General features: G+C 34.6%; 4 protein-coding genes across 5 annotated transcripts; 2 read left to right on the top strand and 2 right to left on the bottom strand.

Annotated features, from left to right (window-relative positions):
* Positions 1 to 2,781: 2,781 nt before the first annotated feature.
* On the top strand, positions 2,782 to 9,437 carry LOC135834806 (uncharacterized). Its single transcript, XM_065348775.1, has 2 exons — positions 2,782 to 3,050; positions 7,552 to 9,437. The coding sequence occupies exons 1-2, from the start codon at positions 3,033 to 3,035 to the stop codon at positions 8,575 to 8,577; spliced, it is 1,044 nt and encodes a 347-aa protein (XP_065204847.1). The 5' UTR covers positions 2,782 to 3,032; the 3' UTR covers positions 8,578 to 9,437.
* Positions 9,438 to 29,344: 19,907 nt separating this feature from the next.
* LOC135834808 (uncharacterized) lies at positions 29,345 to 35,533 on the top strand. The gene is made up of 5 exons (XM_065348777.1): positions 29,345 to 29,646; positions 31,807 to 32,044; positions 32,160 to 32,293; positions 34,910 to 35,056; positions 35,267 to 35,533. Exons 1-5 carry the CDS (start codon positions 29,553 to 29,555, stop codon positions 35,413 to 35,415), a joined length of 762 nt encoding a protein of 253 aa, XP_065204849.1. The 5' UTR covers positions 29,345 to 29,552; the 3' UTR covers positions 35,416 to 35,533.
* Positions 35,534 to 43,730: 8,197 nt separating this feature from the next.
* Positions 43,731 to 51,239, bottom strand: LOC135834805 (venom serine carboxypeptidase-like). Its single transcript, XM_065348774.1, has 6 exons — positions 50,745 to 51,239; positions 47,398 to 47,596; positions 46,477 to 46,623; positions 46,262 to 46,339; positions 46,016 to 46,182; positions 43,731 to 44,396 (listed from the first exon to the last, which is right to left on the bottom strand). The coding sequence occupies exons 1-6, from the start codon at positions 51,081 to 51,083 to the stop codon at positions 43,872 to 43,874; spliced, it is 1,455 nt and encodes a 484-aa protein (XP_065204846.1). The 5' UTR covers positions 51,084 to 51,239; the 3' UTR covers positions 43,731 to 43,871.
* A 7,506-nt stretch (positions 51,240 to 58,745) lies between these two features.
* LOC135834807 (pancreatic triacylglycerol lipase-like) lies at positions 58,746 to 64,876 on the bottom strand. Of its 2 annotated transcripts, XR_010556767.1 has the most exons (8): positions 64,671 to 64,876; positions 64,471 to 64,570; positions 64,250 to 64,398; positions 62,975 to 63,223; positions 62,114 to 62,332; positions 60,572 to 60,752; positions 60,206 to 60,429; positions 58,746 to 59,178 (listed from the first exon to the last, which is right to left on the bottom strand). XR_010556767.1 is itself a non-coding variant. In XM_065348776.1 (7 exons), exons 1-7 carry the CDS (start codon positions 64,717 to 64,719, stop codon positions 60,360 to 60,362), a joined length of 1,017 nt encoding a protein of 338 aa, XP_065204848.1. In that variant the 5' UTR covers positions 64,720 to 64,876; the 3' UTR covers positions 60,073 to 60,359. The 2 variants fall into 2 exon arrangements, 1 of the variants encoding a protein (XP_065204848.1); XM_065348776.1 differs by lacking the exon at positions 58,746 to 59,178 and having other exon boundaries at positions 60,073 to 60,429.
* Positions 64,877 to 72,089: the final 7,213 nt, after the last annotated feature.

Consider the following 72,089-nt stretch of genomic DNA (forward strand, 5'->3'; position numbering starts at 1 on the left):
AAAGGGAAGAACATTTGTCAAGCCATATCTATTCTAAAAATAGTGTGTCTCACACAGCCATACATTATATCATTTTTTTTTCTTCATTTCAATATTAATTAACTTTTCATTGCGTTTAGTTATGTCAAAATAATAATTATTCCATTCTAAATGATAATTTGAACATTATGGTGAAATATATGTAGATAATAAACTTTAGAAGTTTGAAATTGAAAACAATACAAATCTTAATAAGTACTTACTTAATTGAATAATAAATAGTGAAACTTGAAACTTCTATTTTAAAATCATGATCCAAGAAGACTGGGAACAAATTTTATTTGTCCAAATATTGTAGATTTTAACTCTCACAAACTTTTCACACGAAGTTTTTGTTCTGCTTCAAAAACATGATTCACGGATACATTATAATGACTTCCTGATAGTTGCCTATGTAGGCCGAATCGCTCCTCTAAATCATCAGTTTGAATCTTACCAGTTAAGTCACACATACGGAACTTTCAACTCATCAATAGAATACTTCTGATAAACTCGATCATACTTTTTGTTGAAGTATAATAGCATTTGAAGGTATCTGTTGTAAATCCTACTCAATTTTTCATACTTTGCCATTTCTGAAACCAAAGTAAAAAATTATTCGTGCTCAAATGTGCAAACAAAAAAATTTTATCATGATGAATTACCTATCTATCTAAGAAGTCATTGCTTTCATCGCGTCGATTTCGTAGCAATTGGTAAAGCATAGCGTTAGGTGAATGTAGTTGACGCGATCTATTTATCTGTATATGTATAAAGTCTTACATTGTATGGATCTTTATGTAATCTAAGACAGTGTAGTATGTAAGTAGGTATTCGCCATATGTGGCTACCAGTCTAGTGTAACTTGAGTCTGCTGTCTAGGCAGTCATCAACGCGAAAGAAACGTAGTATTTCAACAGTAATAATTACGAGTTTGTAGGTACTTGATGCTCGTAGAGTGTCGATTCATCATGAGTACTTACCTAATCATATATTACTCCAAGTTCTATGCTTACTTATAACTTTGACAAAATTTATCACATAAAACACAGGCACTATTCCAAATGAATTCGATTTATCTAGTGATCACTCTGAACATTTGCTCGCATAGGTGGATGATCTTTTTTGGAGTTATCATTTCCGACTTTTTTTTATCCAGAATGTTGATCAAGCGTCTCAACAGATCATATCCCATTGCCATGGCGGTAAGGAGTATGACTGTTTTCGTTGGCAACTTTGCCTTTATCGTTGATGGATTTTTCTTTGTTGAGGGATGTCGAAGGAAAAATTCCCACCACTCTGAATTCTTCTTCTGGTCTCCATTTGACATCTATTTGATTGAAAAACAAAAGAAAGTTGGGGTAACAGAGGGAATTAGAATATGTGATCATTTTCGTACGACGTTTTCTAAATTAACTGGTTTTATGGTCCCAATAAAACCTCTTTTGGTCAAAAATTAGTTCGGATTTGGGAGCGAGATTTCCCTAATTTCCGGCGATTTTCTAGATCGAAGATTCTATATCAATTAGGTACCTACACGCAAGATAAGGGGAGTGGCCGGAGGGGAGGTGGCATTTTTAAAATGAAAAATGGAAATGGGAGAGGAGGGGAGTGTGATCCTCCGGTTTTGTAGTGAAAATTGCGAAATTCCTTTCTCCTGCAGTTTTCCAGAGACTGGACATCCTGCATTCAATTTTATACGTACCCACTAACACAATTTTTTAGAAACGTACGTATCATTTTCAAGATTAAACTTTTTTTTAGAACTTCCTTAAATTTTTTTCATTAGGTTGGCTGAACTTTTTTTTGTGAGCTGTTGTACAGTCTATCAAGTCCCAACACACATATGCGAGAGTCTACCAAGTAAGGTTGGTCAGTTCGATGGACAGTTTTTAATTACACGATTGAAGATTTAAAAATAGGTATATCGTCAATGATTTCCCTAAGCAATGTCATCTCTCACGCCAAAAGTACATACGCAGCACTTTTTTTCAATTTTTTTTTCATCATTTCTCGTTCTTCTGGGTAACCTGGCCACAGGTGGAGCAGGTAATGAATCGAGATTGTATGATCTAATTATAGAGGCGTTTCAAAGTCGTAATTTTCGTTTAAGGTCATTATACCTTGATTCATCTAGACAGAATGATGCGAATCATTTTTCGACGCTGAGTGAGAAAGGTCTACTTGGAAAAATTCTAAACTCAGTTCGATTATTCCAATGATGAAGAAATATTTTTTTAAAAAGATGAGTAGGTAAGTAGCTGAATATTTCTGAAAAATTTTAAACAAAATTGAACCCTCCAGTTCGATCTGGCATTTCTGCAGACCATAAATGGTATTTACGAGTACATACGTAAAAAGTTTCCTCCTTATTATGTCATTATGTCCACACGCCAATGCGTACGTAAAATGAAATGAAATGAAAATCCGACGAACTCTCGGACAATACACACGTACGATTAATGTGTGTGAATACGAGCAAGGTCAACGAGCCGCGAGATCTACCAAAGCTGCCAAGCTACCGTCGTGGTAAGGTGCCGAGATACTCGTATCGAGCTGTCCGGGCTGTTTGTTATAATTGACTGGAAATACAACGACGAATCGAATGTTGGAGTAGCGGTATTTTGCAATATCCAACACGTATAGTAGCCTACAATACGAGTACTCGTAGTAGCTCCATATTATTTACTCGGATAATTGGTAGATTTATTGGAAGATAAGGTCAGCTAATGTGGATCAAGTGCCTCCACATATGGCCGTACCTTACATATTACAAATAAATGGCCATTGCTGTTACCGCACCGCATCGGTAACCAGTACAATTTTTTTCAAATCGAAAGTGAAAAGGAAGGAGATACCACCATTGACTACCCTGAGTCCAGTTTCAATAATTCTTTGTAATTCGTTTTTTTTTAATTACTTCTTCGCGTAAACTTATCAGTTTATATTTCGGCCGATACCAGACTCGAGTGATTCTATCTTTTTTTTTCTCATGAATTAATTTTCCATCCGCAATGATCGTTCGATTTGTGGTAAGTACATATGATACGTACTCGTATGTGGGTCATTTTTTGTTTTTTTGTTGGTTTTTCCATCGCATCGGTCATTTCTTTTTTGTTTTAATCGGTTAAAATGATCTTCGTAATACCAGGAAGATTTAGGTAGAAGTTTTCAATGAAATGAAACCTGATAATTTTTGATTATTTCAGACATTTACTAAGCTTATGAGTTTTTTGGTTGACATTTTTTTTTTTTCAAATTTTGAATTTTCACTCGGTTTTAAAATGTTTTCAACGTGCTTGACCAAAATTTTGCATGCGAAAGCGCATTTTTTTTTTGTTATGTAGATCACTACTAATTAGCAGTTGACCGAATTCAATCATTTCCGGCTCACGATACTTCAAAATTTGAGAAAAACAGAATAGGTATTGAAAGCAGGAAATCAATAACCATCCCTGCATCCAGTATTGATTTGTCGAACTTGATTATGAACAAGATTCAATTTTTTCCCCACATTTTTCGAATGGTCCTTCTGAATGAAGCAATTGAAAATTTGATTAGCTTTTTATATTTTTTTTCCTGCAAAAGACCCAATCTGAAAATTAATTTTTTCATTGATTCGCAACTTGAAAGGTGTATTTTTTTGCAATTGAAAAGCGCAAATCAAAAAAAATACAAAATCGACAACTTTTGAAACAAATTACTCGAAACTTTGTCCGCCCCGTAAAGTCGAAACCCCCGCCCGGATCTATTTCCACCATTGTTGGGCCCTGCACTTATTTAACAGGTTGTGAAAGTAGTGAAAAAGTAGTGTTTTTGAAAAATAAGTAGTGAAAGTAGAGAAAAAGTTGTGGATTTAGTCAAAAAGGTAGTGAATAAATGAAAAAATGCATCGATGTGTTCATTTGTATTATTTTTCCCTTATAATTTTGATTGAAAATGAAAAATACGTTGTATACAATTTTTCCAGTATTTTTGAAAATTTTCTTCAGAAAGATTTGACTTTATTAATTAGGGTGTCCAATTTTCCGGAAAGCTTGGAAAAGTCAGGGAATTTGGGTGTCTACAGGGTGTCTAACAGGTACTGCAGGTACTGTAAAAGTACTGCATTGAAATCCTAAGTACTGCAAAGTACTGCATTTTGCCTGAAAAGTACTGTATTTTTTGTCAGAATCATTGATTTAAGATTTTTTAAAAACCTCAAAATGAATTAATTGGTGAGAATTAAAAAAAAAAATGTTCATTTTGTACCTCAAAAGATGGCAACACTTGTTAAATTAATACCTGTAAAAATTTTCCAGCCGGTTCAAAAATATCTGTGATGAAAGAAAAACATCATTTTCTACTTCTCAATTCACAAATTTTCAAAGCCTTTTGTCCGAGCTTGTTTTCTTTTCTTTTTCAACATCAAAATGAAAATTTCTTGTAAAAAATTAAGTAAGTTTTAATGCCAAAAATAATTTTTTCACAAAAAAAAATCGTTTTTATGCCTCTTGAAATACTAATTTTCAAGTGCTTTCGCCCCTCGCTATGTTCTCAAAATCAACTTCCTTCAAAGAAACATTGTAATTCTGAAGTTTTGAAAACCAAAAAATGAACTCGTCTTTAGGCATCTTGAAATGAACATTTTCAAAAGCTCACGATTCAGTCAGTTTGAAAAAAAAAAAAAAAATGTATGAAAAAAAATTATCCCATTTTCCCTTCCTCCTCCCCACCCCACTTCTTTACATTGAAGTATGGGGTAATTATGTGAAGAAAATTGAAAAAAATGATCTGGGAAACCTAGAAAAGTCAGGAAAAATGACTTGCCAAAAATGATGGGACATTTTGTTAATTTTTAATTTTTTGTGTATGTGGTGAAAGGGGAGGGGGTCGCGTGGAAAGTTTTCTGAAATTTCAAAAAGTAGCGATTTTTTCGAAAATAATTCCGTTGATACCATGCTCTAGCAAAAGCTGAATTTTCTCAGCGTAATTTCAAATCACTCCAAAAGGTATTTTAATCAACTTTGATAGCTGAAAATTTTATACATGTCATAAGTTCGGATTTATGACGTTATTAGAGCAGGTGAATCGCAAATCTGAAGCGACGAATGGAATGGTGTATTTTTTTGCAAGTTGGAAAATCTCAAATCAGAAAAAAAAACAAAATCGTCAATTTTTGCAAAAAAAGGAATCCGAACTTGTACTTCATGAAGTCGACCCCTCGAATTGATTGCAATCGTTTTCGGGTCGATCTGAAACCTCTAGAAAAAGTTGGTATTTTTCCGGCAGCAATTTCAAATCGCTTGATTGCTCATAATGTTTACCTACTGTCCTAAAAATAACCGGACAATTTTATCCATTTGACATCTGAATTTTTTTTGTTCCTGTTGAAATGTGTTGGGGGGGGGGGGAGTACTTGTACCTCCCTGAGGTCTTACACTGGCCTTTACTTCATATGGGGGAACCACTAGAATTGGGGACCTAACAGACTATGCCTTAGCTTCGTCTTATGTACCACACCCAACAAGTGAAACAACGTCAATACCTCGAAGAACAGACGAGTCTGATGCTTGTGGTATCTTGACAGTTGTGCACACGTCTGACATCTGTCAGTCATACGGATATCCGTGTTCAATCAATATGATTATTCTGCTGAGCACGTCTATGCTATGAGCTGGTAATACTGAGGCAGATATCTGCCGCTCCGGCTATAGCTTTCAGTGGCACTAAACCACCAGACAGCGCTGATACCTATAAATCGGTGTAGCCTCCGACTGGGCATAAAGTTCCCAACTAGGTGGGTAATTTGGAGTCCCTAGTCCTCATTACAAATGTATTCTTGAGCTGCGATGTGATTGGGGGTTAGAGGTTAATTTTGGAGAACAGAAGAAGTTTTGAGAAATTTTTTGCAAAAATTGACGATTGTAAAATTTTTAAAAATTCAAGATTTTCAAAAAAAAAAAAAAAAAAAAAAAAAACAGAAAAGAAATGGATTTGCGATTTGCTTGCCCTGATTGATTCATGAAGTCAGACTTCCGACAGAATTGAATTTTTAGTGCCTATAGCCAAAGCTGATTACAATACTTTCTGGAGCGATTTGTGAAATTGCTGGAGAAAAATCAACTTGGGCAACTGAAAGTGGTTCTGTGAGGTCTAGATGCCATATTCAGGGTGTCCACAAGCCTGGAAAAGTCGGGGAATTTTGTGAAAGGCTCTTTCAAAACTTGAAAAAAAAAATGCAATAATTTAACCGAAATAACAAAAATAATACTCAAACCAGAAAAATGCGAATTACTGTTGATACGACTTATGTTTTTTTGAAACAGAATCATCCCTTTTTCTAAAATTTTGATACCATCGAATTCGTTTGAGCTCAGCACGTTGAAATCTTGATTTTCCCATTTAAAACCAAAAAAAAATTTTCCACAAAGTTCAAATAAGGGTCTCCCTATTGAGCACTCAGTCATGCTTGGAAAACAAAGACGCAACAGGTAGTTCGATTGACGATTTTATCATTTGGCACTCATGATGTTCCAGGGTTTCTAACGGTCCTTCCGGTCCTTCTAGGTCAGTAAAAGTTTATCTTTTTGCCTATGGGTCCTTCTTTTCGAAAAAGTCAGTAAAAAGTCCTTAACTTTTTCACCCTTGCATCACTCGATCAAATTTGAATTCTACTACATCAATTTTCAAACATTTCCTAGAATGGAAAAATCAACTCGAGAAATTCCAAAAACATAATCCAATCAATGAAAAAATTCAAAAAAATGTTATTCGAAATTTTTGTTTCCAACTTCCCTTTTTAAGCAATGGTTCGAACCACATCTGGCCAATTAGTTGAAAAAAACTTGGTGTGAAGGGGGAGTTACACTAAAAAAATTTGTTAATCACTTTTTTGATTACTTTTTGGTTACTAAAGTTACTTTTTTCAGAAAAATTTGAGTTCATTAAAATAGTTTCCCAATAATTATTCAATTTCTATGTCCGAAAAGAACTTGAAAATATGGCCTGCGAAAAAAATATGAAAAAAATACGAAAAGGGTACGAAATTTTGTTTTTTGGATTTGGTAGACACCAGAGTTTTTTTTTGGAAATTTTGCAAAAATAAATTGGGGAGGGGGTCCTTCCAAAAGGTCCTTTCAAGGTCCTGCTAAAGTCCTTCTTTTTAGTTTTCAGATTTTGTTAGACACCCTGTGTTCGAGAAAATTTGACATCCCTCCCTCCCATTTTTCAATATGTAGTATAGAAAATTGAAGTAATTGGTCTGGAAAACCTGGAAAAGTCAGGGAAAATAATTTCCAGAAATGAATAGACACGCTGCATATTCTACAAGTGAGCCAAATTTAAGCTCAATCGCACCACGTACCTATTCTTATTCAAACAGTTGAAATTTTGTTGGCAAAAATTTTAAGCATCATAGGTAATAAATATATTTTTCAACTTTCTACAAATAAGATTTTTTACTGTAGGTGGCCTATCGATGGGGGAAACTTTTAAAAAATCTTAATCCAAAAAATACACAAACTAATGAGACAAAATTGTCACAAATCGCAGGTATGGTTCTTACTGGTAGGCAGTTCGCTGGCAGCGAACTCTGAGAAGACCTCCTCATCACTCGATGGTTCGACGAAAAAAACACAACATAAGCAAACAGCTCAAAAACGCAGCGACGACGGCAGTCAAACCGTTCCGCAGAAACGTGGCCTTTATGGTTTAGAAGCTGTGGAAATAGCGCACGCTCCACCTCTACCCTCCTTCGCGACGTATTCGTCGACTCCGGTACCTCTGGAGTACTCTTCTGTGGGACCATACGTGAAGTCGACTTCCGCATACCCCGAAGTGTTCATAAAACCGTCTTCGGCACATTTGCATCCTCATCCTCATCCCTATCCGGTGCCAAGTCCGGCACCCTACGAAGACGCTCACGTAATATCATCGACTCCGGGCACTCTGGTGCCACCACCACCTCCTCCACACGGTATCCAGCTCAATCCGCACGTCAAAGAAATCACAGTCACCAAAGAGGTGCCGGTACCATACTACGTGCACGTCGAGAAAAAAGTCCCTTATCCGGTCTACATCCAGGTTCCACATCCGTATCCGGTGACCGTAGAAAAACACGTACCTTACGAAGTACGAGTCCCAGTCGATCGTCCGGTTCCGTACGCCGTACCTAAACCGTATCCGGTTCACGTACCCGTTGAGAAACCAGTCCCAGTACCGGTTGAAAAACACATCCCTTATCCGGTCAAAGTACCGGTCGATCGACCTTATCCGGTTCACGTACCTGTTGAAAAACCAGTCCCGTATCCGGTCCAAGTACTAGTCGATAGACCCGTCCATGTACCTAAACCGTATCCAGTTCACGTACCCGTCGAGAAACACGTACCGTATCCGGTCAAAGTGCCCGTACCAGTAGCTGTGGTTCCCAGTTACGAGAAAAATTACCATTATCACGATGAACCGAGCTACGTGAAAGCTTCCCCTTCGCCTTCCCCCTACCCATATCATTATCCTGCTCACCCCAACAGATACTCGTCGCCTTATTGGTCACCTCTGTTTAAACGTAATGCTCATTGAATTCCGCTAGTTCCTCATTAAATAATTGCCAAGTATGGAATTTTTTTTGTTATATCGTTTGTTTTTACCCATCATGCACATTTCCTTCGATCATGTAATTTATTGTATTCCTTCATTTTCAATTTGATTTAATTTATTTTTTTTTTAAAGTCAAACTTAGTACTAGACAAAACGAACCTTCGCTTGAGTAGATTGCAATTAGTCATTTTCAATTCCTGTTCGTATGTATGTGAACTGTGAAGATAGCTGACGAGGTTATCTGACGAACAAAAGCAATTCTTGGTACTTTTGATGGAAGATAGAAATTAACAAAAAATAATTGTCACTTTAGTAACTTATGGTTTCAATTTTTTTTTCTCAATCGATAAGTACAGAATGTAATGACAAAGTGGAATTAATTTTACATATTTTGAGAAAATTTCCACGAATTTTTCACGCATCAAAAATACTTGTATCATGAAAAGAAATTACTTTTTCACTCTAGTACATGCTCTATAGTTACCATGTTGATTACCTATATCCAAAGTGGCTGTAATTCGACCTAATTTTATTTATTTTATTTATTCGATTGCCCTAGGCAACTTTTTTTTTTGTGGTGTTTGGGTCGAAAATGGGCTTAATCGATAGTTTGGACCCTAAAACAAAAATCAGCCTCAAAACCAACTCAAATTGGAAACCCCCACTCTGGTTTTTGTTTTAGGGTCTCAAGTATCGATTAAGCTCATTTTCAACCCGAACACAAATATGCAGTTGCCTGGTGTTATTTATTTTTGTTCGCAATTCAGTTACCTTGGATTTATTTAATTAAATTATCAACTTTTGTACAAAAAACGTAATAAATAAATAATTTATACGTCGTGTTTCGTGTACCTATAGCTACTGCCATCAAACCAACAGGCTGTAGAAAAAAGAAGTGACAATGTAACCTTCCATTATCATTTAGGTGGGTAGTTTTCGCACCTCGTCGAGAGTTTTCCTTTTTCGATCGGCGTTTATGTTCGAGAACGATGCGATTTATACGAATTAATTAGGTTGAGGTTAATTAGGGAACGAGGCAGGTCGAAGAGAAGATACCAGATTTGATACTTCTCGTTTAAATTGACCGGTGTGGCGTTTGCTGCACTGCATATCACGACACGTGAACCGCCAACCGTCGTCGAACCCGGTTCGTCAAGTTGAAACGTGTGCCTGGTGCCAGTGCCCAGTGCCAGTGGCAGGTAGTTTGAGGCGAGATTTTGATTTTCGCGACCTTGGAAAGAACGAAATTGTACACGCAGCTTATACGTACATTATATTTTGCGTGTCAGCGTGTAGTCGTAGCCTATACGAGTCCATTTAATTTACTGAAATCAGTTGTAATAAGTATTGTAGCGTGCCAATTGGAATCGTTGTCCCTCTAAATACGAGTATGTTTATCCGACTTGATGGCTAATGTATGAGAGTGTAGCAGGTATAACTTGCGGCGATCATAAGTATCCGAAGCGTTTAATAAATGAAGTAATTAACACGAAATGCTCTGCGCAGGGATTGTACTCGGTTACTTGACAAGTTACTAATAGAATAGTAACTTTTGGTTACTTTTTAAAAATGTTGGTCACTATAAGTTATGTTTACCGAGTTTTTTCACAAATTTCTTTTTTTTTTCAAAATTTTATCCAAAATTCTACGAAAAAAAACAATGCTTTTATTTAATGCTTTTCAGCGTTACGAATTTCATTTTTTCAGTTTTGATGATTTTTCTTTTGAAATGTACTTATAGGTTTTCTAATTTCGACAAATATTATTATTTTTGAATTTCTGGATGGTTTTTAGTTGATTTTCTCATGTTTTGATTGATTGTTAGACATCTTGAATTTTGGTGGTGATTTTTTTTTCAAAATAATTTTTCCATGATTTTGCTCTGAATTTTGATGATGTTTTTCGCTTGAATTTTTGCCCAATTTTATCACCTTGAATTCTCGTGATTTTTTCATAAAAATTTTCCCTCGAGCTTGTGTGATTTTATTGCTCAAATAGTCTGGTTTTCTCCTTATTTTAATTCGATGGCTTTTTTTGAATTTTGTGAATTTTTTTTCTCTTCATATTTTGGCTAAGTTTCTTCAGTTTTGATAGACCTTTTTAACTTTGAATTTTCACGATTCTATAGTTTTTTTTTGAATTGTGGTTATTTTTTTGCTTAAATTTTGACTGCATTTTTTTCATTTCAACAGTTTTTTTTTTGTTACGTTCTTTTAAAAACGAGTTGATTTTTTTGCTCGCATTTTTGTGGAATTAGGTATGATTTTTCTTTTCCCAAAAATCATGATTTCCTTTAAATTTTGATATTTGTTTTCGAGAAGGGAGGGAAGCTTCTTCAGGATTTGATGACTTAGTTTTTTTTTTTTTTACATAATTATTATTATTTTCACCTTTTGTGGTGGATTTTTCTGTGTCTTGATATATTTTATTCGTTGATCCCTCTCTCTCTTTTCCTCTTCCTTTCCAGTTATGAAGGGAATGTCCTCCGGATTTCCTCTCTTTGAACAATTTTTTTTCTCAAGTTCGAATTATTTTTCTCTGTTGAATCCTCTTCAGTTTTGCTAGAAATTTTTCGATGATTTTTCTCAAAAATTTATCGATTCATTTCCGAATTTATTCCTAATTTTAATTCTCACGAGTTCTCTGTTCTGAATTCTTAATGAATTTTGCTAAACTGAATTTTCGAGAGTTTTAGCTATTTTCATAATTTCCATAATTTTTGTTCTGAATTTTATTGATTCGTTTTTCTGCCTAATTTTTGTTCTTGATTTCGGCGAAACATTTTTTCTTGAATTTTCGAGATTTTTAATTTAGCCCCAAATTTTGAGAATTTTTTCTGCTTAAATTTTTGCGAAATTCCTCCGTTTACAGATTTTTTCGAGTTTTCGAGTTTTTTTTTTGGACTTTGAGACTTGATGGTTTTATTTTTCAAGTTTTATTCTTTACAATTCTCTCATAGATTTAATTTACCAACTTTTTGACGATTTTTCCCAAATTTTCGTGTTTTTTTTGTGTCAAAATTTTTGTGAAGTTTTCACAATTTTATCGTTAAATTTCGTGGGTGTTTTTTTTTCAATTCTTGCGGTGTTTTTTTCTTGAATTTCAATGATTTTTGCCTTAATTTTTTTGGTGGAATTTTTCTACTTTTAATCAAATTTTTATTCTGGAATCCTCGGTGTTTTTTTTTCAACTTTTTAAATTTTGACAAAACTGTGTTTTTTGGTTCATTTTGAATTTCGCTCTCGAGTTTCATTCTTAGGGACATACGATTTTGATTAATTAAAAGATCACGATGAGGTTTTTCAACATTTTTTTTTTGATAATTTTTTTTCCTCTTCAGATCTTGATCTTTGCTCTGCTTCTTGTTTTGGTCATTTTCTCTCAGTTTCAATAATTTTGTCACTGTCACCTTTTTTCCATTTTTTTTTTAATCGTGTCAATTTTTGACAGTTTCGATGGAGGATTTTTTTTTCTTTTTGAAGCAAAGTACGTTTTTTGTATTCGAATTTTTAAAAGGATTTTCACAAATCACTCCCCCTTTCCTGTTAATTTTAATAAGTTTACAGTTTAAAAAATAATCTTTCTTATGTACTTCTTTCAATTTTGTAATTTTTTCAGTTGTTAAACACATTTTTCGATTATGTTTCCGGAATCCAATATTTTTTTCATGCTTTCTTTTTGAGTTTTGAGCTGTTGTTGCTAGGTTTTTTTTCAAAAATGGTTTTTATTCGAATTTTGATGTTTTTCTTATGTGTTTTTTGTAAAATGTTTTGTATGCATTGAAGTTTTTTGGTTGCCATTTTTTTTGTTACTTTTTTCGAGAAAAATTTGAGTACAATCTCTGTCTACGCGCTGCTCATATTTATAGCTGATAGACGAGTCGAATTAATTAAGTATAGTGGAATTGGTTTTTTGGAAAAATAATGGAATCCCTATCAAAATCATGTCGTGTTCAAGTGAGAGGTGAGGGAGATGATGGAGTCGAGTATCAGCCTATTTAATAGGTTGGGGTATAGAATGTTAGATGGTTTTCTCTCCACTTTTATAGCCCAAACGAATTTTACATAATCAACATTGAAGTTTGAAGATTCCTGACGATGACCAAGAAGAGTGTGTGTTTGAAATGATAGAATTCGTAAGAATTACGTACCTAGACCTACATAAGTCGACAATTCGACATTAAGTACATGTATTTCTATGAAATGCAATGGCAAAATTTTACAAGTCTTTTTCTGAACGCTTTCAATTCTGCGAAATAAGGTGGTTGGAGAGAGGTGAGGTACGTAAAATGCGTAGAATATTATCGAATAATGCAGCTAGATCGAACAGGATCGTCGCCAAACTGACGACGAGTTGTTATCTTATCTCTAGTTATTCTTGGAACTATCCTTTTAACTTGCACGTTCGATAGCAACCAAGCCATCTTTTTTCGTAGCAAATGATCATTCGTCGCATTTTGCTATTGCTTTGCATTCTCATTCTGTCTGTCTCTAGCTTGCCATGCTGTGACTCGAGCGTCTCGTGCTAAAATTCAACGGTTGATTACAGTTTCGTTTTTTCGGTTGTTTTTTTTTCGAAGTGCGCTTAATTATCGAAAGTTCGATTACAACTCGAATGTTGAACTTTATTCTTTGTTTTTCGCGATTGATGTGCGATTTTTCGTGGAGCTTTTCAGTCTGCCTTCAGCGAGATGCTGTCACCTGGGAAGTTGTGCAGAAGCGAAGATTTTTTTCAAAGGTAGGATTTAATTAATCTAGTCTGAAATTTCATTTTCGTGTTTTTGTGTGATTTATTTTCAAGTATGCTGAAATTTGTCATTGTGAGTGAGAGAGAGAGAGAGAGAGAGGTCAGAGGTATATTTCCTTTTTCGTTTACATACAAATACTAAAATATCCACACACCAATGCGTCTAACAATAAGACGCGAACGGCGGGGGTCTCTCTATTTCGATAGGTATACCTACTTGTTTTCAAATTGCCTATTTTTTGTGAAAAAATGTAGTAGGAACTCGTAACTTTTGATTTTTTAAGATAATTTACATTTTGATTTTTGTGAATGGAACTACGTATGAGTATTTTTCGAGAAGAATAAATAAAAATTTGTTTTTTAGAGATAATTTTCATTTTTTGATTATTTTTCATTTTTTTTGCCAAATTAAAAAAAAATAAGGAGCTGTCTGAATCTTATTTGCGGTTTTTCATTGTTTAATCATTTAAAAGGTGACATTAAGGGTTTTTACTTTTTTGAAAAATGAGTTTTCGATTAGGTAGGTATTTACCTATTTACTTTCTATTTGGTATTTGGAGGATTTACCCTGAATAAAGTCAAATGGTCCGAGTTGTATTATATTAGTTAGGTAAAAAACCAAGAGTTTATGATAGAATGTGGAAAGTTTTTGTTTGGTGGGTACCTATCTACTCAAATGATCGTCCTATTTCATTCGAGTTTGAACAGTGATTTATCACGAATCCAGAGAAATATATTTTTATCCTATTTTATGAAAATTTAATTTTTCACAGTGTATCTGGGCCAAAGTTGTGACATGTATTTTCTTCGTAAAATTGTCACATTTTGGTTAGGTAGGTACTACCTTGACTCCGAAACTCGTAAATTTTACCTAATTGGCATTTTCACTTTTTCAAGTGTTACTTTTCGTTTTCGTAAAAAAAATTACCAAATTAAAATTATCCATTTTGTTCCAAATTTCAATTTTTCATCATTGAGGCCAAAATAGGTGGAGTATTGGGACCATATCAGCTAATTACATTAAAAGGATTTTGAGTTTTTGAAATTTTTAATTTTGAAACAAGACTCTTTTTTCAATTTTGAATATTTTTGTCATTTTTCCGAAATTTCAATCATTGATTGACGTTTGGGAATTGTTTCGTGACTGTTAGATAACGTAAATACTATCTAATGGTTCCCTTTTTGAGTTCCAGAAATTCCAAAATACGTAAATGATACCTGGTTTTGGTAATTATTTTCTACCAATGTAAGCATTGGGTAGAATAACTACCATAGCCTAGAATATGGTTTTGAAAATGTGATCTCGAATGCCATTGATAGGACATTACCCGTGGAAGTTCACTATTGACAGAAAATGGTTATTATTAAGAATGAAAATGAAATTATTATTAATAATTTGAACTCCCAATTGTTGATGGTTGATTAGAAGATGAGCTCGAAGTTGATGGTTCACTTTCACTGAAGATCTGAGGCGGTGGGGGTGGATAGTTTATCAAGATCCGCGGATCGATTAATACTTCAGTCACTTTGACTTTATAGCTTCCGCAGGAACTTTAGGTTTCTTCTTCGTAGCTTTAGGTAGTGTTGGGGTAGGAACGATTGGAGGTACTCTTTTCGATCGAGTGACTGGACCTGTGTTTTTCGGTGGAGAAGGTTTACCGGAATTGAATAATCTACTTGTACAACGAGAAGTAGATTTAATCGAAGCAGCTTTTAAAGTTGTAGTTGGTACAATCGATGAAGAATCAGTGTCACTTTCGAAGTAGATCGAATATTCGAAGTTGATTCGGGAGCTTTCGTCGAATTCGAAGTCGATTTTCTCATAATAACATATTACTGGGGGCCCAAAAGTCATTAGAAGATGCCCCGCTGTCCTCTAATGGCTCCCGTTTCCCGCCTGCGAATTGGCTTTAGCCAAATTCACAAGTGCCCCTGTAAGCATTTGCATGTCCAGGGGGTCAGCATTGGGGTTACTTAAAATATCCGTTAAAATACCTAATGCTTGGACGTTCATGGGTGGAATTTCTTCCTCAGTGTCACTCAACTCGTAATATTGATCAGTTGCTGGGTCATATTCTAAGTGGTGCACTGGTATAGCTTGGCCTGTCGAAGGACTCTTAGGTTTAAATTTTTTCTTTATAATTTCACCATTAGGTCCTTTTTGGACTCCAGACTCAGTCTTAATTTCAGCTGTGTCCAGACTCTCGTATTGGAAAATCTGGTACCTATCGATTTTTAGAGTACGCGCATTTGAGGTGTCGAAGGATTTATTTTCGACAGTGTATTTTTAACTTGACAGATTTATGCCTACGAGGGTATGGACAAAATATTGCGTTGTCCATTTTACCCTCGTAGAAGATGATCAGCCTATAGGCTTCTTCTTTACGCTGAATGTTTGTATGTATATGTAAAAAAAAATTATAAGCAACCTATTAAGTTGGTAAAAAAGGTAGACGACGCATTTGTATACGACTTATGACATATTTTTAATATAAAAGTAATCATGAACAACGAAAATAGCTATCGTACATTACAACTTTTACTCGTTCTTCTTGTTATCCTTTTTCACCGTTATGTAGGTCTTTGTTAAATCGTATAGCCAATATCCGGCGACCATTAGCCCCAGGAACCTGGGTGTTGGCCGGCCTTTTATTTGGATCGGTCTTCGTTCGGTCGCTGGCAAGTTAATCTTAAAGTCCCATTCTTTCGATCCTTCCTTTACTTTTTCTCCTTCTTTCGGCATCTAAGACAGAGAAAGGGGTAAGGGGGGAAAAGGAAAAACGAAAGGTTTTAGTTAATTTTGTCAGTTCATTATGACTTTACTTTTATTTGCTTATCTAAAGTTTTATGGTCCCATTTTATCCACTTTTTATGGTGAATATTTTGAATTAAGAAATAGGTAGGTTCGTATACCTATTTCTTTTATTTATGAAAAAATTGAATAAAAAACTCGATACAATATTCATATTGCGGCGAGATGACAGGTGCGATGTGGCGAGCATCGAACGAAGGGGGGAAGGGAAAATACTATTTACATAAGGACAATAAACGTTTGATAAGCAATCTACTCACGATTTTCAAATGCTACAGCAACGCCACGATTACGAAGTTCTGGATCCGATTTTAATAATGTTAGATTTTCCCTCATGACCACCAGACTGTATGGAATAATAACATACATACTAACCTACATTTACGAAGAGAGCTTATTCTGAGAATTAGGTATCGATTCAATTTCGCGTTCAGAATAAACAATCTTAATAAATAAAACACATAATAACAATATTAATAATTACCTATTAAAAGTCCCAATTGATTTAAATTGATGAAAATGTTGGAAGTGGACTTTTTTTTACCTACTTTCTGCCTGGGAAGGTCCAGTAACATCTTACCTTTGATAAAGCTCTACGTTCTAATGCAATTTTGGAAACGAATATATTATATGAGAAGCGATAACATTCGAAAAAAATTTACTGAAAAAAAAATGTACTACAAACTACGTTAAGGGGGTTCATCATCAATAAAAAAAAAATTTATATTAAAAATTAAGTCCTACACCTGCCTTCTCTTTTTTTTTTTATTTAAGCTCGGCGTTGTACTTTTGAGGGGGGTTGATCGTCATCACTGGGGTAGGGGGTGGACGTCGAAGGAGGAGGCCCCTGTGGGCTTCCTTCACTGGGGCTCCACTGTGAACCCAAATCAACAAGATTCCTACCACCAATTTACAACGCTGCCGTTGTCACTTCTTTCTGAAGCAACGTTACTTTCATCAGAGCCGATATCACTCTGATTGTTAATTGACTGAGAATTTCGCTCAGAGTTTGAGTCTGAGTGACCATGGTGGTGGTGGTGACATAGTTGGGTTTGTAAAGCCTTAAATACGATGGCTTTTTCTTTCTTGATTTGGTTGAGCTCAGCCTTAAGCTCTAAGTTTTCATCGCGCTGTTTAATAATCAATCTATCATTGTTCGCAATAGATCTTTGTAAGTTCGCATCACTGCTTGCCATTGGACGGGGCAGTAACTGCAGCGGCGGTAGTGCACGAGGCTGTAACATAATTCAGAAATAATTTAGTATGTACGAAAGTATTAAGTGTCATTTGATAATCAATTACATACTATTCTATTTTCCAGATTGTTTATTACGAATATTTGCTCCCCCCCCCCACATAGCGTTGGAGGTAATCTCTGGATGCTTCATCGTGAACGAAGAAGGGGAGCCTACGTCCATGGAAATTATGTATTAACCGCAATATTACATCTTCCAACCTTCCATCGTGGTGGTCTCGTTCCGCTCGCACTACACCGCGGTCGGCCCCCGTTAGGTGCAACAGCTACGGGAAAACATCATCGTTTTTTTACAACTGTGATTGTAATGTAATTTTTTGAATTTAGAATACTTACAAAGACTTCAAAAGGGCGGTCCTCGGCGTAGTCGTTACGCTCAGGGTCCGCGTCGTTACGCTCAGTGGCGTAGGTGAAGTACGGACGATTTCGGTCATGTATCACCCTCCCGAGGTCCGCGTACCAGAATGGCCTCGAACTGGCCACACGGAAAAAAATATTCCTAGTAAAAATTACAAAAAAAAACTAGTAACTGTGGAATGGTCTCAAAAATAGTAAAATTTACCGTGAATATCATAATAATTACCACATTCTTGGTAGAAATTACTACATATTGTAATAATAGTTACTTTTACAAAAAGAAATAGTAAAATATACTATAGTGTTGGTAATTATTACTAACACTATAGTATATTTTACTATTTCTTTTTGTAAAAGTAACTATTATTACATGTAGTAATTTCTACCAAGAATGTGGTAATTATTACGATATTCATGGTAAATTTTACTATTTTTGAGACCATTCCACAGTTACTAGTTTTTTTTTGTAATTTTTACCATCACTCAACAAAGCAATTTATGATTAGGTGTACAATATGATGATGAACTAAACGAAAGATTGAAAATAGATTTTTTGAAACAGTCAAATTTCACTGTTAGGAGGGCAAAATGTCGTCACTGGGATAAACAGTGAAAAAAGTACTTCTTAAATCAGTTACTTACTTATTTAAAATTTTTTACTGCTCGACCACGTATGACTGTTCGATACAGTAAAAATACTTCAATTTTGACTAATTATTCCGTAAATAGTTCACATTTGACTGATGAGCAGTAAATATTTACTGAAAATCCAGTCAAAAACTAGGTACTAAAATGTGGTCAGATCCCACTAGCTGTTAAGGCAGTGAAATTTGACTGTTTCAAGTTTAGAGAGTACTATGGTAACCTATCACTTGCGCATACAAAAGTAGTTTAACCATATTACACAAACACGCATTGATATAAGAGTAAATGTGTAAGTAATAGGTACTTACAATATCTTTTAAACAACACACATCAAATAACTCAATAGTAGCTTTTAAACAACACGAGTCAAACAACTTGAAAAATGCATATTCACTATTAGGGTACTTTTCATTACTTAGAACAAAACGATGCACAAACATTGATATAAAAGACACTAAATAAGTAGTTGAATTGAGTTTAAAAAATGAACAGTAGTTTTTATAGTTTTAAACAACATGAGTCAAATAACTGAAATCACATTTTTCAATGTTTTCAGTTTTTCACCTCATGAAAATTACCACATAAATGGTAAATTTTACCATCTTAATAATAGAAATTACTTTGAAGAATAGTACTTTATACCTTTTACAAAAGTCAGTAGTAATAATTACCATATTCATGGTTAAATTTAATATTTCAGTAGTAATATGCACTTCATTCATAGTAGAATTTACCACATTCCTAGCATTATCTACTACTTTACATTGCACTTTTAACTACAGAGTTGGTAAATTCTACTACATAGTATTTTTTACTTCTAAAAATAGTAAAAAATACAATTCCGAATCGTAGTATCTGTTAGTTACTATGAAATATGGTAAAAAGTACTATTTTTGTGTTAAAAATTACCACAATTGTTGTAAAATTTACCACTTAAATGGTAAAAAATACAATTCCGTTTTTTCCGTGCAATCTGAACGTCCAACGTCCTTCTACTCCATCGTCATCGGGTGGATATCTGATCTGTATTTTATATCCTTTTCTTCTCACTATTTGGGCTGGTAAATAGCCTTTTTTTTGCCCAAAGTAGATGACTACCCACGCATTTACGTACAGCCACCGGAAACTATAAAAAACAAATGATATCATGTTCAACGTATCATTTCAAAACGCATGTACCTATCGGTGATGTATTTCTACCGTGTATTAGGTAAGATACATTTCGATTAGAAATTTCTAACGTTGATTACTAAAAAACATTGTCTAGAGGTACTTACTAAAGCTCAAAAAGGTCGTCGTCCATTATACTGTAAATTTTGCATTAATTTATACTCTGAATTTTGTAAGTTCTTCACCTTCTGAATTTAATACCTATGAACAACCCTTTTTCGAACTTTGAAAAAGTATCTAAAAGATACCTTTTTATTCCAAGTCCAAAAAGGGTACTAATAGACGTCTGTTAGTATCCTTTTTGGACTTTGAAAAAAAATCTATTTTTTTCAAAGCTCGAAAAAGGGTACCAATAGACGTCTATTAGTACCCTTTTTCGAACTTTGAAAAAATATCGCAAAAAATTCCTTTTTTATTCCAAGTCCAAAAAAGGGTACTAATAGACGTCTTTTACTACCCTTTTTCGAACTTTGAAAAAATATCTAAAAAATACCTTTTTATTCCAAGTCCAAAAAGGATACTAACAGACGTCTATTAGTACCCTTTTTGGACTTGGAATAAAAAGGTATCTTTTAGATACTTTTTCAAAGTTCGAAAAAGGGTAGTAAAAGATGTCTATTAGTACCCTTTTTCGAACTTTGAAAATAAAAAGGTATTTTTTAGATATTTTTTCAGTTCGAAAAAGGGTAGTAAAAGACGTCTATCAGTACCAAAGTGAACTATCATGTATACAGTGTACACGTTTGAAGACTCGTGAAAGAAAACATCATTTATCAATACGTATTTAAAATATTATCAATTACCAGAATCATCTGTATCCGAAACGTGTGAAGAATTCAAATGCTCAAGATCGTGTAGAAATATGTAAAAGTTACTTACGTAAAGCATGGTTTTCGCGTATTGTTCTTTTCCCTTCGGTAATCATCGTTATCTCGTCTTCCTCGTCCGTTCATTTTCAATTGTTATAAATAAAAAAAAACGAAAACAAAAAACTAAAAACTGAAATGAAATTTGATGAATGCGGTGAACACGCGACAATCAAGAAACACAGTACCTGCAGCTTACTTGTTGCATTTCTCGTTTGGGGTTGACAGGGACTGAGGAAACGACGGCGACGTCGAGCAGTCTGGTGGATCAGTACGTGGAGGCAGGGGTTGCAAATTTCAATCATTTTCAGGGACGTGGATTGCAAACATTTTTTCACTATGATATAGTCAAAAAATTGTTATTGCAGGTCGGGTGTATGTGGCCGACGTTGCGCCTTATTGTCCAGTTTTGATCGTCTTCATCATTCCGGAACACTTTAAAAGAGAATTCGACCGCGCTCACTCTAACTTTGTTTATTTAAAAATTTTTTTAATGAATTCGTTTAATATAAGAAGTAAATTTCACGTAATTTAAATAAAATACCAAAAGCATATACACGAGAAGAATTCATAGAGATGTTTTTTGCCATGCAAAAAAGCTACTGTGTTTCTTGTTGACTTTTGTTCAGGAATATTTATTGCCGCCGGTAGCGGTTGGATTAATGAAACCGCAGGAATTTTACTTCTTAATTTCCATTATTATTAAAAATTGAAATAATAAGTTTTCTATTAGATATGTAAATACGTACCTATTTGCTAAGTACATACTTACGTAAATGCGGTTATTATCGCCGTCTTCAATTTCTGTACAATTCTCCGGAATGTTCTTGTTTTCTAGACTATGAATTAGAGTTTTGTTAAATTCGTCGAAGTAAGTTTATTTTCAAAATATTAAAAATTCAGATGGTGGCTGAGGGGTCCGGAGTCAACAATTTTTGTCGGATTACTTTTTTGCGATGAGAAAGGCTGGGCTTGGACTAACAAGATATTTCAATAGAAGGTCGTTTACGATTTCGATCATTCGGTTATCCCATCCAGTGATGAAGAAATCATCGACGTAAATGATTGAAAATCAACTTGAGCATCCTGAAATAATTTGGTTGAGATGCTACCAAAAAACCAGACTCCATGAGTGCTGGTCAAATTGAATTTTTGACCTATATGTAAATTCCAGACAAAGAGGAAAAAATCAAATTTTCGAAAAAGTTATTTATAACGAGTGTTTTTTTTCTCAACAAGGTGTCATCTGGTGTGTCCGTACTTGGTACTTAAATTTTATGATCACCCAACTCGGAAACAATTGCAAATTGACCTTTTTGATTTTTCCAGCGAGTTTTAAAATTTCTTCAAAAATTCTAAATCGCTCTGGAAGAATCAAAAACGCGTTTAGATAGACCAGAAGATATCTCATTGAAAAAACTGCCGGTTGCATATCTACCTTTTTTTTTTTTGTTGAATATAAATTTGATTTTTTTTACAATTTTTCTGGAATTAATAAATTGGTGAAAAATTCACTCTTGAAACTCACACGCCTGGATTTTTGTGGTAATCACCTAAAACCGTAAAACAATTGAGAATGTCCCCAATATAAGCAACAGATTAAAGTTGAAGGAGCTAATAAAGTACACTTTGGTCTTTCCGTTGAAATTTGAAATTTCTGGAGATGATTGAAAAATCGCCTCGGAGGCTCCAGAATGAAGTGACGGGGAAGTATACTGAGAAACAGCTCTTCAATCGAAATTCGTCCCTCCATGGCACATATACCACAGTTTCTGCCTCCAGCTGTTTCTTCGTCACTAATCCAGGGTTGGACCAGTTTAAATAATCGACAGCCTGAGACGATACCAACGAGTGTGGCAATCTAGAATCGTAAATAATTTTGATAGGCTGTCCACGTACCTTGCCTATGATCGTAAAAGGCCAAGCGAGAGCGTCACGTAGGCTGATGTAACTCCAAATTGGAATGTGTGGGAGTTGAATTACTTACCCAGGGCTTTCCACTCACAGATGTCCTGTTCCCAAGTGTCACTGCAACATGTGACTAACTATCACAAAGATTCGATTTTGACAGATGTCTGGCAAAACTCAATCTTCAATAAAACCCATAAACATTCACTAACATTTGGAGCACAAACAGTTATTTGTGTTTAACCGTCTGTTTCTCGATGGAAAATAACACTTTAACAGTGAAAAGAGAGTCAGTGAATTGAGAGTCAGTGAATTGAATCAAATCTTAAGAATAGAACATATGAAATAAAATAAAATAAAGCAAATTTTGAATTTGAATTTAAATTTAAAATAAACAAGAACCGGATAAAAATCAAATTAAAAGATAAATGAAGAAACAAATAAATAAATGATAATAATAAAAAAAAACTCCTTAATTGTAACTATTTACATTCGCGATCATCCTTAATCTATTCTATAACAAATTTGATTTTTATGGCCGACTTTTTCAACCTGTTTCGGTTGTCGGCATATAAATCTTGTACATCCATTGTAAGAACAAGGTGTAATAAATGCTCCGAGTCTGAGGTGCTTAATTTGTCTGTTTTCACCAGTTCAAAATTGTCCTCCATTCGATAAAGACTGATGAGCGAGTGCCAGAATTTTTTGATGTCTAACGGAATGAGTTTAAGAAGGCGGATTGGCACAATAGTAGGATGAAGTCAGGATTATGCCACAAGTTAGCACCTTCATACAGACCTCCCAACATCTTTTGCTCATTAGACACTAGACCTGAGACGAAAACTTTCCCAAGAATTTTTTGAGATGCTAGAAAACTGAGTGAAGAGAGAGATTCTTTCCATCATTATGATAATCTGACTCTCAATTGCCGTTGGGAGGTTGTTCTTGAAATGGCTGATAGCACATATCCAAGAATCTATGGAAAATTGGCCAGCTGCAAGAATCGGATCATTTTTTGAATTGGCTGGCTCTTTCATGGATTCGATAATCCAGTCTTTAGTTTCCTTTGTGAAGGTGATTTTGTTTATCTCAGCAGTTAGATCCATTTTAGGGTATTTTGACTTAGAATACTCAATCATTTTCCAGAATTTTTCTCAGTGTACATGTTTTTTGAAAGTGGGATTGAATTTTCCAAAGTTGGAATCGATTCTGTATCGAACGATTTTTTTTTTGGAAGATGTACATATGTGGTCTAATATTGAACCACTCTTTGTAGGATTTTTTGAGATTTGAACGTAGGTACTTACGTGTAACGTTGCGTAATTTTAAGCAATACACGAGTGAATTTTCGACGGGTTTATTTACGATAAGGATGTTTTTGATTCACAAGTTGAACCATAACACGTAATTTGAATTCCTAGCACCGAATGTGAAAAGGAATTGGATTAGATTTGGAAACTTACACAAACATAAAGTAATTGAAAGAGAGGAAGAAAAGTCTTCAAGTACTTGCCAGTACGTTCAACTTTTTTGAAAATATTTTGATCGCAGTTTTGATTTTTTAATCACATGCCATATGCAATAGTCAAGAAAGGTGTGAAAGTGCGCAGTGCGGAAACAAACTGCAACTCTTGTATTCAATGAGTTTATCGATATTTGGCTTAATTCCCTAACGAACATCTTAAGTTCGGTTTTTTGATCAAAAAATGAAAATAAAATTCAAAAAAATGAAAAATTTTCTGCACTGAGAAAAATTTTTTTAGTATAAATGATCATAATTTATAGTAAATGTGCTCCAGTTTTGGAATTATAGTCGAAATTACTATAACTATAGTAAATGAAAATACTATATGTATGGTAATATTTACTATATTATAGAATTTTTTATTATAATTATAGTATTTCATTTACTATAGTTATAGTAATTTCGACTATAATTCCAAAACTGGAGAACGTTTACTATAAATTTATTGTAACTTATACCATACATTTTTCTCAGTGTGTTTGTGGGAAAATTTTACCGACTTTTCCCTCAAATCCGAGTTTTATCTGACTTTTTTTGAAACCAAGGAAGAAAATCATTCTACTTTCTGACCTTATGTCAGGGTTTTGGCCTACAAAATGATATACAAGATATGAATTGAAATAATCAAATAAGAACACCACTCCTTCAAAGTTACTGGGTATGCCCATTGCCCATTCTGTAATTGAACAGTTTCTGTTGTAGGTACTGCAAGATAATATTATGGTGCATTTTTAAATGCATATACCATACTCACCTGTGAATTACGTCGTATATCAGATTTTTCGTTCCTCTACTTTTCAATTTTGCGTACACGGCATTGATTTCTGGTTAATTTTGAAACTAGAATCAAGGGTCACATACTTACCCAAAGGAAGCGGAGTGTTTGATTGGACGAGACGATTTATGAAAATAGATGTATAAGATTTATATTTCAGCTGTTAGCCTTGACATTTGAACATAGGAAATATTATAAAATTGATTAACTTTATTTTTTTCCATTTTCTAAGCTGATCAACGAGAAAGATAGCCGTTGGTGTTGGTAGGAGGACTTTTGTTGGGACTCTAACCTTGATCCCTGCATGATTTTCCAATGAGTATACTTCAAATTTTTAATCGAAATTTTTCTAGAAGAATTTTCCAAATTTTCATTTTAGTCGTTCCAAAATTATTTTAAAAAAATCAAATATTTCGATTTGTTTTTCAGAGTTTTTCATTAAAAAAAAAAAATTCAAAGATTTTGTCCTTTTTTATTTTTATTTGGACAGCATTTCAATATTTTCATCTTATCATACTGTCCTATTCTTGTTAAAATACCTGAAAAAATATTGGAAAGTTGACATTTATTGACTAAATCCTGTTTTTTTAAATTAATTTTTGATCTCAAATGCCATTTTTATGTCTAAATATTGGAATGCTTACGATGGTTACAGTAATATTTCACTTAAGTAATTTTGATTCAAGATGAAAAATTTTTCACATTATTTAGATTCAGGTGAAATTTATTTTTCGTAAATAAAACAAAGTTTTGAATTTTTGAAATTTCAAGTTCGACATACATTTCTGCAGCTTGAAGCGCATATTGTTCAAATTTTCCAACGTTAACACCATAATTTATTGGTCCTAGTAATGTACCTACCAAACGTCTTGACCAGTTCATCCAGGCCTGTTATTTCAGCTGTTGGTTAGGAAATTTTAAAAGGATCTTCTCGCAGTATTCCCATCATTTGTGGTTCCTTTACCTGTTCAACTAATTGAGAAAAAGTAGAAAAATATTTCCACGTTGGGTTTTTCCTTTTTAGGATATTCTAGTTTGGTCTCCATTACTTTTTTGTCATTTTTATCGGTGATGTAGAGAAGAAAAGTTGATTATTGATGTTACCACTAAAGTACTAATGTACACAGATTTTGAACTTGGGGCGTAAAGCGCATTTGGGGTTGGATTCGAACCGGAATTTGGTCCAGCCCCAGACTCATCATCATCATCTTCGGATTCATTATCAAACTTGGATGATATGGCTTTACTACTCATTCGATTACCTACATTTTACGCAATTGTGCGTAACAATATGATAATTGTTGAATTCAATAATCCAGGAATCCTGAGGCGTAATATCTGTGTATAAATGAAAGATGATGAGCTTTCGATGACATTTTTCTTTTGGCTTCTTGGCATCTACATATTTGATATAACAAATGGAAACAACCAAGATACATTAGGTGTAGTGTGGTTGGGTTTGGGTCATAGCGATTGAATCGTTATATTTAATTTTTCAAAAAACGTATACTTACTTATTACTTTAGTTGCCACAAACATACACGCTTTGAAACCTTGAAATCCTAAAATCGTACTAGGGTGGTCCTTGATAACATGACAAAATTCTGCTCCCAGCCCTCAAAGTGATGACCTCTGGTGAGAAAATAATTCCATATTTTTCATTTTTTCCATTTTTGAAAAACTCTGGCTGCGGTAGGCCATTCAATTTTCAAAAAATTGAAAAAATCCAACTTCGAAGCAAAATTTTCAAAATTCAGAAAAGTCTTTTTTGAGTAAAATGAACTCTTCAGAATGGCCCAAAAGTAGGTCTAGGTACTAGTCGTTAATGTGTGAAAGTTGAATTACTTGCCTAAACGAATAGTTACTTGTGAATTATTATATCTATGATCTTAGTCTTTCTGCTGATTTTATTTATATTAGAAATGTGCATTTCAGCTGAGCAATTTTGAATTGATTCATGAGACCGCTGCTGTGACATTTATATGGTTCAAGTCAGGTATTAAATAGTATATTACAACACAGTAGACGAAAGTGAATGATTTCTTGTCGAGTGCGAAGATTGGCGGAACGAGCCGAAGGCGAGTGGAGCCAACGCATGAAACAAGAATTCATTCACTTTTGACTACTATCTTGTAAGATATTTTTCATTATAAATGCTACGAAAAAATATAGCATTTTACTCCTGTTTACACACCGCGAAAATTTTTTCCTACTGTGATTGAAAAAATTCCTCTTTCCATCCCTAGGGATGGAAAAGAAACTCTCTTCCATCACACTGTGACGGAAAAGAATTTACATTGACTATGTTCTAAATTCTTTTCCGTCACAGTGTGATGGAAAAGAATACAGTGTGATGGAAAAGAATTCTTTCGGAAAAGAATTCACATTGACTAATAGTTATATTGTAAATTCTTTTCCATCACAGTGTGACGGAAAAGAATTTCTTTTCCATCCCTAGAGATGGAAAGAGGAATTTTTTCAATCACAGTAGGAAAAAGTGTATTTTCACGGTGTGTAAACGGGGGTAAAATGCTACATTTTCGTAGCTTTGTAGTGGGAGAAAATTTTTTTCATCTCAAGAGTTTCATAATTAAAAGGTAAGCTCACGTCTTCGTAAGTACCATCAAACAGCAAATTGTTGCTCCACTTTATGAGTTAACATGCGATGATGTACCTTTAGAATGGGGTCCTCGACAGGACGAAGCCATTGAACAATTACGAAGAGAATATTGCAAGGATTACATTATGGTTTCCAAATTGAATTACCGATTTCTCGTTCACATCATTTCCAGATTTACAATATATGGAATCAAAATCCTTATCATAAAGAAAATTAATCTTCAAAAGTTCATCTCGACCAGGAGGTTGAGGATTTTGAGACTTTTGCAAGAAAAAATAGGGTCAGTTGGTATGCAATTTCAGCGTGAATACTCGGGTGAGAGTAAAAATTTCCCTTTTTGTCTTTATAAACAGGGCTCGCTCTGTCCGGGTATAATATAAAGAATACTCCTAAATAGGGAACTGAAATAAATGGAGTAAACTTACTCAAATAATATCAAACACTTCTCATGAAAAACACAAAATCGCTACGAAAAATTAAATTGCCAGTACACACTACGTCTCTGTTCAACGCATGAGAAGCAATAGTCGGGGTAGGATGGTTTGTAAAAGGCAATTAGTTCTGAGTAAATTGTCACGAAAATATTGCGCTTTTCAGGTCGATGGTCGAGTATACCAATTCATTAGACTCCCATATGGATTAAAAATCTCCTCAGCGCTATTCTGAGGTCATTGGGTAGTTGTTCCATTGCTTCGTAGCTCAGGGATGACGTAGTTGACGTATCAAATTTGGGTGCGTGATTCTTAGAATCGCAGTAGCCCACGGGCTCGCCCGAGAACCGATTCGACACACTCATTATCGATTTAATACCAATTTGCAGCACGGTAAATTTGCCGGACTTACCGCTGACTCCCCAATCGACCATTCATCGTTTGATCATCTAATCACTTTATAGCTAAACGTTTTACGATCCATTATCACAATGGTAAACATTTGTTAATGTTCAATAATCCCGATCAAACGTTTGTTCCAGTGGTTCCAGTCGAGATATTCAAGGATTTAGTAACGTTTTGAAATTTTCTCCCCCCACAGCATGTATAATGAAAATAAACTTTTTCAGCTCGAATAAAAAATTATTGCTATTTTTCGACTCGTATTGCTGGCCTGGTTTCAAGACTGGACTTTCGTTTTTTCAAGCAACGATTTTAAAAATCGATTGAAGTGAGTTTAAAATAATCTGACGTCATGAGACTAAACTAATTACAACATCAAGATCATGATATAGAAAAGAGGTTTTTCGATTTTATGGTCAGTTTAAAGTGATTAGGTCAGTTGAAAATTTCGCGTGGCACGTAGGTCTCGAAATTACGAGTACCTAGTTAGTTACATTTTTTCTACCTTCCTTTTCTTTAATATCATTCGGAAATTTTTGCAAAAGTACACTTTGTGGTCCAGTCAACTTTGTTTGTTGAAAAGTGAGAAATAAAGAACCTGAAAAGTGCATTAGGATTGTGAGCTCGTCCACGCCAGTAATCATGAAGATGGACATGTGTACATATACCTAGTTGTAAAATTGTATGTACATATCTTTAATCCAAAGTTCATCCCGATGGACTTCTACTGTGCTCATCTCAGATCACAGATTGTTACTGCCAAACAGCTTTCCATTTCGATGGGAAAAATCACTCATCAGCGTCGTCTCACTGATGACGCAAACCCATCAGTCGTCCAAATCACTCCAAACAAATAATTTCCAGACCCGATGTAGATATTTAAACTTGACCTTGAAAAGGTTTTTCTCACGAGCAACATAGTTGCTAAAAAAAATACGAGTAGGTAATTCGCAACATCTCTACCCCATTCTACCCATCATCATCGAACTAATCACTTTGAAATGATCGAATTCGAAATAGGTACCTAATGATAAACCAGCATTTTTTTTCTTACCTATATAGTATAGTATAATGATCATTATATTTGTATATTTCGAATAATCTTAACGAGCTTTTTAAACGCTTACCAGTATTTGTAATTTCAACTCGAACCGCATTATACGTCAGAGAGTGCGGGTTACCGGTTTCTTTCATTATCAAAACCTCTATGGCCTTCCTACCATATTTTAACACACCGGAAGATTTATAAGAAGAAAACCGAGTAGCGAATGTTTCATTCGTCTGTTCTATAGTTGAAATTTTTTCAACCCCTCGGTTGTAAAATAATTCAAAGTACATTACCTATCTATGCGAATTCGTTACTGGTGCTAGTTTCTCGTTTTTCACTTTCGTTTGTTTTTTTATTCACTCTCGTCACCTACTCACCTAATTATTTTTAGTCGAAAATGTGCACGAGGTATTTGAGTTCGCGTAATTTAATTCTTCTATGTGTTTTGATCGCCGTTGGCAATGTACAGTGCAAAAGATCTTCGAAAATACGTAAGTGTGTGTTTAATAATTCGTACCAGACATTGAAACTTATTCGTATTAGGCAAATATACGTACGAATGTCAACTCGAGTATTTAAAGTACATATTTGATCGTGTTGACTTGGTATTTCAAGTTCATTAACATTTATTTTTTATTCATAAGTTGCTCGTTTCGTCAGTTTGTGTAGAATTTTACGTTATTTTTGGGCGTAAATTCGGTCTAGCTCGTTGTCTATTTGATTGATATAGAGTTTTCATGATTTAGGAGACATCTCGTATTTTTAAAAAAAAAATTTATTATTTTTATCGAATTTGAAACATTTTATCTCTGGAATTGAAGGGTTCCATGGAAAAGGGGCCTTAGTCAATTTTTTTTTGTTTTTCTAATTTTTACGAAGTCTGAATATAGGTACTTAAATTTTTTTTATCAACTCCACACATTTGAAGTGTTCTTCCATGAAAAAAAAAAAAAAACGAATTGGAAAATGTTGCTTTTAGAAAAAATTGTTAAGTCTATTTGAACTTGTAAAAAATTAGTAAAAAAAAATTAAAATTGACGAAGGCCTCTTTTTCATGAAGCCCCTAAATTAAGGGAACATGATACTTACTTGTTTTGCAATTTTACTTTGGCGAAAAAAATTGAGTTGCCAGTGAATCTGTTGAGCACGATTCCCTCAAAAATTTAAAGTGAACCCAACCGAAAATTTTTATATTGTTTCTATTTCGTTGGCATATCTTTTCAGAGACCATTTATCTCATTTGAGAAAAATGCTCGCGTGCATTTTTAGCCATTTTCGAATTTTTTGGGCATTTTCTTTTGAAAATTCAGTAGTTCCCAAAATTGAAAATGGTTGTTGGTAAATGAAATCATGAGATCCGGCGAAAAGTTCCAATTATTCCATGATAGGTAGATAGATATATTTAGGTACCATTTTCAAATTTGATTTGTTACGAAATGAAAATCGAGGCACCCAAATTGTGTCTTTGAGAAGGAAAAAAATTCCTTAGATAATTTATTTGACAAATACTCGAGTACTTACTTACCTAATAAAATTAAAGAATTTATTGCAACATCAAACGATGTAAATTAGTACAATTTATCTGCTTTGGAATGAACACCTATCTGACGCAGGTAAATTGTTTTTTTTCCAACTTCATACCAAAGCATATTATACCCAATTAAAACATATGAATTTTTTTAACGCATGCATTAATTATTTTATTATTATACAAGGAGCCCCTAAAAATTTGAAAAAAATTCCACGCAGTAAAGAAAATTCTGCTTCGCTAAAAATTATGCTCCATATTACGATAAATCAAGACCTCCAGAATGACACACGTGAAAAATTTATCGTCGATTTTCACATCCCATCGACGATTTTTTTCTCAATTACCAAAGATAATACGAGTAATTACAACAATTAAGCAAAACGTTTCACTTTTTCTCGTGTCATTCATAATTCGTGAATTTTAGTTTACATTTGAAAAATTCTCAAATCGCCGAGAAAATCTTTTATCTCGCAGGTTTTTCCGTCAATTGTAATTTTCTCGGTATAATAATAGAGTAATAAAAAAATGAAAAAACCGGCTCTTCCGCGCGAAAACTGGTTTAATTACTCACACTCGAAAGAGCAAAATTCACTCGAATTATTATTTCATCTGAAGTAGAAGTACACCACCGTAGGTAGCTAATTCACGCCATTGATCTATACTCTGTTGGGTATTGTTTTGACCAATTGTACAAACCTGTAGTATTAGTATCTTGTGAGTTGGAATATTCCGTTCTCGATTTGGTGGTGTTTTTTTCGCAAGTGGCGTTATTATTCGTACGTAGATACCTGCTATTGTTTAATGATACTCGTCCTATTATTAAAGAAATTGTAATTACGAGATGAAAAATTTGTCTTATACGAATTCAACGTGTGCTCGTAACAAAACACAAGGTATGACGTAGATGCAGATACATACCTAGACCTATATATTGCATTACAGCATATACATACTATAACCTAATGTTGAGGTATTTTTGAAACCACCTGTCAGCAAAAATTCGAAATTTTCTAAAATTACCACGAAACGAATTATAAACGTCGGTGATCGACTAATTAGCTGACGAAACGAGTTTCTCAAGAGGATGCGATTAATTTATCAAATGTATTCTCTTTCGCAGCCGATGATATTCATTTGTGCAAGAAAGATGATCCCGAATTGAATAAATGTCTGGGTGAGCTATTTGAAAGTTTGAGACCCAAATTGGCAACAGGTATTCCTGAAATTGGATTGCCCCCGATGGATCCTTTAGTCTTACAAGAGGTGGTTATATTCCGCGGTGGTTCTGGTCAAATGAAAGCCATCGGGCACGACATTAAAATCTCCGGAATCAGCAACTTCAAAACGAACTATATCAAGTAATTATTGCTCTGGTTCATTTTTTTTTTTACAGTGATACCGCCATATACTGAAATTTTGAGTAAAAATACTTACAAATACTTAATAAATATTACTTAATCACTTCGCTTTCAGAGCTGATGTTGACAATTTGGAAATAGACGTGAGCGTATTCTTCCCATATCTCAGATATGAAGGACAATACGACGTGAACGCTAGATTCGTAAATATCCCAGTTAAAGGAAAAGGACCAATGAGAGGAAATGCCAGTGAGTAATCTGTATCTTTGATTAGACGAACACTGCATTCAGGGGGGGGGGCATTAGGTTCGATCTGATCAGCCCTATTTCAGCTGATCGGATTTGTTCAGCACTATGCACTGATCTCGATTGATGAAAATCGTAGGTACTGCTCCGAGGAAAGTGATAAGAGGATATGTATCACTGATCAGACCTGTTCAGTCTGTTGAAATATTTAGATCTTGTTAAATTATGTGGTTCATGTCAAATTCGAATATTCTGCTGATCCCATTTGATCGCTGATCACATCAAATTTCTAATTTAACAAGACCATATCAGATCCAATTATTGCCACTTGCGAAGTTATTTTAATATTCGAGCTCTTCCTAGACAATTTTTCACTTATCGCCCCTCGGCCCCTCGTCCTTCTGATTTTTAAATAGTTGAAGTGCTTTCAGTAGAAATACGTCACATACCGAGTTCATGAAGGTATATTTGCCTAAGCTCCTGACTACAGGGGCCACACTAGGCGCATTTAAATTTTTTTCCAAGTTTCACAATAAAAATTTTATTCTGATTCGTGATCAAAGGCGGAATCAAACAGTGTTTTCGTCTGACAAATTCGTCACAACACCAACTACCTTTGAATATAGCTTTGGCCACTTCATGGAATTTTCCTGCATACATGAAATATTACCTAGTGCCTAAAATTCAAATGAAAGTGAAAATCAAAGCACTAAAAAAATCACCAGGTCTTTGGAAGAGGATTTTCGCTATTCATTGCAAAAGCTTACTTTCACAAGCTATTACCGTAGATTTCTGAAGAAAAAATTTTTTTTCAAGACATTAATTTCAACTTTTACCTACACTTGTGCTTATAAGTATGAAAAATTGTAGATTTTCAAAAATTTTAAAATATATACAGGGTGTCCGGGGAATGTCTTCAGATTTGGATATAACGGAGTATGATTAGTAAAAAATGTAATAAAAACAAGTTGACTATTTTGAAAATTGAGGGGGCAAAGCAGTTCACGTTTTCTAAATGTATGAACCAAAATCTAATTCTGACCATGGGGATCGGTAGCACTTTGAAAAATGAACAAAATCATGACTTTTTGCCGAACTTGCGGATAAAAATGCTAAAAATAGGTTATTTTTAATTTCAAAAAATTCCTATAAAAAAGTGAATGCGGAAATTAATGCTACGTCAAAAAATAAACAAATTTTCTCTTCAACATTTTTTTTCTCACTCTAAAATTTAAAAAAGTTTTGGAATTCATAAATTTTCAATTTGCTTGAAATTTCATTAAATTGACAATTTTTGTGTTCCAAAAACTTTGAATTTTGGGGTAAGAAAAAAAATGTTCAGGAGAAAATTTGTTCATTTTTTGACGAATAGCACATATTCATTTCCGCATTCATTTTTTTTCATTGTGATTTTTTGAAATTAAATATCATTTGTAGCCCCTTCAATGTGCAAGTTGAACGAAAAGGTCATAATAGGTAATTTTGTTAATTTTTTAAAGTATGTACTACCGTTCCCGAGGGTCAAAATTGGATTTTGGATCTTGGATTTTGAAAAAGTATGTTGCTCCTTCAATTTCAAAGATAGGCCACACCTTCACATAATCTTTTTTCTTGGTCCTACCCGGTTGAATCCAAATCTTTTTCTTTCTCCAGTTAGTTTATCGAGGAATTTTTAAATTCTGTCTGCTACTTCGGTGGGTATTTTCTCGTCGTGCTGTAGTTCCTGGAAACCGCACTCGACATACATGTTTTTGTCGAGATGGTTGCACATACAAAATCATGAAAAACATAGTTCGAATCACAGATCACTGCTAAAAAAAGGGGGGGTGAGAATCAGCAGAGAGATTCAAAGCAATTTTTAAATCACTTTTGATTGAATATTTGCTCTATCAATGCTACTTGGTACCGTTTATTTTCTTGTCAGCAATTTTTAGTATTCGGCACGCCAAATCGTACCCCATCAGCATACCCACGAATCTGGTCACTGACCTCGTGGGCAGCCGAGAGGTAACGATTGACGGCCTCTCCTTAGTTGACGGATAGCGCAATAGGAAGTTCCATAATCCAGTTTTGTTTTCCTCAGGCATCTGTTTTCAACAAAAGAAAATGGGATGGGGGGGAACGAAAGACATATTTATTGATTCTATGGCTATATTTTGCTCAATTCGATTGTTATAAATGCAGTCTAAATTGGCTAAACATCGCAAAAATTGAGCAAAATATCATAAAAATCGCTCAAATGTCGAAAGAAATTTAGTACTTTGTTAAAAATTGTAAATTTGCTAAAAATACACGAAAAAAATGAAAAATGACCAAAAATTGAAATATCTACTTACCCCTCTCAAAATGTTGAAAAAATTGTCTCAAAGTAAAAAAAATATTGTGAATGTGATTCGTGATCTTTAACAGCAGTTATTATTCATAAATCACGAATGACGCCCAAAAAAATGATTCGGGTCACGAATGATGAATCACGTGTGAAAAAATGACTTGAATCAGGGCTTTTTTTTAATGTTCCCTGTTTCAAAATTTATAGAAAAGAAGCTTAAAGTGGCCACAACGACGATCTGTCCCACGCCAAAAAAAAACATATCCCTAAATCAGGTATTCCTGTTACAGCCGAAGTCAACGCTCAAGCCATCTTGAAAGGAAAATTTGTCGAAGTCGACGGAGAAAAATTCGTAGAATTCATTTCAGCTACGGTAGACGTAGATGTAAAAGACTACAGCGTTCGTGTAGAAAAATTATTCCCCGACAAGCAACTGAGTAAGTGAAAACCAACGCTTGTACATGTACATAGGTACTCGTATGTACTCACTTACCTACCTACCCAAAGTCGTAAAATCTTTTTACATTTGTTTATTACTTATTGGAACAAGTTTCATGTTCAAGTAATCTGTCATTCATATACGAGTACGAATCAGGAAACGCAACCGATTTGAAATATTAATACGTTTATAATTTATTTCACTTCAGATGACGCCATTAACGTATTGATAAATGATCGTAAACTACAATCGATGGCTACAGCGAAACCGATCGTTAATAAAGTAGCAGCTTCCATGATGTTGGAAATGGTGAATAGAATTGCCAAAAATCTCTCGTTCGATGAAGTTTTCGCATAAGTTTGGTCTCAGTTGATTTTACCGATATTTATTTTCAACTATTTTCCTTTTTATTTTGTGTATATATGTGTGTGTGTGTGTTTCATTTTTCAATCAATAAACGTTTTAAAAATTTAAACTCCCAATGACAATGCTGTCTAAACAGATACGTCAGAGGAGTTGCTTACTTGTATTTTACCAGGCTGCTGTGATGTGTGTTTTTCTACATACCTAATTGAATCTTATGAATAGGTCAATGAATCTCACTGTCTGAGTCTGTACCCCACTCCCCTTACCTATCGGATTTATTATGTGTATTCTTTCTCTTTTTACTAGGAGGTAGGTTAGAGCAACATTTTCTTTTGAATTTTCATCTGTGTGTGAGTCGTCTTTTTTGCAACTGTACAGCCTGTATGGTATGTACCTCAATGTCTGTTTTTAACTGCAGCTTCGGGTCCTTTTTGAGCCTTTGAGCTGATCAGAGCTTTCTGCCTCCTTCTAATAATATCGTAAGTTCATCATAGAAAATGAGCCGAATCTGTGTTTTCAATAAATTCTCCAAAAATAAATGAAATACAACGCCTAAGTACGGAAGGTTAACCTTACAATTTTCTTAGTATTTTTTTCAGTTTTGAGACCAGGTCTGGTGATAAATTGAGTGGATTTTTTTCTAATAAAAGAGAATAAATTGAGATGATACCTTCCCTTCTGTGTAACTTGTTCCTCTTATAGTTTAGAGAGTAATACTTCCTACTCAAGTGTTTTAAACTTCACATCTGCTGTGTCCATCTCATACAACTGCTGGATATGTTGCCATGAAGCAGTTTGTTCTGCTGCAACTAGTACCTCTGCATAAAAGAAAAGAAAGGTATCGATCTAAAAATATTATATTCTAGTGATGTGTTTGATAATACTCATATTTTTATGATCGATTCTGCTGCAAATTATCATACAGTTAATGATGAAAACAACTTTTTCATTATCACAAATTTGAAAATCCACAGATGATCAGAACCTTGCACAAAACTGATGATAACATTTTCGCAGTTGACTGTGGTTTCTTACTAACTCAGGGTTTTCTTCGAGTTTCTTCTCTTCCTGAATGGGTTTGTGGGTGCGCCGAATATGTTGCGCTAGCGAATTTTTAGAATTGCATTTTTTTGCGCATATTGTGCACATCACAAAATCAGTATCTGAAATATCATTACGGTAAAATTGTGAGTACACAGTGTTCATAAACTGATCAATGTTTGTATAATTCAATATGAGGTTTATGCAATACCTACCATCGTGAGTTTTGATATGTTCCGACAGAGCGTGTGCGTCGCTCAGCACCTGCATGCACGCACTGCACATATACGTTTTTGCCATCCTGGAAAACAACAATAAATATAAATTTTAGAATTTTATTTTAATATTTGCAATACATTTTAAATAAGTAATGATATTTACTTTTTCTTGAATAGGAGGGTCTGGTGAAAGATCCTACGTGTAGGTCGCCTTTCCGATGTGATATATGTATAAAGTGGGAAACAATATGTGATCGATACATGCTTTTATTTGTTTTCCCGTTGGATGGTCATTTTCTGATATTCTATTGCAACAGAAAAAAATCAAAAGAAGTCCATCAAGATATGATCTAATGATGGCGTATATGTATCTGGTAAAAAGAGACATGCAATTTGACGATAGAAAAATGGAAACGAGAATATAAATTGAACCACTTGGGTACTAAGTCGGGCATCCTTACTTCGTGTTTTAATTAAATGCCTGAGTGCTAGTAAAAAAAAAAAATGGTGAAAGAAAGTTTTGAGCTATATTGAAGTGTGAAAGGAGTTGAAATTTATGGAAATGGAAGTCATTAAATTGGAATGCTCATATACTAACAAAAATGTTGCAAAAGTAGTAATCAAAGTACAACAATAAAAATCAAATATAAAAAAATACATAAGTATGACAAAAACAAAATTAAATCTGAACCTATATGGTCTTAAAGAATCAGAAAAAAATAGAAAATAAATAAATTGTGCAAGGACATTAGTATAGTGAATAATGGCCAAGTTTACACAATAGGAAACGTATCATGTAATAAATAGTACATAACCATAGTTGAAATACCAAAACATATCTATAACAAAATGTAAAATTTATTTAAAAATAGGAAAAATAAAAAAATCAAAAAACATTTTTTCTTCAGAGAAACATTACCGAGAATTATTAGAATAGACATAGTCCTAAAGTAATACTGTCTAATGGATCAAAAAACAAAACGAGGAAAATCCAAGTAAAAAAAATGATCATAGTAAGACATCGGAGAGGTATAAAATCCAATAAAATAATATTAAAAAAAAAAAAACAAATAATAGTTAGAAAAAAATCAAAGGAAAAACAAAAGGTTTTTTTACTTTAAAGGATAATTAAACGGTGACAAAATTGATGACTCAGTTCAAAAGTGCTCAAGAGTCCAACAGGTAATGAATGACATTTACGAGTAACAACGAATCATAAAAAAAAAACAACAAAAACTTATCTCTTCCTAACGATAAGGAAAGAAAAATAAAAGGATACATAGTTGTAAACTCGTTTTACCAGTGGACTGAAGGCTGGAGCTGGAACTGGAATGGTTGTTGCGATCCGGTTGTGCACCTTACGATGTACTTTGTTGGTCCGTAATTGGAAATCTTGCATGGTATAGTGGACTTACCTTAAGGTGTGTAAGTTTCTTGTAAAGTGCACCTGTCGTAGCATTATATCGGCGCCCATAAGGCATCCACGGTCTTTGGCTGTGTCTTGTCCACGATTGGTTTAAGATCTTCAAGGTTGGTACGATGCGTTCGTGACTTACCATCTTTTGGGCGGTATCTTTGTACCATTTACGTAATGCCTCTCCTATTTTTGTAGTTTTTTGACGTCAATACTGGTGGTAAGATGAGGATTTTATTGACTCCATGTTCTAGAAGATACTTCAGGAACTTCGTAAGATCAGCAATCATTCGGTCAATCATCTTTTTTGCGACTTCGAACTCGCCCAAGGAGATGACGATGTACACTGACATGATTATAAAAATGCTGTTTCATATACTCTTGCAGAATCGTCATCGACAAGAAATCGCCATGTATTTTTGATACGAGCTTTTAAGTGGGGGGTATTGAACAATAAATTGAATCAAGCTAAATTATGTTTTCAAGAAACTTAACTTGTCGTGTCTGCTTTGGATTGAATTAAATAGGTATTCGGGATATAGGTAATACCTGGCTATAATTGAGTCATCGATATCAATCCTAGTTCTGACATGTGTTAACAAAATATCTGGATTGATTTTTTTGAAAGACTGAAATGGCACTCGAATTATACGTTGGTTGGTACCTCGTATTGCCAATTCGATATGATGAAAGCTCTTTGATTCATCTATGTCGACAGACCGTACTTGTAGTATTTATGGAGGGTCCACTCACTTTGTATAGTTTTCGATTCCAAGTTGACAAATTGGGTATTGGCTGAACGACCAAGTAGCTCGTCGAATTTTTCCGTTCGTTCTACGAAGTGTCGATTGACGTAAGAGAAAGTTTTTTTCGTACTGATTTTCGGAATATCCAGGACTTTTTTACACTTATACTGATTCAATATATGGTATGTAGTATCCATTTCGAGATGATTTTAACCTTGAACATTTTCAATGAAGCAAGTTGGAAATTCCTTATTTTTGAAAATGAAATCGCGAGGTTATAAGACTCAACTGTTCAAAGAACTTATCCAAACCTAATTATCGTAGTGGTATTGAGAGAACCCTGTCAGCTTGTCTAAACGAGATGAGATGATTCGCAACGAGACTATGAAATAATGCAGTTGGTTATCGTTCTACAATTGTAGGTAGGTACTTATAAGAGTACTTGTGGAGCATCGGTACCTACATGAAACTAGCAAAGAAATTATAAACAAGCGAATAAACGAGAAAAATACCCACAGAGTATGTAGGAAAAAATACGATTTCATTGCGTTTCAGCTATACCTTTATCCACATGAATCGTAGCGGTAAAGTCTAATTATTGTATTTTAAATGAATATTTTTTCAAAAAAATTAATATTTTATTAAACATAATCATAATGATATATAAGAATAAATTAATTAATAAGTATAAGGACGTAATCTCTATCGTAGCATGTTTTAATGAAATTCGTGACGTATACTGTGAACATAAGATTTAAATGGAAAGAAACTAGAGAGAAAATTAGTGTGCTCTGTTTTTTGTATATGCTATTTCATATGGTAAAAGAAGTTTGACGTCCATAAGGAACAAGGATCGCTTAGGAACCTCCACACTTACTCCGTCGGCTGTATTTTTGACATATAATCGGTTTATGGTTTCTTTCAGTCTGTGGTACGACTTTAATCGTGGCTAAAGAAAAATATAGAAAAATTATGTCGAAATTGAGGAAATGATATTTCTAATTTCGATCTCGCGAAGGAAATTGCGTTATAGATAAATTATTGTGTTTGAGATTTAAATGGTACTTATGGAAAAACTTGCTGCAGTAGATTTCTGGATTCAGTATAACAAATAGCGAATAAATTAAGTTACAAATGAAGACAAATGTCTTGAAAAAGAGCTTAAAAATCGCTGGAAATGCAATGTTTGTCTTGCTTTTATCGCATCTCATATACCATCTAATATTAACGATATTGATACGAAATCAACGCATTATTGCTGATTGCTGAAACGCTGCGCCGACAGATGTGTGAAAATGGCATCTCCAAATTGGCCAGATGAACCGGTGACGACCACTACCAGTAGTCGATACGCCAATTGAATACCTGATTCTATTCGATCGTCGATTTATCATGATGAAAAAGTTTTTATTGATGAAATTTCATCTTTTTATTTCATCCAGTTTGTCAACCGTCAACGGTGCTATTTTCACCGGAAAAATAACAAAACAAAGTACAAAAATGTAAAAAGGTTATTTCATAATGCCTAATTGTATTCAAAATTGAGCTTAGAGTTTGAAAACTTAGGTCATGGATGTGGATTATGTATGGATTTTTCTTTGAAGAAAAGTATTATCCACTCCGATCATTTCAGACTTATCAGTAATATTTTAAGTACCTAGCTACCTACGTGGGTAGATCCGTATGTGAAAATTTCTGAACTGAGAGGTAGGTACAAATGAGTTAGATCCCAAACAGGAACGTGTACTAAACTATTCATGTGTTTAAATAATAAAAACAAATCAAAAAATCCAGCCTTATCAGTAATATTATAAATACCTACGTGGGTAGATCCCATATGTGACAATTGTATACCTGAGAAGTACAAATGAGTAAGATCCTAAGCAGGAACGCATACTAAATTATTCATGTGTTTAAATAATAAAAACAAATCAAAAAATGTAAGTACTTATAAAAAATAAAAACAGAACAAAATTAACATTTATGAAGAAAGGAAAGTCTTTTATACCGCTAGTGGGTTAGATTAAACAATACAAAGAAATTGTCATGGTGAGTCGAGATTTTCGAAATTATCAATACACGGATTACGCTTCGACTTCCATTGCCTCGTAAAAACGATTTTCATTGCGCTGTTCCATGAATCTCCTACTATACCAAATCTGCATGTCCTTTGCAAGTCATTTGGTCCTTGTATTCTGATTAGTGTGTACTGTGTATATAGTAAAACCTTTTCTGCTCTGCTGATGGGACTGTATTTCCATGAAATGGGCTCATGTTTTTTGATTTCGAAGATGAGGTTTGTAGAGTTTTAATTAAGCGATCTTTTTCTCAAATGGTTTCTTTTAATTCAGCGTTTTGACGTAGGAGATGCTGGAGTTCGGAGGCGAACTGCGAATTTCATTCATGCTGGTTATTCATAGCAAGATTCATTTCGACGAGCTGGGATCTCGTAGCGTTGTTGATAACGAGACAAATACTGTCGGTGATTGGAGATTTTTTCACAACGATTTCACGTAAGGCTTTTGTATTTATAATCGTGTCGCACTTCTTAAAAGGGCATGGTATTTTACAATCCTTAAGATGTTTGGTTTTGATCATGAAACACTTGAGGTGTACTATATGATTGCATTATTTACCCGTAATTAAAACTGCAGGACCATTAGAACCGGACGGAGGAATGGCCAGCGAACCATCACAAAACGCACACACTGCAACCGAAAGATCAGTAGTACCCAGTGTGGGCGCCATTAATGTAATAGAGAGACTTAGAATACATGCGCCAATAATGTAATATGAGAATTACTAGTTATATGGGGGAAGGTTCAAAAATACTCCAAAGGAAAGGAGATTTTCCTTAGGAACGGTTTACTTCGTGGGTATAATTAACAAGTCACAATTCTAATTGCACAGTCATTAAAATATATAATTTATCTCCATCAAGGAATAGAATAAAACATTTTTAGAGAAAATAATTAAATTGAATTTTGTGAAAATTGTTTGATTGCAAAAATTGGTATCAATAATATTCCCATAATAAAGCAATAAAATTCAGAGAAATAATTAGTCAAAATGTGTTATCTAATTTTCGAACCCCTGAATCAATTGGAAATGGTTATCAAACCGTTTTGAGCAGTTCTGCATGGAGCCTCCAGCAGATTTTTGAAAGTTGAATTTCCCATAAAATATTACTCATTGAAGTTAGAAAGCTGAAATTTATTCTGTACTCTAATTTCAACGCGCTGAGTCGATTGGAGGTGGTTTCAAGCCAATCTAGAACCTTAAACCATATTTTCGGAAATTCCAGATTTTAAAAAGTCTCACAAAAATTGTCTAAATTATGTTTGTTTAGCATGTGTAAACTCGGTCGATGCTGGGCTAATGACCTATGACCTTTTGACCATTTATGCACCATTTTTCCAAAATCGATTACTTCCTGTTCGGAAACATTTCTCCAGTGATTTCACAATAAAGATTTGAAACATTCACTGTATTATTTTTGCAAATAATCTTCACTCAAAAAAAATTACTCTTACCCCGGATTCGTTTTGCAAAAAAAAAAAAAAATGGATACTCACTCTCAACTTTGTAAAGAAATACCAAAACAAAAGTTCGGGAGAGGGGGCCGATTTTCTCCAGAAAAATCGCGAGGATTCTTTTGTAGACAGTTCATTTAAACCTCAGACGAGATGACTTATGAAATAAATACTGAAGAGCTGTAAAAAAATTATAAAATTGAAAAAAAAACTACCATACATTCGATCGTAAAAGAAACTTTATAAAAAGATGAAAATAATATGAATTTTCATCCCTTCATTGTTGCATTTCAATTCTCCCAAATTTTGATCTTGAGTTTCTAAATTGTACTGAACATTTTTTCAAATAGAGAAACTTGTTGAATACAAAATGCTCCATGAGCAGGAAGATAATTCTCCGAACATTTATTAGGTGGTAAGTATGTATTATCTTCATTTCGAATTAATTTTTTTGATCCGACATCCCTCCCCCCTCTATGGTCACAACCGCAAAAAAAAAATTGTTTTTCAGATTCTTTTGTAGTATTGAGTTGAAATTACGAGTTATCAGTATTTTAAAAAATTCATCCCTCTCCCCTCATTATAATTATTATAATTGTGATAATTAGAAAACTAAAGTGTGTGGCGACTTATATTTCAAGTTCGAAGCTAGAATCATTTTTCAAAACTGACCTTTCCTCTCCTCGCTTTCCTCTAACGCCCATACAATTTTTTTAGAAACCACTTTTCCGCTCAATTTGAAAGTTGAGCTTTTCACCAGAAAATGAACATTGGATTTTGATAATTTTGATGGTCTTAAAATCTGTTCATGATGTGCTGATGCTTTCAATCCTCTTCCCTCCCCCCTCCATTGAAACAGCTTCCAAAAGCTTGCATTTTAAAATGTCCCTAATATTTTGAAAATTTGTGAACTTTGCAACAGAGTTGAGCTTTTTAGCTTTCGCTTGAAATATCTCTACAAAGAGGACTCCTGAAAAAAAAACTAATCCTACATACTTTTATGGGGAAAAATTTGCGATAAAAAATTTTAAATCATAAAAAATGTCTTTTTTTTAGAAAATCTAAGGATCTTACAACAAAAAAAAATGAAGAGAAACAGAATTGCAAAGAATGAAATTTTCTGCTTTGAGAGGTGATTCATTTTCATTTAGAGGGCTTCGTTCGAGCAGATAATAGAAAACTCAACTTGATTTAACGATTTTTTGGGTGGGGGGGGGTGTGCTTGAATAATGATTCACTTTTTATTCATGAGTAGGTACAAGAATAGCGGCGATGTAGCCTTCGGAGCAAGCAGCTTTATCTATAATACTCAATACTCTGCAACCAAAATTGTAATCACAAACTGGCGAACTCGTAACAGAAAATAATTTATTATAACAGAAAGTTTTACAGCTCGTAGACTCGTTCTCTTATTACAAAAAACAATAATAAAGAAAAAACGCAAAATGAAGAAAATTGTATACCTAAGTGTTGATTGTTGACTTATACGACTCTACTAATCAAATCCTCGATTACTGGTGAATCTCGATATCATATCCAAAGCCCATTCGGGCTGATCGTAAGGAACCATGTGTCCGGCATTTCGAACCAAAATTTCGCTAAAGTTACCGCTAGATTTAACGTACCCGGCTAATTTACCGTTTACGAACCAAGGTCTCCTGCGAGCTTTCTTATACTCGACGCTACCCTCGAAGTGTACGCTATTAAGGAAGTTCACCGTTAAAGGGTAAGCGCAAATCACGTCGAATTGCCCGCTGTAGAAGAGTACTTTGTAGTGTTTTAATACCATATCCAACGACGATCGAACGCCAGACATGAAATCTGGGATCATTTTGTAGTACACCACTCCTAAGCTGGTGAACTCGACGTCGCCAACGTGTAAAGCTCGCCGGATTTCAGGTGTTTGCACATACGAGACGTATTGTTTCGATGGATTCCATGTCCATCGATCGTTCAAAACGTTGTATAAACTCTGGAATTGCGATTCCGATATGAATATGCTCAAGATACCGCTCCAACTCTGTAATATTACGATGCACACGAGTGAATGAGATTTTCAACGGGTATGTGATGATTGGCTGGGCTAAGTTTGGGCACTAGTGCGAAAAATCAGAATTCACTCGAAAAATCGAGGATTAATTGGACTCGGAAACCAAACAGAGAATAATACATAGGTACGTCAAAATTAATAGGTAGGTAGGTACTAGATTTTGCCTGATGATATAGCAACTCAGACTAACATGAGTGTAAATCAGTTTGCCAACCCTGCAGATTAAAGGGGCAGCCAAGGAGTAATATTTGACGTCGGTTTTAGTCTATCGTCAAAATCGAAGGAGCTATATTTGATCTGAATTTATATGAAATAAGAACATTAGAATGGATCGGCAGATCCTCCCCCCCCCCCCTTCCAAAAAATCAACGGATTTTGACCAACTCGGAAAACATTTTCAACTTCGAAGGTACCTTTGGAGAGGAGAAATGGGTACTCAAAAAGGGGGCAGTTTCGAAAAAATTATGGTTTTTAACCGGTTTCCAAGAGGACGTCTCAATTGTTTTTTTTTTTGGCCAAAATATGATTACATACTCAACTTAGGAAGAGAGGAATCCAATTCACAAAAATTTTCAAACCGGACACAGCAAAATCGAAAGAGAATACAAAAATATATCGACAGTGAAGATTTCAAGAACTAAAACGTATTTTTCGATTTTCGTTGAATTTTGGAAAATAGCATTTTGGGATAAAAATGGGGAAAAAATCAAAATTTCACTAAATTGACCCATAAAGCTGAAATTCGGCATATACCCTATTTTCGACCCGTCAAATCATTTGGAAACTGTCTCGAATCATTTTGAGCAGTTCTGGAGCCTCCAGCAGATTTTTGAAACTGGAAATTTCTACAAAATTTTATCAAATTAAGTTGGAAATCCGAAATTCACGCCGCACTACAACTTGTACACACCGTTAAGTCGACTGCTGCTGAGTTCGAGTCATCTTGGAGACTCCAGCAGCATTTTGAAAAATCTTGAGAGCCTCCAGCAGATTTTTGAAACTTGAAATTTTCACAAAATTTCATCAAAATGCAGTTGGGAAGTCGAAATTCATTTCGTGATCTATTTTCAATACGCCATGAAGTAGGCTGCGAGCAGATTTAAAGTCGTTTTGGACCCTCCAGCGACTTTTTGAAAATTACTGGAGCCTCCAGCCGATTTTTCAATGCTCGAAATTTCTAACAAAAATTTACCAAATGAAGTTGGAAACATACTGAGTTAACTGGAGGCGATTTCAGATCATTTTGGAGCCTCCAGTAAATTTTTATAAATTCTAATTATCCAAAAAATGGCATGAAACTTGCCCAAATGAACTTTAGCAAGTATGACGGGGAAATATTACTGGACAAAAATACGGTTCCAAACTGGGCCACACCTATTTGAATTCCCCTCAAACTTTATCAAATCCCCCCCTTCTGGCCTCCAATTCCTCCCAAAAAAATTCAAAGTCGACCCATCCACCACCTTTTTATAAGGTGCCAATTTCTATTCAACTTCTGATACAATTTTGAGCTTTCTCTGATCTGTGACATAGACCTCTGCGAATATCAAGCGGAGAGGGAGGGATTAAAAATCTAAAAATATACTCACGTAAAATGCATCAATGTAGTGTTTATCTTGTATAGCTTTTTTGCCTTGATTCTCCAACTTGAGCATCTCATTTTTGGCTTTCAAATCAATCAGTCCCAATTGATAGGTGTATTCGCTATATGCCATCATGGTCTCAGGATCGGTGAACCCATTTCCAATGACGATACCTGCGCACGCAAGGGTCATATGAAATGAAAGCGTTTAAAGTTGGCTTATTAATTCAATTATCAACCATAACCAGCTCACCTTTCAAATTGATGTAAAACGGACCAGTGCCAGCATTTTCTTCGTGTATATAGTGCGCCAACGAAGGAACATATTTACCTAAAAAGAAAGTAATACAAAACCCATATAATGGGTCAAAATTAGACGTAAATGGTACGAGTCCCGACCAGGTACAATAAAATACGTAGGTAAATACACGTAAACAAACATAGTAAATACACTGATGATCATAAAACCTGCGAATGACTCTCCGGCTATGTAAAAATCCGTATCTCTATACTCGGGGAACATTTTGAAAAACTGTTTCAAAGCGTTGAACAAATGTTTAGCTACCGTTGTTTGATTCGTCGCGTATCCGTCGTTATGATCCGTGTAGCTGTACCCTAAAGGGGAGAAAAAAAAGTCACTGCGTCATTTTGTACCTTAGGTATACTTAGGTACCAGGGTGTTCCGGAAATTGTCTGTCAAAATTCAACTGCAGAATGCAGATAGTATCCAATGAGACTTTCAAAAAACCTTATTGTGACTGGTTGCCTATCTTGCGAATTTAAGGAGCCACGAGCTTGACAAAACTCGAAATTGAGTAGTCATAATAACGTTTTTTTGCTGGTCTCCTCGACCTCTATCCACTGAGTTGAATTTTGGCAGACGATTTCCGAAACACCCTGTACATTGTACATACGTAAGATAGATAGCATAGTAAGTGGCTAAGTACACTTTACTAAACAGACATAGGGACACTATAGGTGGAGGTACCTACTGCTCGTATTTCCGTAATAACGCAACCGGAATTAGATTTATGTGCTATACGAGATGATAAAATTAGTTTTTATTATTTTCAATGTTAAATTCATCGTTTAATGCGTCGCGCCTCAGTCAGTCAAAACCGAGACTGGGGCTACCTAATACTTTCTACTTTGGTTATGACTCTCGTATGTACGTATCTATATAATCGTTACGATTAGGGAATCTTAATTTTTGAAGGTTACAAACTCGCATAAGTAATTGATAAGACTCACATGATGGTATAAATCTTCATCGTAGATACATAAATATGACGAAAAATAAAGGTCAGAGCCACATTAATTAAATTAAGTAAACATGAATCAGTAAGTAAGTAGCATGTGATGCGAAAATTATTACTGCAATATTCGTACCGGTTCCAACTGGATTATCGATAAACAGCATAGAATGATTGATATTCCACGAGTAAGGATTACGTTTCAGGGTGTAATTACCGCCTTCTGAGTCGATGTGGCATTTGAATGGGCCGACTTCTTCGAATAATCCGTACAACGAAGATGCTCCTGGACCCCCTTGTAGCCAGAGAATTAATGGGGAGTCGACCGTACCATTCTGAAACAGAAAATGGGATAAAATAAATATCTAAATCAATATGTGAAACACTTTACTCAATTCTCTGCCTGATCACTTTCTCGAGGTTTACTACTCCTTCTGCTTTTCATCTGCAAGGGCTATTTTAACTTAAGGTATTACGCAGGTAATTGGTTTTCAGATATTTCCAGGGGTTCTCAAAAGACAATTTTTTGAAAAATATCAGCAGCTTTGAATTTTGAACTTGTGATGTGAATTTTTTTAATGATGGAAAAAAGTAATGTCCCAAATTGTCAACGTTTTCGGAAGTTGACTGAATTGTCAAGGAATCAGATCCTTCTAATTTCTCTCCTTCTCCCTCATCAAGGGTCATTAAAATGGGTGGGTAACTTGTGTACCTTCATTATAGTTTTTCTGAGGGATGTCCGTTTTGGTAATCAAGAGACAGGATTTACTTATTTTATTTTCCGATGTGATCTGGAAAAAAAATGATGATGAAAAATAAAGATTTTCACATTGCAAAATGATCAATTTCCAAAATTCGAAGAACACTCTAATATGAAAATTGGAAAATTGGAACCCCCCCCCCACTTGATTCTTCCTCTTCGCATCCTTTCATTTAGAACATACAATTAATTCACCACCTTAACTTGTCTCAATAAAGTTGAATCAGAATTTGGGGTAAAAGCGTTCACGAAAACGTAAATTTTGACACCCTTAAGATCAGATAGCATTTTTCAAAATTTCTGACTGAAGCCCTCTTCCCCGCTACGATGGCTCAGTTTTGATTTTAGGATTCAATGTATTTCAGGATCAAAATCAACACCTTCTAAAACATAATTCGATAGCATTCATGACACTTTGAAAATTTTTGCATTTTCCCTTCCCCTCTTTTGAAGCATTAATTTTTCGGAAATATTCGAAGAATTTCAAATTTGAAAAAGACTATAAGAACGCGAGGGTGTCTTTGTTTTGGTTTTATTCCTAGAAAATCGAGATAGACTGAAGAAGAGTTTCTCTGTTAAGGGGATTATTAAGAAAAATTTCGGCACAGAAATGAGAAATTTTTGTAAAAATTCATTTCTTTGATTTTTAAATTTTGTGAAATTTATTAAATTTACTCTTTATGTTTATAATATGTAAGTATTTCGACAATTTGAACAAAAAACGAAGCATTTTACATTTTCTATAGTAAGGTCAATGAATTTTCGACGACCCCCCCCCCCCCACAGAGATCGAAATTCAGTCAAAAATGGGGAAAAATTAAAAAAATTGTGTGACGTATCGTTTGTTTGAGTTTTTGGAGTGTCAAGGTCGAATATCGAATTAATTTTTCGATTAGACCCTCTCAACCCCCCCTCCCCGTATACCTCGATTTGGTCCAGAATGTGGGAAAACCGAAAAAATGAAAATATTGTGTGACATATGATATCGTTTGCTTGGGTTTCAGCAGCGTCGAGTTCGAATATCGAGTCAATTTTTCGATTACACCCTCTCAACCCCCTCCACAGGGATCTAAATTCAGTCAAAAATGGGGTAAAATAATTGAAAATATTGTGTGACATATCGTTTGTTTGGGTTTTTGGAGCGTCAAGTTCGAATAAAAGTCAATTTCTTGTTTAAAACCGCACACAACCCCTTCCACAGAAGCACAGTTCCTCCCCCTCTGTTAGTCGAAAATGTAGGAGAGCGAAAATATCGTGTGACATATCGTTTGCTTGGGTTTTTGGAGCGTCGAGTTCGAATATCGAGTCAATTTTTCGTTTAGGCTCTCTCAACCCCTTCCAGGTACCCCAATTAGGTCAGAAATGTGAAGCAAATGTAAATATTGTGTGACGTATCGTTTGCTTGAGTTTTTGGAGCGTCAAAAGGTCGAATATCGAATTGATTTTTCGATTAGACTCTCTCAACTCCTTCCACAGGGACCCAAATTCAGTCAGAAATGGGGTAAAATTGAAATCATTGTGTGACATATCGTTTGCTTGGGTTTTTGGAACGTCAAGTTCGAATATAAAGTCAATTTTTTGTTTAAAACCTCACAACCCCTTCACGGAGGCACAGTCCCTCCCCCCTCCCCTTTTAGTCGAAATCAAAATAGCTCAAAACCTCTCCCCACACCCTGCATCTTAGAAACTTTTAAAAAGACATTATTGGGCGAACCAATATTTCTTCAGAAAGCCTAAAGTGGTGAATACGAATTTTGAACATGTTTTTCTCCTCAATTCGAGCTCATTTACCTAATTAGTTTGTTAACTTGGTAGATTCAGTTCAACTTGCGAGAAAATTCTGTGAAAATTGGCAACACATCAGAAAACATAAATAATTATGTAAAAATTCAAGTATCTAACAACGGTTTTTTTTTTCATAAAACTCCTCGTTATTAAGACAAATGAATATTTCCAATGGAAAATAATGAGCAAAAAATCCAAAATTATGTTTCAAATTCGAGAAAATGCACCACTTTTCAAACCATTGATCTATTATTTTACATCACTCATAGACGAAAATTAAGAGATGAAGATCGAGGGTAAAACGACATGGGAATCAAATATGAGAGCTCCTATATTAACACATTGAAAAAGCTAGTTTGATTATTTTGTTGGTGAAATTTTTTGCAAGATGAGTTCATAAAATAAGGTAAAACTTAGTTGGTCAACTTTCTACTAGTAATGTTAATTAATCATCATAATTTTTCAGAATACATTTTGAAGGATAGAAATTGACGTTCCCCTCTTCCATCTCACTCTTTGATTTACAACCAAGAAAAATCATTCGTACAAAAAATTAAGCCACGATTTCAAAAATTGACGAGTCATTGATGGCAAATTACAAGCATTTGAAGCAACATTTTTCGATTCATTTTGCTTTACTTAACCTACTATAAAATTCGAAAAAATATTCAAGAACACACAAAGACCACTGCTGAATAAATCTGAAAAAAATGTCCACCGAAGCCAGCAGATACATAGGTACTTAGTTGACTGTACGATTTAATGGCTGATTTTCACTCCAACTTACCCCTCACCCCCCCAATTGCTCTAATTGTTCATGAGATTTTAAGCTCTTCAATATCACTCTCATCAATTTTTCCCTTTCTCACAAATTTCTCGATCATTTGAAAATTTGACTAGATACGATTGCCAATCAACAACGTAATAAAATCACTCACCTGAGACGGGAAGAACCAAAAAAATAAATTCGAATTATAACTCTTGTCGATGGTGAAATATCCCGAGTAGCTGGGTATCTGTTCGCTAAACAGACCAGGTCCGACTTTGGCCACCTTGCGAGCTTCCTCGATCTTACCCCTATTCAAATAGGGCGTCAATAAAAGCCTTTCACCGGAATTGGGCGAGTCTCCTTGCGGCTCCCATAAGGGATACGCGCTACGCAAATACAAAGGCGTCGATTCGGACGAAACAGCTCGACATTCTCGAATTGAAACGGCAAATTTGAAAATTATCACGATAAGCACCACGTTAAAGTACCGGCACAAAACACTCGTCATCGTAATAATATTGTACGATGAGGATCAAACTACTACGGTGCGCACGATTTGGTAACTAGTTGCCCGATGAGCGACGACGCTCTCAGTGGTGCGTTCGTTAGCCTCAAGCACGAGCCATCCATCGACTACATCCTTCGGCGTCAATCGCAGCTTCGTCATTCACAACTTGTCGCGCATATTAACGTCGTCTCCTTATTAATGGGCCAATTATGTACCGCGGACATTTTTCTCTCTATGAGTAATTCGTTGCAGTGGCCGGCTTCTAGTCTTTTTTTCTTTTTCTTTTTGAAGCGCCTGCCTGAACAACCTGGGTGTAGGTCTGGAGCTACTTACATATACTTTTGATCCTGCACGCACAAGCTGTCGTAATCAATCTTTTCTGTCGACTCTAGAGGTACCTACAAAGTCGTTGAAATGTTTATTCGCGAAGAATATCTACCGACCGACTGGTGCAAGTATTTGGCCAATGAATGAATTATTAAATGGCATGCTTTATATTCACCGGTCATATGAGATTCGACAATAATTAAACGTGTGTCGTCGTTTTCGATTCGTAGCCGTGAGAACGAATTTACAGAAATAGAATTCGAAATACTGAAACCAAATCGAGGGATGAGCAACGTTTAATTAAATATGAAGAGTCCAGGGAAAGAACCATTCTGAGTTACGGCGTTTTGAAGTATCAGAAGGCTCCAATTTTGTAGCGAATTTGAATTTCATCAAGGTAATGACTGGAAATACATCACACAAATCCCACAAACACAACTTGAGGCATTGTAGGAAAAAAATGAAGAGATGAGCCAGTCACGACTTGAAAAGTCACTGTTTACGTGAAAAAATCAAGCAAAAAATCGAAAAATCAGTGTTTTGCAACCACTTGAATTCGATGAAAATCGATTATTATGATGACATAATGAAAAATTTTTGTATTCTAAATAGTTGACGATGTTGAAATTTTCTTCCTGTCGCCTCACATTTGGTCTCGGCTCATTTTTCTCTTCTCTTTTTTTTAAAGGCCATTTTAACCACGAAAAATCGATTTTTTCAAAATGTAAATGGACTACATTTTTCTACTCCTCAGTGTGAATTTAATTCAACCCTAAACTCATTTTTGAAAAAAAGGTGACTTACCTGGTTCTTTCCGTGGACTCTTCATATTTACAATTTCATCGTTATGAATGAAAACAGTCTTATAGTTTTGAAATCAACACGTAACAAAATGCATTCAAAAATCAAATACAAGTATTACAAATGAGGAGCTCATTGCAAAAATAGCCCTTGTCACTTCGAAAAAAAATTGGGGAGGTTCTTTTCTCCACTGCGTTTTATGGATGCATCAGTATGATAGTCCTCTAAAAGTTTTTCCAAGAGTAACGGGAATTACTCAAGTTGATAAAAAAATCACTTTGAATACACGATACCAATTCATCAGGACTTCACAGTGGGTTTTTGTCTCGCTTGTTTTTTATTTTCATTTTGGACAAGGGCTATTTTTGCAATGAGCTATTCTAATATTTTATTAAAAATTAAATTTTGAGATTATCATTTTCTCCTTTTCTTGTCAAATTTTTGAATTCAATGGAACTTGAATTATCGTAACCTAAAATTACCGTAACCGTACTCTAATCCATCAACTTTCGAGCTTCCACTTCTTTAGCCATGCGTTGGCGAATTTCTGGAATGTCGCACGCTGTGAAGTCGACGAGTTGGCTTCTGGCTAAACGGTTGGCGTATTCCAGTACATGGACACCGCAGCAGCTGGAATTGTTTTGCTTCGGCTCGATCTGTTTATGTTATTTTTAATTTAAAAAAAAAAAAAATGATTTAAGTATGAAAAAAAATCTTTTGTTACATTACTCCAAGATAAGGTTGTCTTATAGTCAGTGGTAGCTCATGCCCCAAGTATGTACCACAACTGTTGAAATTTTTGCTTTCGGTGTTGAGTTGAGCTCCCACAGTGAAATTTTAAATTTGAAAAATTTTCAAAAACCGTTACCGCGATGTTCGGGGTTTTCCCGCAGCGTTGCCGTGGAAAAATTTTGACCTACGCGCTTGCACAAGAACCTGTTTCATTTTTCACGTTCGAATAAATTTTTCATTTTATTGTAATTTTTCGTAGATACGTACATGATTCAAATTCTTTATTTTCGATGGAAATTTGAATAATTAATTCTTATGGTAAAAACGAAAGAAGTCCTTTGTGCAAGCGCGTGGACCAGAATTTGCCCACAATATCACCGTGAGAAGACACTGAGCGTCGGAATAATCGATTTTTGAAAATTTTTAAATTCGAAATTTTTCTGTGGGAGCCAAACTCATTGACAGCTGAAATTTCATTGGTGTGGTACTTGGACCGAAGGCTACCACTGAGACCAATTTCTTCCCAAATCCTCGGGAGGACACTTCATGCGAGGATCCCTGGTAAGTCGGATTTTATCAAGAGAAAAGTCGCCATCAGAGCGCAGTATTGTTTTTATTCTGAAATCTAGGAATTAAATGCAGAAAAATCAAACTTCCCGGATACTTGAGTAATGTGAGACAGAGTATATCGTAATGTCAATAACACTCTCGCGGCCTCTTTCTTCGAGGTCTGCTCGTCACTCTCTTCAGAAGACGAATAGCTTGTGACTTCTTACTGCAGCAGTATGTGGGTCACTTTGGTCCACTTGAAGGGAGTCGTCGGATTTTCCACGGTGGGACCGTGGGGAATCCGAGTGGCTCGGACCTCGCACCGTAGCGCCCATGAAATTTTCAATTTTTTTCACCTCAACCTATTCCCCCCCCACCCCCCTTAGAGACAGCTCAAACTGCCCAAGATTTTTTTAAAAACCGTTACCTAACTTGAGGGAATTGGTCGACGTATTTTTAACCTCACGATAAAAAACAAAACACCTACCCTCTCCTCCTCCCCTCTCACCATGCACCCAATCTGTTCAAAAAGAAATGAAATTATTTATTTATTTAGTTTAAAGTCACTAAGATCATTTCAAACATATACATATTTATTTAGTTTAAAGTCACTAAGATCATTTCAAACATATACATAATTATATTAATATTGAATGTAAAAAGTACACAGCCATATAGGTACGTACGATTACATCAGGTACAATAATTGTAATTATTTAGTGAAAGAATGATGGTCCAGTGGTGTTTAAGCGTGAGAAAATTTGAAGAAAATTTTTGATCGAATGCTGGAATTTTGAATTTTAAGAAAAATATAAAAATAGAAGAAAGATGAAAAAAACATGAAAAATTTACACGAATTTTGCAATAAAATTTGAAATTGTTAAAAGTGAAATCGTGTTCAATTTTATCTGACCTTCGGATTGACATACATTCACTGTTGCTGTGGTTGTGCTGGTCATTGGCCTGATCGAGTTTGATCAGTTCGAGCGCGTCTGCAATCTGGGCTTCAATTTCTGCTTCATCCTGAAATTCACCGGTAGGAGAACTAGGGGGTGTGTGAAACACAGATCAGAAAAATGACCCTGTGAGGTCTCTATTATAAAATGGTCCATTACGAGAGTTTAATGGAAAAGCTCTATCGAAAGCTCATCTTTCTCTCGCAATTCTAGCCTGCAAAACTTTATTTTTAGACATGCGATCTAAAAGATTTTGAGCCGCGAATGAAACGTTTGAATACTTGTAAGGCAGCCTTTTAAATTGATATAATTTACAACAATAAAAGAGTAAATACTTAATACTAATTAAATTCCAATCGCGATAAAAAATAATAAAAATTACGAAATCATCTGTAGACTAGTAACAAAAAAGCAAAAAACAAAATAAAATTCACAAAATCAAAAAATGAATATCAATTAGAGGGATGTGGTGATGGAAAACCCAAATCACTTTGGAGACTATTTTGTGAAGTAAAAAATTGTTTGATGTGTACCTGAGGAGTCCTAAGCCTTCACTCGACCGTTTAAATACTCAAAATTCAAATAATCGCGTCAATTCATTTAGAATCGCCAACATGGGTTCTTTTACTGAACCAGGTAGGCTGGTTCAGTAAAAGAACCCACGATAGCGATTTTGATAAATGTAAGCGATGAATTGAATTTCAAATGTTTAAAAATGTTCAAGGGAAAGCTTAAAACTCCTTGGGTACTCATTAAACCATTTTTTACTTTACAAAATTGTCTCCAAAGTGATTATGGGTTCTTTTACTGAACCAAGTCGAGCGCGCTCTACAGAAACCTCCACGGAACCTACATTATTAGCCCTCCATTTCATGTAATATTATATACTCAAAGGGCTAAATTGAAAATTTCAACGCAGCATCGCGTATTATTATCAATTAATCGCGTAACCCGTTCGGAATCGTAGCTAAAATCATTTCCTTCGTCACCAACTACAAATGAGCTTTGGTTTCAGTACAGGTAGCTGGATCTAGTATTGAAAAATAGCTGATTATCGCTTATCCTAACGTAGGTATCTATTTATTATGTGTTACCGAAGATTTCTGAGTGTATTTTTAGAACTAAAATTAATTCTAGAATTACTCAGTTGCTTCGGTTTTCGTCTACGAAGCTTTATTATCGTTAAGTTCTATCTAAGGTTTACTTTACTCGAGTTTCGCCTTGGTTCGCTGCTGTTATGTACGAGGTGCAAAATTGCATCTGGTTTTCAGCTTTTGTAGTCTGTAATTATCGAAAGAGAGATGTTAGCATTGAGAATTTGCATTTATGAAATCAGAGTAAATCAAACCACTTTTTATTCATATTAAATGCAAAAAGAAAAAAAAATGAAAGAGTAATACTACAAAGCAGCAAAATATGGACATAGGGGTATCTACAATGGGGGGGGGGAACATAACAACAGCAAAAAAAAGAAAATCAACGAAAAAGAATAAAACGACAACAACGTAGATTGGCGAAAAATTCAACAACTCTGCTTGATTTCGCTCGAATGTTCAAACTTTCATTCAACTCAAATTACCTCGAACATTCGCTGAATAAGCCAATTTGCTCACTAGATCAAACAAAAGCAAAGCAAAACATGGCATAGGGGGGTTAGTAAGGTCTACTTTGGCACAATAGGCGCTTGTAGTTCGCTTTCGTTTGCAATTCGGCCAAATCTTACTGCCGAACATCGGACTATTCGTTTGCAATTCGGCCAAATCTTACTGCCGAACATCGGACTATTTACCCAGCAGCGAGTATTTTCTGCCGTATTCGGTTGTTTGGCTTTTTTTGCAACTAAGCGAATGTATTTGGAGAATAAAATGGGTAGATTTGTGCAAGTATCTTACTCGAGTACAATATGCCGGATCGTTGTTAAAATTACAAATTACCATAGCGATTTCCGGGCTAATAATGTATTCGTAGCGCTGGGTGGATGCATGTCGGCTGATTGATAGCCTATACACCGGCGTTTCGAAGCTAGCGGGTTCCTGGTACAACACCACGTTGAACGCTTGGGAAACCAGAGGCCGAAAGGCCTCTTCTTGTACCACAAATTCGCATCTGAAGCCTGAAAATGTCTTTACAATATGTCCCTTAACGTAGGGAATTCCGTCGATCAATTCTACCTCTGCCGTGAATAATATCTCGGCCGTAAACCTGATTCTAGATCTCGGAGCTGGCAGTATCTGATTTTGATTTGCATCATTATTCGCCCTGCAACATTGCCATGGACGTGAGAGATGCAAATCATGATCGTGAGATAGAACTGGGAAGATGAAAGTTGAAACTGGTACTTACATGTTTACGGGCGGAAATGAAAAGAATCGGGCCGGAGATGAGAGAAATGAACGGAGGTTGTTTTGTAGATGAAAAAGAACACTTTCTGAACACTTGAACTCCCTCTACGGTTCAAACTTTCAATTCACCATACCTTCGACAAACTAACTCATATCTAACTTCGAACATTCACTGGATCTATTGATTCGCTTACTGGATCAAACAAAGCAAAGCAAAAAATGGCATAGGGGGGTTAGTGAAATCTACTTCGCGCACAATAGGCACTTATAGGTCACTTTCACTTGCAATTTAGCCAAATCTAACTACCGAGCACCGGACTGTTTACCCAGCAACGAGTATTTTTTGCCGTGCTTCGGTTGTTTGGCTTTTTTGCAAGTAAGCGAATGTTGTCGGGTGTGTAGGATGGGAGCTGTTTTAAGCACACTAATACTCACTCTGTACCAGTACACCGGATCATCCTTGAAATCGCAAATTACTGTGGCGATCTCTGGGTCAATGATATATTCGAAGCGTTGGGCTGACAAGCTTCGGCTTATGGATAGCCTGAACACCGGCGTTTCGAGAATGGCAGGTTCTTGGTACAACGTGACGATGAAGGACTGGAAAATCAGTGGGTGAAAAGCTTCTTCCTGTACCCATTTTTCGGCGAGATATTAGGTATGATTTTTGACTTTACCTGTTTTATTTCGCTGATTTTTTTGCGATTAATTGTGACTTTTACTGGTTTTGTCTTGGTTCTTCCCGCTTCTGGGTTTAATTCCCTGCTCGTTGAAGGAATTGGTTCGACATTTAATACAGCGCTGGCGACATCGGAAACAATTTTACTTATAAGTTGTTGCCTTTCTTCAGGCGATCTGTTGGGTTTTTTCGGCGACTCTTGATTACCGATTTTTACAATGCCGAGGTGTAGGGCCGCACTTAGCGGTACGTTGTGTTTTGACGGTTGTTTCATATTTCTATTCTTCGCCATTGAGACTGGGATAGGTACGAATTGTTCTCGGATGAACTCAACCGGTTTTTCATAAAAACGTTGATCGTAATATGGACCATGGATATCGATGAAAACATGATTGAACTCATCGAAGATATTTTCGAAATTTGGCATTAATTCAATGTGGATTTGGAATTCTTCGATAAACTCAGACCAATCGTTTTTGAATACGTTCATATAGTATGCAAAACTTTCCTCATTTTGGCCTTCGTATTGAATGAGAGGGAGAAAGTATATCTCGCGTACTCTCCGGCCGTTCAAATTGACAAGTAACGTTCTTAAAAGTTCGAAGAAGGTGAAACTTGACATACCTCTGAACAGGTCGTAGAACTACCTATCGATATCATCATACGATGAGGTACTGTCTCAAACTCCGGGTACAAGCGTGTCGAAATATTTTATTAAATCGACGATCGACATATCTCTTCTATTCGCTGTTTCTGATATCCACTTTCATTCTTTTCTACGACTTTTTCAGCTCACTGTTTCGAATGATCCATTCTGATGTCGTTTCGTTCATAGATATTTCCACAAGTCTGTAATAACTCTGATCATTTTCCATTTTAAACTTTTTGCTGAATTGGATTCGGATTCGAAACATACCATCTTCAATCGATATATCGCGTAATTGTAAGGATCTGAGAATTCTTCTCAATTGGGTAATTCTCAGTTGTACTGATTTGCGTCTGATTCCAATAATAACTGCGGATCTACGGACGATGTTTCCGGTGTCAAAAGCATTCAATAACATCAAATATGCAGTATAGATCATGGTCGGTGAAGTGTTGGGATGCATTTTGATCGTTTCGCAGCTGCTTATGAAGCAATGGATTTTTTGACAAAATTAGAGATAGGCCCCTAAAAATTGTGTTATATTTGTTTTTTGGATCTGCAAAAGTTTCAGATAACTGGTGAAAATTTTATATGCCTTGACCCTTAGAATAATTGAAAAAAAAAACGATAAACAATACAAAACTAAATTTTTATTAACCAATCAAAACATAAGTATAATACTTAAAACCTATATTTCCCCTAAAACTAAAACTAAAAAAAATCAGAACATAACTTAACAAAACTTAAATTCTCCCAAAACCAAAAACTAAAAAAAAAAAAAAAAGTAACGCACCTCTTGGAATTAAGATTATTTCAACGTTTAATTAAATCGAGGTTGAAAGCTATTCATTTTTATTGAATTCTCGAATCGATTTTTGGAGGCTTCGAGTCATTCTAAAGCTTCCAGTGGTTTTTTGAATCTTCCAGTTTGGAAAATATTACTATTGAAAGGACCAGAATCAAATTCAGCTCCTTTAATTATGAATTGTTGAATTTTTTCGGCTCTTGAAAAAAGTTGTTACTTGAATCAGCAGGTACAGATTCAGGAAAATTGTGTTTGAATCTGTAAACAAAAATACAATAATCGAATTGAACAGTGCTGAATTTCATTCCTATCATTTTGATGTCAAGTTTCACCAAAGTGGAGAATCTAAAGTCCACTGAAGGATCCTAGATGGCTTGATGAAAGCATCTTCAATCGAGCAAGATGGTTCATAAAAATGAGAGTGTAAACCAAAATTAAGCTTTCTGCCTTAATATATAATTTAATCATATCGTGAGGTCAACATGAGAAAATGAGCCGAATCAGTAATTTCAAAAATTCACCAAAAATCAAAAAATGAAGTTCAACGGCTGTCGGCTACTGAGAGTCAACTATAACTTTTTTTTGTTTTTTCAGGTTTTGAGATCACCTCTGGTGGTGAATTGGGTGATTTTTTTTTTCTAAAATAGAATATTGGGATGATACCTTACCCTCCTCTGTAACTTGTTCTCGGAAAATTGTTTTCGAAAATACAATAATCGACGAATTGAAAAGTGCTGAATTTCATTCCGATCATTTTGATGTCAAGTTTCTCTGAACTGGAGAATCTAAAATCCCCTGGAGACTCCTCGAAGGCTGGTAATCCATCTCCAATCGAGAAAGATGGTTCAAAAATGAGAGTGTGAACCAAAGTTCAGCTTATACTGACTTAATTTAATCGTATCGTGAGCTCATCATGGAAAATGAGTCGAATATGTGATTTCAAAAATTCACCAGAAATCAAAGAATTGAGTTCAGCGGCTGCTGAAGGTGAACCTTACAACTTTTTTTTTTGTTTTTTTAGTTTTGAGATCACCTCTGGTGGTAAATTGAGTGGTTTTTTTTCTGAAAAATAGAATATCGGGATGATAGCTTACCCTCCTGTGTAACAGCCAAAAGTTGTGGGAAATTCCAAACCCTGCGTTCAAGAATCGCTCAAGATGTACTTTCATTTATTTAATTTTTGAAATTCATTCTATTTTTAAAAACCGAAAATAATCGAGTGAACCACGAAGTACAAATAATAATAATAATGACTGTAAATAAATACTTAAACAAATAAAATAACATTTTAGAAGTCTGGTCACAGTTTCGGCATCTTTCCTTGGTGCGTCATCTTGCCCGACTTGACTGTTTGTGGGTATGATTTTTCGATCCGCAAATCAAAATTAAGTAGGTTTTGCGGTGATAACTGATGATTGAAGAAATTTGTCAAAATATCTTCATAATTTTCTGTAATTAGTCGCGAATGGTTCTCTGCTATTGGTGGCGAGGAAAAATTTCCCCTTCAGGCTGAAATGCACACCACAAGCACAGATTAAAATCATGTTTCCAACTTGTATTAGCCACCTTGTTGTTTTTTTTTTCATCTTCTAGCTTTTCATAATAGAACTCGATTGGCAAAGACAACTGGGAAAATGATTAAATCACTTACCGAGGATTAGCTGCAAATCCCATGTATTGAATTTCGCTCCTGTTCGTTCGAGGATCTGAATGTTGATGGCAAACTCCGGCTAAGAATGTTTCGTAATTGGCGCATCTGACCGCTGGAAACCCTTTTTCGTTGAGAATAGATTCGGCGTAATATTGCCAAGCTCGATCGTGACTACAGGAAACTGTGGAGATGAAAATTTCAGTTGAAAAATTTACCTACTTTGCATATGACAATGACAATCATTATTGGTAATTCATTATCGATCGGCTCATGAATCGCTTCTGAAGGAGACTTTTAGGTTTCGCAATTTTTGGAAAAATTATCAAAAAAATGATCGAAATAAAATTCAATTCTTTGCAACAAAAAAAAAAATCCTAAATCTGCTGCAAGTTTTTTTAGAGCTCGAAACCTTCGCAGATTGATTTACGAAGTCACAAATTAGATCTAAATCAGAATAATAACGTTCTATCCCAATTTGATTAAATTTTAATTTTTCAATGGAACTTAGGTCTTCGAATTTTTTGAAAATTCTTCAGAAATTTGTGCACCCTTTTCAATTTTTAGGATAGGCAGAAATTCACGTAAGAACCCCGAATGCTTTGCTTATGTTAATGGTGAAAATGTATTACTCTCAAACAATTGACAGTAGGACATCCTGTCTCGTATTTTCAAATTTTGTAAACTGTGTTTTCAATTTTATCGTTTTTTAAACTTTTAAATGAAAAAAATAACACTTTTTGGAATGGGAATTGATTTTCTTTAGCTTGAAAATCAATTTTTGAATGAGGGAGGAGTGTTTTTTTCTCAGTCTCACCCCTCATTTGTCTAGAAATGTAATCCGGTTGAGAATTGATAAACGATCACCAAAGAAGGGGTCCCCGAAGTCCCAGATTCCTTGTTAATGTTTTGATGGTGGTTTCACCCCTCCCTCCAACACAAAAAAAAGAATACGAGGTTCTCCACATTATTTTGCTTGGATTTGATTTTACCGCCAAAGTAGCTCATCGCTTTTTGGTACCAATAATGAAACCTTTTAATCTCATTGTTTGAACTTTTGGCAAATTTTTGAAAATTTAATACCTAATAGAGAAAAGCTGTCTTGAGGGTGATTTTTAAACTTCTTCTTGATTTTTTTATTTTAACCAAGCAAGCCGAAATTAATTCAACTCCCACACATCAATAATCGATAGTTTGGGCCATTCTGGAGCCTCCAGTGATCGCTTGAATTTATCGCTCTGAGAAGACCGAAAATTAACCTTGGCAGCACCTAAGTATAATTTTTGTTGGTGCTTATATTGGGCACCCTGTCGACCATTTTACGTGGCAGTGCAAAATTTTTAGAATGTTGAATTCAAGAGTGATGTTTTTTTTTTTTACCAATTTATAAGTTCCAGAAAAAGTTGAAAAGAAATCTAATTTTCAAAGAATGTACGACTTCAAAACGGTTGACAGAGTGTTTAAAAAGCAATGACCGAAGTTATACTAAAAATCATTTTTGGCCCCCTGAAGGATGCTTGAGGCTCTAAATGTATGATAACTTACCAATTCTCTTGATTTGATTCTTTTGCAATAATGAATTAATCCTGCAGCCGGGTTGAGCTGGAAAACCACCATTAGGGAAGAAATCAGCGTCACCCAAAGCAATTGGGAATCCAAATACGCCGCCATCCGTGTGAATGACGTCAACGAATTCCGCATCAGTTGATGCTAGATGGCCTTGTTTCCCTGAGAACATGTATAGAGGGAAAGCAGGATCTAACCCTGAAAAAAATACATTGTTTTATAAAATTGCTTGCGGAAAGAGAAAATTTACCAAGTTGAGAAATTCGAGGAAAATTTCTTCAAGAGAAATGCACCTCAATAAAATGTTAAACTTAGTTGTGCCTCAATTCAATACCCTTCGATATTAAAAGAGAAATGGTCTAAAAAAAAGTGTTCATTGGAAAATTTTCCAATCTCTTCACTTTTCATAAAAATTCTCATAAACTTGAAAAATTGAAAAAAAAACAGAGCAGAAAACATTAAGACATTTATTCTAACGATCTCCAATTTCTGAGATTTTTCAAATTTTACAAGTTCAAGACCAGTCAAATCCAGTAAGGCGCAGAACTAATTTTTTTTTGAGTTAAATGTGAGTATCGAAGGTGAAATTGTGAAAGCCAGACATAGTTCGAATTGCATTAATTTATTCTAAAGATTTTCAGGGATCTTTAGTTCTGTATGAATTCTGATGAATGTAGAAATTGACTCCTGAGGGGTTAATTAGGTACAGACTATTCAAAAAATTCAACATTTTATAAAATGTCTCAAAAAACATGTTTCAAAACATTACTCAATTCCTTAAAAAAAATAAGCTCCAAAACTAGTGTAAACTAATCAAGTTCTGGTATATTATGCAGGTACCTGTAATTCTAGGTAATTTTCCAAAAGTCGTGTCTTTTCCGGTAAATCCGACGATTTCTGCTCCCAAACTGAAACCTATCAAATGTATGCTTTTTATGGGTACACCGTGTCTGACGATAAATCTGACGAATTTCGCTAAATACAATCCGACAGCGTGAGTATTTACGACGGCGTGAGCGTACCATGGAAATGCACATAGAGGGCTCCAGTCTACGACAATGACGTTGTACGAACCTCGCATTAAATAAGCTGAAAATCGTATTCGAAAATTGATCAAATTAATTATTTTTGGCTCTAGGTACAAAAAGTGATGGATTGTGGGAAAAAAAACAGATTGAAGGATTTTGACCAAAATCAGTGGAGACCTTCGTTTCGAGTTAGAAGTCGCTTTGAGAAAATTTTGGCTTCAGAGGTGCCCCTGGAGAAAAGATATGGGTTCCCAAAGAGGGGTAATTTTTTGAAAAAGTCGTAGGTTTTTTTCTCTAGCAATTTACCCAACCTGTTTTGGAAAAATTTTCCTATTCCCAAAGATGATATTTGAGATTCTTCGTTGATAGGCCATTGTCATGAAAATCCTAGACAACTTTTTTGAGGCTTACTTGGGGTTTGAAAATTTGTTACTTGATTATTTTTGGGTAAATTTGTGTTTTGTGAATTTTTTATTCTCAAATATTCCTCATCGATTGAGCCAAAATATCAAAGATTTCTTTCTGGAAAGTGGAAAATTTTTTTTGGAGTACGGTTTAGACACTGTTACCAATTTCAAAACCTAAAAAATTTGTCAAGTTTTTGGCTGTTTTTCTGGTTTTGTTTTTTTTTTTAATTGGCAAAATGGGAGATCAAAAAAATGACATCACTAGTTTTCGAAATACTTCTCCAGATTCAGAAATGATATTTTTCACTGTTTTAGCATAATTACTGCGAAATATTGAGAGGAAAAAAGTTTCAAAACACGAAGTTAGCCCAAAATAAACAATTTGCAAATTTTTAATCACTCAGTAGGAACTCAAAAGTGGTGCTGGATTTTAATGGCAATGGGCCATTTCCCTCAAAACCGGTTGAGTAAGGACTAAATCGAAACAACCACGATTTTTTCAAAAATTCCATTCTTTGAGGATCCATATCTTAACTCCAAGGGCACCTCCGTAGCTAAAATTTTTCCTGCATGAATTTCGAATCAATTTGAAGGTGTCCAGTGAATTTGGTCAAAATCCTACGACTTTTTTTCTACCTAAAGGTACACTTAGTGCATTATGTAATCAAATAGGTACTTACCATTTTTAACGGTCGTTGCTCCTTTGGCATTGGCTTGTTCAGTGAACCCGTGAACGTAAATGACAGTCGGGTGGTACATTTTCAAATTGGATTCGTATAAAGAAGTAGCATTATCCACCCATAGACGTTGAGGTGTCATCGTATTAGACCTATAGGTACACAAATCAAAATACATACATAATTTTTTTAATCTTTTTTTTTTTTTAAATAAGGCATGTTACCTGGTATAAAGATAAAAGCCTATATCTTCTTTTTCTTCGATAGGGCAACATTCGGTACAATTACCTTTTGGTGTCATTCTTACAGAATAGGGGTTCATTCCTGTGTTCCATGAAAAATGAAAAAATCATTCAGAAAAAGATATCACGAATATCGATCGATAAGCTATATAAAAATTAAACAAACGAATGCGCTCACTTACCCCAAAATGCAGTGAAAGTGGTACATAAAAGAACACTCGTGATAACCATTGAGTTTATAATTCAACTTATTAAACATTACGATATACGCTGGTAAACGATTAATGAGAATTTATCGAATTTCTATAATTAAAACACATATATGTTGGACATTTCGATGTATGACACGTCTACGAGTATTACATTGTGTATGTTTTAGTTGTATATTTTTCCCGCACGATTTAGGTACACATGTGATCGTATTTATTGTACACAAACAGTTGTTTCTTCGGTTGTTTATTGTTTCGGTGCATTTCTATCAATATCGTGCGATATCGCTCGATCTCAAATAAATCTGCCGAAACGTTACCTTGAATAGTTTTTCTTTTTAGGTTACCAATGTGTGTTTTCATTCTTTGAAGAAAAATCCAGTGCAACGATTAATCGTCGCGTGAATAAAATAGACGAGTAGGAGTGAGGTGCTTACAAAGACATCAAACATTATGCAATTTTCATAGAATTGGGTGAAAATGTATGGGATTACCTACTACGAATTACCAAAATGAAATATTGATTCAATGCAAGGGAATCAAGAACTTTCCGACACAAAATGTTTGGAAATAATTTTGAAAAAACCGTTCAGAAAAACCATGTCTATTTAATTATATTATTGAATGATCGATATACTTGTATTGAAACACTTGTTTTACGTAGGTATTAATATTATAAGCGAGTAACTATAAAAAAAATAAGATAAAAATACAGGTAGGTAGTAAACTATTTTTGTGGTAATTAGGGATAGAGAAGAAGTAGGCGACGCATTTATGGTAAATTTACGTCTTTTAATGATAAGAACACGGCAAATATAAGTTTGTCTGAGGTATTTCGCATAAATATTCCGGTATCGTTTTAGGTCGAAGATGATAATAAGAGTCATCCAGCGCATCAGGTTGCTCCAGAATGACGATTTTATTTCGAAGTTCGATGACCAGTTCTTTCAATTTTTTGATTTTTTCCAGATATTGTTGTTCTTTCTCGACCTCGCTTACTGATCTTACCGGATTCTCGTTTAGATTTTGTTTCGGAATTTTTTCATTTCCTCTTCTAAGCGCCTCGTTGTCAAGTTTCAAGATTTGGTTTTCCGAAGTCATTCGTTTAAGTTGGTCTTCGATGTTCACATTTTTAGGGTGGTAAAAAAAAACGACATTTTCGTAGTTGACAATAACGACAGCACAGATATAATTTTCGGCACGCTTCACAATATCGTAGCCCACTATCATCCCCAAAATCGTTGTCACCAATCGCGTGGGTAACTTTGTTGCTATGATCGACGGCCGCCTTTCTGTGGCCGGATACCGAACGAAAAACTGCCACAAACCAGACTTTCCTCCTTCTTCTGCCATCTATTTATCAAAAAACAGAAAGAGCGGGGGGGGGGAGCGAAAGGGATCATTAGTCTAGTCAGTTCATTATGACTCATTTTTTATTTACTTATGGTTTTATGGTCCCATTATCACCATTTATTTCGATGAATATGTAGTTCGAAATTTAGAAGTAGGTAGGTTAGTGTACCTACTTCTTTTTATTCCAAAAAAAAATGAAAAAATTTAGGATAATTTTCGTTTTTTGGTTTTTGCATTTCATGCCAGACTTTTGGGAAGCTTTATGTTTCGAAGAGGGGACATAAAATCGAAAAGTTATAGTGGGTAGGTACATATTACCTATTTACTAGATTTTTTTCCATTAATTTTAATCATTTTAGTGTTCTAACTTGATTCGGAAGAAATTTTTAGGCAATTTTAATAATTTTGATTCGAAGAAGACTCATCTTCGCAAGTAGGTATTACCTATCTGAATTAAGTAACGTGTCTAAATCATCCGGCATTAAATTTTATTAAGGTGTTTGAAAGCTTCATTTTAAATGCGGAAAGAATATTCATGAGAAAAAATCTTCAAAATTTTCATTTTGGTAGGTACCTATTTGGGTTTTTAATTTCTCCCATTAAGGTGTAAAGAGGTTCTTTTTGTATGGATGAATGTTTTGTTCTACCAAAAGAGAATTCCTGTGTTTTTCGTGAAAAAATTTTCAATTTTTGGTAAAAATTTTGGTTGGGTAGGTATCTACCTATTTGCGAGGAATCGATCGATTTTTGAGTTGTTTTTTGGTAAATCTTTATTTATTATTTTGGCCAATAGCCTTTTAAATAATTTTTTCCGAAATCGATTGATTTTTCAAATTAATCTTGGGTAGGTATTACCTATTTCCCATAAATTGGGATTTTTGAACTAAAAACTTGGATTTTTTCTTGATTAATGTTTCCAAATTTGTTCAGTTTTTCTGATTAGATTTTTTAGATATTTTTGTTTTATTCTAAAAAAAAATTCAAATCTGGGTAGGTATACCTATTTAATTTTTTGTTTTCTTGAAATTTAGACTAAATGGGTGATTTTTGGGACCATAGCACCGTCGTCGTATATGTGAGGGCGCATACGGAAAGGGTCCATTCGACCAAAAAAAAAAAAAAAAAAAGTTCTCTGAAATTGCTGTAGGAACTCTGTAAAGGGTTCCTACGACAATTTCAGAGAACTTTTTTTTTTTTTTTTTTTGGTCATAAGGACCCTTTCCGTATGCGCCCTCACATATGCTAAATGACGACTTTCTCAATTATTCAATTTTGTTTACAAGAACCTACTAGATTTTTGGCATGAGTTTTGAAAATGATTCAAAATTTTGTACTCCAATAGAGTACTTGGGAAATTTTTCGTTATGGTATGGGGATAATCCAACCATAATTTCCCAATTTCAGTTTTTCTCATCTTGTTTTTCAAACTTGAGAATCCTGAGATGGTAAATTTTTAAAAATTTTTGGTTTAGTAGGATGATTGAATACTTCCAACGGCCTGTTTTTCAACCATCCTACTACCCTAACACATATACATATATGAGCAAATATATTTTCGAAAACAAGTACATATTAATTTGCATGAATGATTAAGTTAGGTGAATTTTTACTTACAGTCACAGCTAATTTAGAAATCTTCGGAATGAAATAGTCCAACGCGTTGATTGCTTGGCTTTACTTCTTCTATTTTTCCGATACACACTTACAGCACAAAAACTTATTCGAATACTCCAAAATTAACTTTCAATACGCAATAAACTTCTTGTTCTTTCAATAATCAGTATACAATGTTACTCTTGCCTTGTCAATAATCGTATAGAAATCATTCACTCAATATTACATCATACGAGGGAGATTTTTATATTTTATTATTTGATTTTTGCCCGTCCGGTTTTGGCTATGATTTCCTTATCTTTTGCTATCTGCTTTGCAGGTCGCAAAATTCGATCTACTTTTAATTCTTCCTCACTTTTAGCTTTTATGCAGGTGTGTAATTTTGCAGTCAATATGATTGACTATTGGAGTGTTTTCCAGGGGATATTTTTCTAAGCAATTATTTTCCCATGAAAAGGTATTTTTTGATATGCTTGAAGGCAGTTTTAATTTTTTGACCCTTTTAGAGTGCATTTTTGCTATGAGGGGGGGAAGGAAATTGGAAGAGGATTTATTTCTTCGATTTCGTGTTTGATTATTTTCCATATTTTTTATTCCATATCCGTCCATTTTGGCCCTTTTTTGGACATTTCATTTTCCTAAAAAAAAATTTAAATTTTTGCAAGTTTTAATCTTTGATGTTGTTTTGTGATCGTGAATGTTGGTAATCTTCATGATCGTAATATTTTTCTACATTCGATCAATTTTTGAACATTTTTACTTTCCAAAAAAATTTTAATTTTTGAAAACTAGGTTTTTGCAAAATTTTTGTTTTCGGAGGGTATAGGGGGATTTTGGAATTGGATATTATTCAGTTTTCCATGAGTTTTATAGTTTTATCCTGTACCCAATTATTTTGTCAAATTTTCAAATTTTTTCTTATTTTTGAATTTTTAATTTTTTCAAAAATTGTTCTAAACTCAATAATTTTTATACTGGAGGGTTGGGGTTTTGAGGTACGGAATTTTTTCCATCCCTATTCATGTTTCTCGTATTTTTTAAATACAATAAATATGTGTAAATTTTTTCAACTCTTTTCAGGTTTTGAGTTTTGTTTTTTTTTTTATCGAAGTGTTGAGAGGGTGGCCTTTACAACAAGAAAAGCCACTCCCTGGACCCTTCGAGAGAAAAAAAAATTTCAAAGGTGAGCAGAGTGATTTTTGAATGAGTTTTTCAGCACTTTAAATGAAGTTTTCTTCATTCTTGATTCAGAGAGTTGATTTTTGGGCATTCTCTCTGCTGGTTGGATTCTTTGAAAAAAAGAATTTTTGAAATTTTTAAATAATTTAAAAACATTCAATATTTCTCATTTTCAAAGAAGAAGTGAATTTTTTCCAAATTTATTTCTCAAAAGAAAATTAGTCTTCTCTTTCTCAGAAATTAATCTGTTTTCTTGACCTAGTTTTATTTTAATCCAATTTTTTGGGAATTGAGAAAAATTTCATCAAACTTGATCTGGGATTTGTCTTAAGTTTTCCAGATTTATCTAAAATTGGAAAATTTTCCGAGAATTGAAGTTTGGACTGTTTTTATTATTTGAGATTTTCGTCTCTTGTAATACAGAGTGGCGCATAAGTCAGTATTCCAAAGTTTTTCGTAAATAAATCAAAAACTAAGCATCCTAGAAAAAAACTAATGACATTATGTCGATTGGAAATTTAATTCTCTACAAGTTTCCTCGACTACATTTTTCCGTAGACTGCTTATTTCCGCCTCCAGACCGATTTTTATGAAACAGTTTATGAATTTTTGAAATACTTTTGAAAAATTTGCAAACTGCGTTTCATAAAAATCAGTCTGGAGGCGGAAAAAAGCACTCTACGGAAAAATGAAGTCGAGGAAAATTGTAGAGAATTAAATTTCCAATCGACATAATGTCATTAGTTTTTTTCTAGGATGCTTAGTTTTTGATTTATTTACGAAAAACTATGCGTGAAAATCGGAATACTGACTTATGCGCCACTCTGTAGAATTTCCAATTTTGGGTAAGGTGGAATTTTTTGATTTTTCAGAATTTCACTTTATTTGCATTTTTTGGGAATTCTTATTTCCCTAATAAAATTGCCAAAGCTTTTCCTCCTTAGGGCAAACGTAAGGTTCCTCATTCAAGAAAGTTTTTTCTTCTTTTCAAAAAGTGGACGAGGGCCTTTGTTTGAGATTATTAGAGTTAAATTTTTCAGCAAATTCTTTATTGTTTTCCAATTTTCAGCTGGAAAGTGAGGCAAATGTTTTATTTTGACAAATTGGAGCAAATGTTTGGGTAGTTCCTTTTGAGAAAAATAATTTCAGAAGGCTGAGTTTTCGATCAGCTTTTCTTTATTTTAGATTTTCCAGACATAATCACTCAAGGTTCTAATTTTGTTTCCCCAGAAGACATTATTTTCTGTTTTTATGGATCTTAATGTATTTTCAGAGTCAAATTCAGAATTCTGTTAATTTTTTCAACTTTTGTTTCGAAAGCTGAATGGAACATTTTTCCAATTGAATTTTTTTTGAAATCTTTGAATTTTTTGGAAATGTTTTGAGAATCCAAAAAATGAATTTTTTCTGATTTCTTTCTCTGAATTTTCGTCCTCAGTTTAAGCACTATTCAAAAGTTTTTAAAAATTACATGTCAAAAGCATTCTTTACAAATAATTACCAAAAAAATGCAGCATGTCTTTTAATAAATGATCACGATCCGAATTGCTACATTCCAAGATTGTACTGTGTTGATGTATGGAGATTTGGATGGACGAACCATTTCTTTTTTGATAATCCATTTTAAATTTGCTCGAATTTGGTCCATGAGACGTTTCGGAGGTCGATATTTTTCTCCCACCCGCGATGGCGTTGAATGCGGTATCAATCGAATCCAGTAACACAATAACATGTCGTTTTTCAGTGGTGATCATATTCATTCGTAGGCAGGAATGGCCATTTTTTTCATCTTGACTTTGATGGAGATGATCAGGGACGTATTCATCTGCTGCATTTTCAGCTTCATCTTTTGTGGGATAGATTCGGAATCCTTTGGACAGCCAATTTGTAGGCGCGTAATGTGACATACCAGTTGTATTGTTCTAAATGCACGTCTCCAGGTTTGAAATTGAACTTGACTTTTTCACCCCTGTGGCCCTGTATTTGCCAGGATATTTGCTGTGAATAAGTGCAAAAATCGCGAATTGAATGTATGTTTCATCAGCGGTTTTTTGAAAAATTGTAACTTATTTGGGTCTTTTTGGAAAATTTTGGCACGATTATGACTGTATAATGGGCTGTCCAAATTAATATACGTACTTACTAAATAAATTTAATCTTGTATGCTAATAAGTATGTATATTTTCTCTTCAGATTGAAATTACGAACGGTGACATCATTTTAAAATCGTTAGATGTAGTATCGAAAAAAATTCGAAGTTCAACAAAAACGAGTACTTACTGGCTTTTTTTGACTTCGTTCGACTGGCTGCACTGATACCAAAAACCAAAATATTTACCAATTTTGACAACAAACCATCATTGATGGACGATTCTTCTTTTTCAATTTTAAAATCTTGGTTAAAACTTACAAACTAATTAAAACTTTCTATTAAAACAATAAAATATCGCTAAAACTGTTTTTAAGTACCACAACCATTGAACTTTTTGCTTCCAGTGTTGAGTTTCGCTCCCTCAGTAAAATTTCGAATTTTCAATATTTTTCTAAAACCGTTACCGTGATACTCAGGTTTTTCTCATGGGGTTGTCGTGGGAAAATTTGGACTACGCGTTTGCACAAGGGCATGTTTTATTTTCCCATTCGACTGAATTTTTCGTGTTATATTTTTCGAAGAATATTCAAATTCTAAATTTTCGATCAAAATTTGAATAATCGCTGAAAGTTGTAATGCGAAAAATTCAGTTGAATAGAAATAATGAAATAAGTCCATTGTGCAAGCGTTTGAACCAGAATTTTCCCACGATAGCACCGTGAGAAGACACTGAGGGTCGTCGGAATAATCGATTTTTGAAAATTTTTTTAATCGAAATTTTTGTGTGGGAGCCAAACTCATTGATAGCTGAAATTTCATTGGTGTGGTACTTGGACCGAAGGCTACCACTGAGACCAATTTCTTCCCAAATCCTCCGGAGGACACTTCATGGGAGGATCCCTGGTAAGTCGGATTTTATCAGGAGAAAAGTCGCTATCCGAGCGCAGTATTGTTTTTATTCTGAAATCTAGGAATTAAATGCAGAAAAATCAAACTTCCCGGATACTTGAGTAATGTGAGGCAGAGTATAACGGTAATGTCGTAATGTCGTAATGTCATCGTTTGTTGACATCGCGGCCTCTTTCTTCGAGGTCTGCTCGTCACTCTCTTCAGAAGACGAATATTGCTTGTGATTTCTTTCTGACTGCAGTAGT

Source organism: Planococcus citri, chromosome 2, assembly GCF_950023065.1.
Source record: "Planococcus citri chromosome 2, ihPlaCitr1.1, whole genome shotgun sequence".
Taxonomy (NCBI): domain Eukaryota; kingdom Metazoa; phylum Arthropoda; class Insecta; order Hemiptera; family Pseudococcidae; genus Planococcus; species Planococcus citri.

Coding starts and splice junctions, on each gene's coding strand:
- LOC135834808 (XM_065348777.1), top strand. CDS start 29,553: ATGTGCACGAGGTATTTGAGTTCGCGTAATTTAATTCTTCTATGTGTT. Junction 29,647..31,806: donor CAAAAGATCTTCGAAAATAC/GTAAGTGTGTGT, acceptor TCTCTTTCGCAG/CCGATGATATTCATTTGTGC. Junction 32,294..34,909: donor ACCAATGAGAGGAAATGCCA/GTGAGTAATCTG, acceptor TTCCTGTTACAG/CCGAAGTCAACGCTCAAGCC.
- LOC135834805 (XM_065348774.1), bottom strand. CDS start 51,083: ATGACGAGTGTTTTGTGCCGGTACTTTAACGTGGTGCTTATCGTGATA. Junction 46,340..46,476: donor AGCCGGAGAGTCATTCGCAG/GTTTTATGATCA, acceptor CTTTCTTTTTAG/GTAAATATGTTCCTTCGTTG. Junction 44,397..46,015: donor ACTACATTGATGCATTTTAC/GTGAGTATATTT, acceptor GTAATATTACAG/AGTTGGAGCGGTATCTTGAG.
- LOC135834807 (XM_065348776.1), bottom strand. CDS start 64,719: ATGGTTATCACGAGTGTTCTTTTATGTACCACTTTCACTGCATTTTGG. Junction 64,399..64,470: donor GGCTTTTATCTTTATACCAG/GTAACATGCCTT, acceptor GTGTACCTATAG/GTCTAATACGATGACACCTC. Junction 62,333..62,974: donor AAAATTACCTAGAATTACAG/GTACCTGCATAA, acceptor TATTTTTTTCAG/GGTTAGATCCTGCTTTCCCT.